The sequence below is a fragment of the Urocitellus parryii genome, chromosome 2, assembly GCF_045843805.1.
Source record: "Urocitellus parryii isolate mUroPar1 chromosome 2, mUroPar1.hap1, whole genome shotgun sequence".
Classification (NCBI taxonomy): Eukaryota; Metazoa; Chordata; class Mammalia; order Rodentia; family Sciuridae; genus Urocitellus; species Urocitellus parryii.
The window spans coordinates 109322468-109394556 of record NC_135532.1 but is presented as its reverse complement, the minus strand read 5'-3'; the positions used below and the strand labels follow the sequence as shown (position 1 = coordinate 109394556).

General features: G+C 38.5%; 2 protein-coding genes across 2 annotated transcripts; one reads left to right on the top strand and one right to left on the bottom strand.

The window, feature by feature from the left end:
• Positions 1–27358: 27358 nt before the first annotated feature.
• LOC144250761 (large ribosomal subunit protein P1-like) lies at positions 27359–27703 on the bottom strand. Its single transcript, XM_077793781.1, has 2 exons — positions 27638–27703; positions 27359–27556 (listed from the first exon to the last, which is right to left on the bottom strand). Exons 1-2 carry the CDS (start codon positions 27701–27703, stop codon positions 27359–27361), a joined length of 264 nt encoding a protein of 87 aa, XP_077649907.1.
• Positions 27704–41689: 13986 nt separating this feature from the next.
• Plscr1 (phospholipid scramblase 1) lies at positions 41690–67428 on the top strand. Its single transcript, XM_026385021.2, has 9 exons — positions 41690–41890; positions 47307–47332; positions 49806–49886; positions 53188–53420; positions 54733–54775; positions 58255–58475; positions 58589–58750; positions 63821–63982; positions 67038–67428. Exons 2-9 carry the CDS (start codon positions 47320–47322, stop codon positions 67068–67070), a joined length of 948 nt encoding a protein of 315 aa, XP_026240806.1. The 5' UTR covers positions 41690–41890; positions 47307–47319; the 3' UTR covers positions 67071–67428.
• The last annotated feature ends 4661 nt before the right edge of the window (positions 67429–72089 follow it).

Below are 72089 nucleotides of genomic sequence, written 5' to 3'. Positions count from 1 at the left end.
ATAGAACTTTTTTATTTCTTCTGGAAAAACTTCCGGGACTGTTCCTGAATTTAAGTTTGCCTGACAGCCCTAAGGAGTTCCCATATCTTACCCCAGCTGGGGAGAGCCTAGTCTACAAAACAAAGGAAGAAATAGGTGAGCTACCTTACATGGGAATCTACATCTCAATGATTTACTTGGCAGGCAGCCACAGGGGAACCATGGTCTCCCATAAATCCTAGGAACACCTACAGCAGAACCAAAGGAGCCCAGGCATTTTTGTTCTCAGTGGGACAAAAACACTTCTGGAATTTAAAGTGCAGAGATATACTGATGCCTACACTATACCGAAACTTGGTTTATGATATAAGGGCGTTTTCAAAGCAAGAAATTCATGAATACGTGAATGTGAATGTTTATTCTTTGAAAAATCATTTAATAAACTCTGCTAAGGAAAACTTTAGGCAGCATAGAGCTACCATTGTTTGCATAACACACTTCCAAACCACACCTTGCCAATATTCACTACAGATGCTGAATGTGTGGTGCTGTGTGTGAGGCAGAGAGAAAGAAAGGGAGAGAAAGATGTGAAAGGTGACATTTCCTATGTGCAGGAGCAGAGGCCCAGGTGTTCAATCATCTGCATGCCATATAAAATGTTGTCTAAGTATGTTTAAAAGAAGGACAATCAGAATATAGGTCTACTCTACAAGCCGAACTCTATTCGAAGACTAGTAGCTTTCTCAGGTTTGTCCTACCTAAAGTCCTTCGTGTCAGTCATTTCCTCTTAACAAAACATAAGTATTGCTGAAAGCTTGGTCCTTGTACCTGATGCCAATCTAATAACAGTTTTGAGAAAAAGAAAAAATAAGATTTATTGCTTTGCTAGCCAAGGAGAAACTGAGCCACATCCCCAGGGTCTCACTGAGTTGCTTAGTGCCTCGCTTTTGCTGAGGGAACTCCTGTCCCAAAGGCTGTAATTCTGCCCATCTGCAGAAACAGGGGGCTTTTATAGAGGTGCTTCAGAGAAAATGAGATTAGGGAGAAGAGATCAGAAAGGAGAAGATGGGGTCGGGGAAGCAGATCAGGGAGAAGATCAGGAAGAAGTAATTTACGGAAAAAAGATCAGGGAGAAGTTTAAGGGGAAAAAAATAGGTAAAAAAAAAACATGTAAGTTTCAAAGCCACAAGGGATATAGTCAAAGCATTAAGTGAACACCTGTTACATAAGCACAAGTCCATCCTGGCTTTCACTAAAGCATTTGCATTTCTGTAGAAAAAGAGAAAATGTGGCTGGCTCTATTGTTCTGCCCACTAGTTCGGTAAACACATTGAGACATCTGGGGATCAGCAATGATCTTGTGACAATGATTTAAGCAAGCCAATACACCAAGAGTGGAAAGGAGAAAAAAAAAAAAAAAAAGAAGGAACTTGGGTGTTTGATGACATAGTTTTATTACTTAAGACATTGGTATGCAAGTAGGCTATGATCTTGTTGTAGGGACAGAGGAGGCAAGGCATCAAAGATAGCAGGAAATAGTTTTATTTGGCTTCAGTCAGGTTCGGAGAGCACAGCTTTTGCTGTCATCAATCAATCCCCAGAACCCCAAGTTCAGTAAGTTTCAGAATTTTATACCCAGCATGTAAGGGGAGGGGCTCATAGTTCACATAAAAGCAGTTTTCTTCTTTCACTGTCCTGGGCAAGTTAACCCTTTAAGGACAACACATGAGAAGGGGAGAGCTTCTTTCCTCCCCCTGCCAGCTGTTACCATGGAGCCCAATTGGTAACTTATCTTCACTGTGATGAGGCCTTGCTTCCCCGAATGCTGAAGTATAACACCAGAGAAGCACGCCCGAGGCAAGTGTAGAGTGGAAAGTGGAAGGCTTTATTAAAGGACAGCAGAAAAGACTTTCCCCGAAGGAAGAAGGGGACCCGAAAGGTGGAATCCTAGAAAGGGGAGGTCTTCCCTCTTTATATCTAAGGTCTTTAGTCCTCCCACATTCCTGTCCTTTATTTCTCTCTAACCTGCAGGTGATGGGGGATGCAGGTGGGAAGGTGGACAGGTGGTTGGATGGGGCGGGGAGGAGTGATCTAGGCCAGAAGTTCCTAGGGTGGTTTGATTAGCAACTCCCTATTTTGCTGGGAGCTACTTCATTAACAGCTCTATCAGACAGGCTGGGGGCCTTGGGGACATTAACATTTCAATTCCCCAGGTGTAGTTCTGATTTCCTGGACTCAGATTGGACTCCATTTTCTTTATAGACTCCATTTTTTATATGGACTCCATTTTCTTTATTAGACCCGATTTACCTAACTACATCAACTACCTATCTTTAAATCTGGCTTCATTAGGGCAACACGAAAATGGGAAGTTTATCTACATTGAACTCTTTTGCTGACGGTCCTAAAATCAGCCATGGTGAAGAAAATTCCTGGAGAAGCCCAGTTAAGATTTTTTTGTGGAGGAGGAGGTGCCACTGCAACCTGTAGCTGAAAATATCATTATATAATGCAACCACTTAGCAAAACTTAAATGATTTCGGGCCAAATGAAAATATAACTCTGGATATAAAAACAAAAGCATAAAGTTCAAAAAGATCAATATGTTTTTTCTTATGCAAAACATGACATGAATTAAAAGAAGTGAAAAAAAATTGCAACATGAATGAAAACACAGGGCTTAGCCATAATACGATTCTACAAATAATTGGGACAAGTATTTTAAAGGATAGTAGGAAAATGCATGAACCAAAATTTTTACTAGAGGAAGTATTAGTGGCCAGAAAAAAAATAAAACTCACACAGGTTATCTCTAAAGAAATGAATGAGAATAGAGAAGATTCTTAAGTCTGAATTACCCATTGTTATGGAGGAATATGGAAAATAAATCCAAGGACATTTCTCCAATCTGCAACTGTTAGCCCACCCGCCTTCTCTGGGGTAAAATTAAAGCTTTTGTCATTTAAAAGCCCAGGTCTCAGCCAGAAAGAGGGCAGGAGTGGAAACTCAAGAGAACCCAAAAGGAACTGGCACCTGACAGCACCTGAGCCCCACCCTAATAGGTCAGCTAACCCCAATACAAGGCATCCCAGAAACTACCCTCTTGTCCCACCCTAAATGAAGCCTATAAACCCAGACCCATGCTTTATCCCATGCCACTTTCAACCCCCAAGTTTGACCAGTTGACTCTGAGGTCTGCTTCCTATCTCCCCACTGGTTACTGGTGAATTCTTCTGCTTCCTCATGTGTTGAAGTATAACATTATAGAAGTACGCCAAGGCAAGCATATTAAGCAGGGTTTATTTAAAAAAGGATAACATAGACTTCTCCCCAGAGGGAAAATGGGACCATAACTGTTATCCTGGTATCCCAAGAAGCCAGGGTGTTTTGCCTTTTTATATGTCCTAGGCTTCCTTTGTTCTGAAAAACCAGCCTCTACCTCAGAGCAAAGCCTGTCTAAGGAAGGGATGTGACCCTTGTCCTTGGAAAGACCCACAGAGCACTCCTAGGCACATACCCACTCAGCTGAGTTGTTTATCTACAAATAACAGGAGAGATCTGCTGCGCCAGGTGACCCTGAATCAGTCAGGCTAGCATACCCTGCAACCCCCTAGCAGCCACCAATCAGCATGAGACCAGAAAAATACCTGGGATGCCAGATGACCCTTCCAGTAGTTTATGGTGGTTGATAATACGTGGGGAAATCATGTAGTTCAGCACGTACTCCCCTAGTGGCTTAAACCAATCAGTTCAAATGAATCCCCCTCTTTTACTAGCCAATCACCCTTACCCAACTTGTTCCTGCCAGTGAATGTGCTAATCATGTTTTAGAGTTTTATGATTTTTCCGAGGTGTGTGATGATTTGCTAAGAGATGCTATGATGTATGTGAAGTCCCTGCCTTCCCCAAAGAGTGTATAAAACTGCTGCAATCCTGGGCTCTGGGCCTCTCAGCGTCACCAGTTGCTGTGTGCGCTTGGAGGACCGAGCTAGCTTGCAGTAAACACCTCTTTGCTGCTTACATCGATCTTGTCTCTGGTGGTCTTTGGGGGGTCCCGAATTCAAGCTTAACAGTTCTCCTGCTCTCTTCCCTTTCTCTCTCTTCTTCCTGCGTACAAGACCAGGTCCAGGTGGTATGGCCAAAAGGTAAGAAGCAGATGTATGAGGGGTAGGGGGTGGGGTGGACCAGCTGGAGAAGCCCAGGACATATTAATTAACTTTATAGCTCTCTATAGGGAGGGGCAATTCCCCAGATAGGTTATCTTAGCAACAGGTTGGAGCAGGGGCAGGTTTTTGATAAGGGTGGAGGAAGGGCTCTAAAGGAATTAACAGTTCAGTCCCTCTGGGGACAGTCTCCAACTTCCTGGACTGACTCAAAATTGAGCTCTTTGATCCAACCTGACTTGATTGACCTGACTGGATTTACGTATCTATACTGTCTGCCTGTCTAATTCCAGCTTCAATACCAGAACCAGGGACCTTGCTGCAATGTTGTTTTAATATGCACAACAACAAAAAAAGAATAAAGCCTTTGAAAATGTTCATCAGTAGTGAAATGGTTTATAAATAATTGTTCATAGAAAGAGCAGAATTTTCTCTCTTAACAAAGATTGGCAGCCAAATGGAAGGTCAAAGAGGAAGAAAACAAACCAGAGTTTTGAGGTGAGACTGGATTCCCCTGCTTTACTAGTTTCTTCTAGGTTCCTATCACAAATTTTGAAGAATAAAATTCATAGACAATCACTGAAGGGAAGAGTAAACAGAGCAGGATTTATTTAAGCAAGAAGAGAACGTTGGCCATGGGGGTTGGGGGGGTGTTGATAGAAAAAAAAAAAAACTCATTTTGTTGTGCCAGCTTAGGAGTTGTATATGGTTGTGGGCAGAGCAGGGAGCAAAATCTATATAAAATAGGTATTGAAAAGGCATCCTGACTACCATCTGGGTTCACTTGCACCCTCCTTTCTGCAACCCATTCTCCTTCCTGTAGCTTCCATTGAGTTCACCCCATCTCTGGGACAGAGTGAAAGGGTAAAGTTTCTAAGCTGGAAAGCTTGAATGTAAAAGATTAGGTATTATTAAGTTCCTCTGTTACACCCAGATTCCTGAGATAGTTAAGACAACGCCCTACTGGCCCTTTAGCCTAGGGCCCTGTGCAGTTCCTCACAGGGCCCAAACCAATCAGTTTGAATGTGTAACCCGCTTACGAATGACCAATCACCCTCGCCCGCCAATGATTGTGCCAATCACATCTCAGAGTTGTTGTTCAATTTCCCCGCGCCTCATGATGATTTGTTCTGATGTATGCAAAGACTCCCGCCCTCCCCAAAAAGTGTACTTAAGCTCTGCTTGACCTTTGCTCTGGGCTCTGGGCTGCTCTCCCTTCTTGAGTGAGCACAGAGTCCCAGCACGCTGGAATGGATCCCCAATAAATCCCCTTTTGCCAATTGCATGGAGTAAGTCTCTTGTATGGTCTCTCCCTCCGACGCTCCGCCGGACCCCTCTTACAAGAGGAGTTGTCTGGAGGTGTTCCCACTGGTGAGCCTCAGGTTTTTTATATTTGAAATAGGCCTTAATGGTGCTCCTTAATATTTCTATGGATTAGCCACCAGATGTTGTTGAATGGGTCTCCTTATCCTGACTTCCTGGTCATTTTACTTTCTATTTTATCCTCATTCAGCAAGGATTGAAAAAAAAAATATGTGATATTGCAGGTAAAGAAAAAGCAAGTTACTTTCAGAGCAGGCAAACTATGATTCATTAAAAAATAATAATAATTACATATACACTAAATAGGCTATTCTTAAATTTTAAAATGTAGAATATATATATCAAAATTCTAATAGTAATCATTCCAAACTAGGATCGGGCATAAGAGTGTGCTAATTTATAAACTTTATATATTTCTACTACTTCATATGCCTGTGTATTTTTTTAAAGAGAGAGTGAGAGAGAGAATATTTTTTTAATATTTATTTTTTAGTTTTCGGCAGACACAACATCTTTGTATGTGGTGCTGAGGATCGAACCCCCGGCCGCGCGCATGCCAGGCGAGCGTGCTATCGCTTGAGCCACATCCACAGCCCTGCCTGTGTATTTTTTAAAAGTATTTGAACAATAAATGCATTTGATAGATAGAAATATAGAAATGGGTGTGTAAATAGATATAAAGTGCTTTGTTATTTCTGTATTTTTCAAATATTTGAACAATAAATCCACTTGATTGATACCTAGATGTTGATATAGATAGATAATTCAATTTTTTTTTGTGTGTGTATGTGTGTGCATATATTTGGTACTGGGGATTGAACTCAGGGCCTTGTGCACACAAGGCAAGCACTCTACCAACTGAGCTATATCCTCAGCATGATAACTCAATTATTAAAAGAAATTTTAATTAATTGCATGAGGAGAATCAACTTTTCTGAAATTTTTGAGATGGATTTCTTTTAAAGCAGAAAAAAAAAAGCCACTTTACAACACAAAAGTGGTATCCCAATTGCTCATGTGACAGTGACAAGCACTGTCCAAACCTGAGCTCCCAGGCCTAGGGCTATAGTGGGAGAGACCTGGCTAAAAAGGGACAGTGGCAGTCACCAGCCTTCTACTAAGTATGAATAAAATGGAGACCACTGCAGACATAAAGAACAGAAGCCAAGTAACCACAAGATAATTGACCCAGTAAGAAACAAATACAAATGATGAAACAAAAGAGAACGTCGAAAACTGTATAAGCAAAAATCAGCAAAAAGTTTTGATACCATTATGAAAGCACAAATGACCAGGACAGGAGCACAGTTCATGGATCAGCAATGCCTTTTATTCAGCAGCAGAGTCAGGCATCAAAGGGGCTCATTTTCTGGGTAGAAAATGGCCCCCAGTTACAAGAGGAGCCTGGGTTTTTATAGGTGACATTTAGAGGTGACTTAATTACTTCAACAGAATGTGCCAGTTTGGGCACTCAGTGAAAGTATCCCCACGCAAAGACACCTCGCCGGGAGAATTCCAATTTTATTGCAAAAAGCTGTGTGCTTATATAGAACTAAAGGGGAGATGGTAGGGCTTAGATAAATGGCAGGACACCCATTTATTGGCAAGTTCTTCCAGATATCAGTTCCCGCGCCCAGGAATTAGTTCTCATTGGGGCTAAGGTTCCCGCCAGCGAGGTTTAAAATTTAGCGCCTGCGGGAGAATTCACAAGGGCGGGAACTTTTCGCGCCACTGCAGAGAAGAAGAAGGTAGGAAGAAGAAGTCCTTAGACGCCATGTTGGGGTTTCTCTCTGGGGTATGGCTGCTGTTTACACTTTTCCCAACACTCAGGAAAAAGGTTGTAAAAATTTGAAACTTGTTTTTACTGGGCAAAGATGGAGGGTCCAGATTGAGGCCCAGTGTTTATTTTGTCCTCTGGGGATCATAATATTGTCACTGGGACAGGATTAATGTGTGGCTTCATTGTTGCTTGGAAAGAATTTACTGGGAAAAAAATCAGTATTTGTCCTCTTTCCAGGGACTGCTATTTATGATTGATGCCTTCCCAAGGATTGTCTTGGGAAAGCATTTATTGGGGATGGATCAATGTTTTGTCTTCTTCCTCCCTCCCTCCTCCTGGGTCACACTGTCTCAGAGAGCTGTCATTTTCCATATTCTTCACACTGTTTGGAGAAAATTGGAAAATTAACACATCCATTAAGGAAGACCAGCAAGTTATGAAAAGGAAAGAAAAGGAAGAACTTACCCAACCAAATGTATTACTGTTACCGTTATTGACCGGTGACGAGTCCTTGCTTCCCCGATGTTGAAGAATAACACCAAAGAAGCACGCCGAGGCAAGGTCAGGGTAGAGATTAGAAATTTATTAAAGGACAGCAGAAAAGACTTCTCCTGGAGGAAGAAGGGGACCCAGAAGGTGGAATCCAGTTAGCGGGCAAATGTGTTCCCCTTTTTATTGGTTTGGTGATGGAATGTAGGTTGGAGGGCCCAAGGGGTGGGACACAGGTGGGCCAAAAGGGCAGAAAGGACTTTTGGGATGGGCTTATCACTTCTCTAGGATGGGCCATCTCCAAATCTGTTGGGGCTGTTCATTAACACTTCTTTGAGGTGGACTTTGGCATAGGGCCTTTTCGGGACTTCACTGACATTCCATGAATTGTCCTTCGTTTTCCCTGAGTCACTCCCAGCATGGCCTCCATTTTAGATTTCACTCGATATTAGACCCGATTTACCTAACTACACTGACTACCTAACTTTAAATCTGGCTTCATTACCACACATGTGAGACCATAGTGATCTAATAACATAATCTCCAAACAATCTGAATTTTCTATTTGAACTCAGTTTAGCTCTCTTGATGGGAGATATTTTAATAATAAGTAGCATAGTTTTCCAATTTTAAACAGTAAAAGTTTCAGTTCTCAGATAAAAGTAAATATCAACAATAAGGATATCACTAACCAAAAAAAAAAAAAAAGTGAGTAAAGCAAATATATTACACATAAGTTAGATAACCACTTGTTTACTGTGTTGCTTATGTGTGCTTAATAAGTGTGGCAATCACTGTCTACTTTGACCAAGAATTAGGAAGAAAAGGTATGTATTAGAAGAAGAAAAATCAGAGACTGTACTTTTTTCTATTGCTTTTCATATAAAAAGAAAATTTTACACGTGTAGTCCACATAAGTGATCCCCAAATTGTTGTAAACGTTGGCAAACTACTAGTTCTTTTCTTATATATTAATTTTACTATTTCTGAAATAATTTCTAACCAATAAATACAACAGAAGAAAATTTCAGCATAGCCCTCTGGCTTCCTGTCTCACCATGCGAGTCTCTCACTTTGGCCACTGGGGTAGCATCTGTCACAAGGCCTTCTCCAGGGCTATAGAAGCTGGCACTAGCCAAGAACCTTCAGAAGAGAAAACAACAACAACAACAAAAAGACAAAAAAAACCTCTTCAATGCAAGTTATACCACCTAAAAAGCAAGAGGAAATGAAGAAAGGAACAGAAAACCCCAGGAGGATTCTGGCTACCCATAACAACGCCACCACCTTCAACAGAGACCTCCTGCTTAACACAAAACCATCTCCAAAGAGGATACTGAAGCAGGTCAGGAAAACAAGTCATACCCAGAAAACATGTAAATAAAGTGTCTTGTCAGGCTTAGAAAAAATTAAAGAGAGGGCTGAGGATGTGGCTCAAGCCGTAGCACGCTCGCCTGGCATGCGTGCGGCCAGGGTTCGATCCTCAGCAGCACCACATACCAACAAAGATGTTGTGTCCCCTGAAAACTAAAATAAATAAATAAATATTTAAAAAAAAAATTAAAGAGAGATTCTCCAAATAATACCAATATTTATTTTGGAATAATAGCATTGCAATGGGAATAGCAAATACGTAGCAAACTGTGGGCATACTCAGAGAAATTAAGGCAAAGAGAAAATTTTAAAGACAATAATGAGAAGGATTATAATGAGATGAGATATTTTCAGATATTAAAGGATTCATAACAACAAGGACATCAGTCAGAAGTTGAACAGAAAGTTTTGGGGCAAGTATCCTTACAGTACTTTTTGTATAAAAGGATGTGGTAGCCTCTGTTCAAGGTTGTAATTCTGGTAGTCTTTTGTGACAGTTATTTTCAGATAATCATGCTTAAGAATCCTTTCTACATAACCTCCTGTCTTTATTTCCATCTATCTATCTATCTATCTATCTATCTATTTATTTATTATTGGCATTGGGAATTGAACTTAGGGGTGCATTAGCTACCACTGAGCTGCATTCCCAGCTCTTTTTCTTAAAATTTTTATTTTAATACTTCACAAACCCAGTGACTCTACAAAGGCCTTTTTGAACTTTTTCTGCAAACTCTCAATGTAGGCATCTTCTTGAAAAACAACACAGCCTCATTGACATGTCCTTACCCTTCATCTCCCTTCTGGGCCCCTTTGCAGGGTCCTGGGTAGCTACATCAGCACTGTGAATAGTTGTTCTTGCAGTGATCCCAAAGCAAAGCAGTCAAGAGGAAGCAAACACAAATTCACAAAAGCAGTCTTGCTCCCTGAGAGGAATGAAGGAACCACACATTTGGATACAGCAGGGGCCGGCTAGGACAAGAGCCCAGGTAGGAATGGATTTGCAAAGGAACATTTCTTCAAATGAAAGGGGGTTTTCCAGCAGTCTCACTTCACAGACCCCTATCTGTAAGACAGGGATGGCTCAGTTTGTGCAGTCCAATCAGCAGCCCAAGCAGCCCTGACTTCATACCCCTGGGCTACTCTCAGGTGCCTCTTCTAGATCCCATTAAGCCAGGTGTTGAAACACTTCCTGAAGATGTACCTTCCCTCTCGGTGCCATCTTTGAAGAACAGACCCAAGAAGAGCAGGCTTGTACCACTCCCTTCTTTCAGCTCTTCCTTGCATTTATGACGTTATGACATTTGCTATTGTGCTTTAGAGAAAAGTCATGTCTCAGCCACAAACTCTAAAAAGACCTATGAATTTGGAAACCTTAACTATTTCACATTTCCATCACCTCAGCTTCTTCCATGTTTTCTTTCTCTGTATAACACAAATTTAACATTTCAGGGAAGAAAGTAATTTGAGTTAATTCAAAAGTCCTGGCACGTGGAAATTCTATGAAGTGTCAAGATGTAATTTTAAAAATGTATAAGGACTTTGTGCTGAAAATACAGAGTATTTTTAAAATAAGAGGTACTGTTTTAAACTTTAAGCCATCTGAAAAATAGTTCATGCATATAGAAACATTTGGTTACGACCACATGGATTTTCTGTGTTGTTTGTACCTAAGGCACACAATATTTGTATACCCGAATTCATTTTAGAGTTGAAGTGAAATGAACATTGCCAAGTCTTAAGATACAAAATAGATTGTATATTTTTTAAAAATGCAACTTTGTGTTGTACCTTGAAATAAATGATGCCTTTTTTTCCCCAAAAGGAAAATATTTAGTCTATACGAAATTAATGTTCTCTCCTGCTTCTATAGAAGATTCAATAACCATTATGAATGAAGTACAAAACTACTGCATGAGTCAAATATGTAGAAACATTATATTGCTTTATATAATATTTAACATATGTTTTACAACAAAAAAGGATACCATGAATGAAGGAGAATGAATACAAAACTATGTGTTCAATAACTGCAATAAGATATATGGTGATAGCCCTTCAAAGTAAACTATATGCTCAAAACACTTGTGAAATTTTATTGGAGAAGTAAAGCATATTTCTGTTCTTGACATGCACTTTATAATTCTATTGCTTTTTTCTAAGAAAATAGGGCCCACTATATCGATTTATGAATGCAAAAAAAAAAAAACACATTTTCATAGGTGCATCACTCTCTGTTCTATGATTGGTTGTAGCTTCTAGAGAAGGTGAAAATGTAAATTTCCTTGTTGTATGGAATATTTCAATTATTCAAACAGCAAATGGGACTGCTGTGATAGTGAGGAATTACCAAGAATCTTCACATGGGGTGCATACTTCATTCTTGCCCTTCATACATTTGTGTGCAATTACAAAAGAAAGAAAAAAAATGCACATCTCATTGTAATAACAGAGGTAGACAGTGAAACTTCAATGTAAAAAGAGGAAGGATCTGGATTACATTTCTAAATTTAATTCTGAAGCAAAAAGAACTGAAAGGGTAAAGTTTCTAAGCTTCAAGGCCTGAGTTAAAAAGTGAAGGACCAGGTATTGTTAAGTTCCTCTGCTACACCCAGAACCTGAAATTCCTGAGGCAGTTAAGACAATGCCCTACTGGCCATTTAGTTGATTAATAGCCTAGGGCCCTGTGCAGCTTGTCACGTAGGCATACAGGGCCTTAACCAATCAGTTTGAATGTGTACCCCGCTTAGGAGTGACCAATCACCCCCCCACCTGTTCCCGCCAATGAATGTACTAATCAAGTTTAAGAATTGTTGTTTGATTTTCCCGCGTTTCATGATGATTTGTCCTGATGTATGCAAAGCCTGCGCCCTCCCCAAAAAGTGTACTTAAGCACTGCTTAACCTCTGCTCAGGGCTCTGGGCTGCTCTCCCTTCTTGAGTGAGCACGGAGCCCCAGTGCGCTGGAATGGATCCCCAATAAATCCCCTTCTGCAATTGCATGAGTCAGTCTCGCCCGGACCCTTACAGAACATCTGCATTTTTAAACAATCACAGCCTAGTGTAGTTGTCCTGCGCTGAGGCACTGATTCCTTATGTAGGCTCCTCCTTCCCGCTCAGCACATGTCATATTTTGCCACCTGTCCAAATACTTTTGAATTTCATGTTCTCCAGTTCCATCAATATTCCTCCACTTGGTAAAACTGTAAATTATCATAACCACTACAGAAATCAGTATGGAGATTTCTAAATCTTTTTATGGAGACGTCTTATTTTTTTCTTATTTTTCCTATGTCTAAAGAATAGGAATGAAACCACCTTATGAGCCAGCTATCTCCTAGGCAAGATATGCAACCAACCCAGGTGCCTGTCCACAGAAGAATGAATAAAGAAAATGTACACATACACAATGGAGATTAATTTAGTGATAAAGAAGAAGGAAATTGTCATTTGAGGGACAATTGATGGAACTGTATTTGTTCTTTTGAGAAATGCCTGTTTAGTTCATTTGCCCATCTATTCATTGTACTTTCAGTGTTACGGTTTTTAAGTTCTTTATGTATTCTGAACACTATTCCTCTGTCAGAGGAGTGGCAGGCAAAGATTTTCTCCCATTCTGTAGGTTCTGTGCTCGCTCTCCTGATTATTTCCTTTGCTATGAAGAAATGATTTAATTGGATGGCATCCCTTTTATTAATTCTTGGTTTTATTTCCTAAGCTTTGTGAACCTTATTAAGGAAGTCGTTGCACATCCCTGTATGTTGGACTGTTGCCTGTGTGTTTTCCTTTAGCAACTGCAGGATTTCTGGTCTAATTCCTAGGTCTTTGATCTACTTAAAGTTAACCTTTGTGTAGGATGACAGACAGATATCTAATTTCACTCTTCTACATACAGATATCCAGCTTTCCCCAGCACTGTTTATTTAAAAAGCTGTCTTTTCTCCAAAGTATGCATTGGCACCTTTGTCAAGAATCAGATGACCTTGTGGGTTTGTCTCTGTGTCTTCTATTCTATTCCACTGGTCTATACACTTGTTATTATGCCAGTACCATACTGTTTTAGTTACCATAATTTTGTTGTGTAATTTGAAATTGGGTATTATGATGCCACCAGCACTTGCTCTTTTTACTCAGAATTGTTTTTTTTTTTCATTTAAATTTTAGAACTGTTTTGTTTCTAGATGTGTGAAGAAGGTCATTGGAAGTCTAACAGAGATTGCATTAAATCTGAAGATCATTTTTGGTAATATAGGCATTATAATAATATTAATTCTGCCTGTTCACCAAATGAGGTCTTTCCATCTTCCTATGTTTCCTCTTATTTCTCATTTCACTGTTGTGTAATTTTCATTGTAGAGTTATTTCACCTCTTTAGTAAGAGTTATTTCTACTTTTTTTTTGAGGCTATTGTAAATGGTATTGTTTTGTTGACTCCTTTCTTAATTTGTTATTGGTGTATTGATTTTTGTGTGTTGATTTTGTAAAATTAAGATGTTGCTGATTTTGTCTATTAGCTATTGAAATCTCCGGTAGAGTTTGTGGGATCTTCTAAGTATAGAATATCATCTTCATACAGTGATAATTTAACTTCTTTCTTTCCTATTTGTATTCTTTTTGTTTCCTTCTTTTTCCTTAATGTTCTGTCTAAACTTTCAAGTACTATATTGAATAGGAGTAGTGAGAGTGGACATCCTTGTCTTGGCCTGATTTTAGGGAAAATGATTTCCATTCAATGTGTTAATGGCTTTGGGTTTATCATATATCACTTTTATGATGTTGAGGAAATTTCTTTTTATCCCTAACTTCTTTCAGGTCTTTATATTGAATAAGTGCTGCATCCGTTTTGAGAAATGTTCCATGAGCAGCAAAGAAGAAAATGTATTCACCTGTTGTTGGATGGAATATTCTATAAGGGCTATTAAATTCATTTGACTTATAGTCTGCTTTAGGACGGAAGTGTCTTGCTGATTTTATGTTTCGATGACCTACCTAATTTATTGGTGAAAAAGGTGTATTGAAATCACTTGGTATTATCACATAGGGATCTCTCCAGTCCTTTATGCTGAACACTCTTCATCTTTCTTTCTTTTTGTATGTTTTTTTTTTTATTATTGTCTCTTTCAGTACAATTTTGTCCTATCTAGCACATATGCTGTGTGACTTTTATTTAGAGCAGGTATGATATTTTAACATTCTTCCATCTTTCAATGACAACATTGTTTCTGCCTCAAATTTAATCTCTAGTTTCCATTCAGTCTGCATTACCTTCTTTCTCTTTATGTCATTAAAAGATAATGGTAAGCTTACTGTGGAAAATCCCATATGCTACTGTATATTATAGTTGTTTACTTTCTACTTATGATTCATCTTCTTTGCTAGACTGTGAGTCCAGGAAGACTTGACTTTGAACTGTTTTTTGCATTTATCTCCCAAGGTGCCAAGAGTACCATGCCTTGCATATATTTAACTTCAATAGGTATTTGTTGTTGTGAAACAATGACATTTTAAGCAAATACTTATATAATCTCAAACTTTACTAAAAGTCATCTTTTTTAGTTGTTCTAATTCATTATATATGGCAGTAGAATGCACTTTGACACATCCATCATACATAAATAGAGTGTAATTTTTCATTCTTCTGATTGTACATGATGTTGAATCTCACCTGTAGTAATCATATGTGTACGTAGAGTAATAATGCCTGATTCATTCTACTTTCCTTCCTTCATCCACACCCTCCCCTCCTTTCATTCCCTTTTACCTAATGTAAAGCAACTCTATTCTTCCCTAGCCACCCCTCCTTTTTTTTTTTTTTTAAGAGTGAGAGAGAGTGAGAAAGAGGGAGAGAGAGAGAATTTTAATATTTATTCTTTAGTATTTGGCAGACACAACATCTTTGTCTGTATGTGGTGCTGAGGATCGAACCCGGGCCACACACATGCCAGGCGAGCGCGCTACCGCTTGAGCCACATCCCCAGCCCTAGATACAGCAGTCAACCAATAAGGAATCTCCACACTTAATGGCTTGCTGGCGTTACTTTACAAACCACTCCCTCTGGCAAAATGCCAGGCGCCATCCTGACTTGTTTATAGACTCTAACAAACTATCTTTAAAATTTCAGAATAAATAATGTGTCAACATTGAATGTGAAAGAAAAACAGGAATTATTTGGAAATTTCAAATAACTACTGAAAAAGATTTTTTTTTTTCTGCGAGGAATTGAATATGGACTCTTATACTTCATTTTTAATGTGTATATATTTGGCTTCATAAGAAAAACAGTGCCGAGAATATGTTTATTTTTCACCATAAAATCCTTATTCTACCTTAAAAGGAATATAATATATCAGTGTTGGGGTCAGGATATGTGGTGTCCCACAAAGCTTATATGTGAGACAATGCAAGAACATTCAGAGGTGAAATAATTAGATTATGAAAAGTCTACCTCTCAGAATAAGAAAGTTCCATGAAGTTCCTCTCATAATCAGTAAATTAATCTACATATATGAACCAACTGGGTGGTAACTGTAGGCAGGATGGGTGTGGCTGAAGGAAGTAGATAACTGAGAACAGAGCACTTTCTACCCCCCCCCCCCCAAATCCCCCTACTCACTCCTGGTTGTCTTGTCCTGAGCTGCTTTCCTCTGCCACTACCTTCCACCATGATGTTCTGCTGAACCTTGCACTATAGACTTGGCTGACCATGGACTCATCATGGACTCAACCTCTGAAACCATGAGCCCAAATAAACTTTTCCTCCTCTACTATAGTTCTTGTCAGTGCTTGTGGTCACAGTGATGGGAAGCTGACTAACACAACCTTGATTCTACAGATTGCTAACAAATTGGGCCCAAGCAATTCTTCATAAAGGAACTATTCCATCTCACAGGCTCAGTAGCTGTGCTATAGTCTTTAACCCCACTTGTGTTACACTGAAGTCTATTGTCCCAAAGGAATCAGTTATTTGCATATGAAAAAGTCAAACCAGTTTTCTTTCCTTCTACCTTGACAGACACCATAACTTTTTAAACCAGTTGTCTCAACAAGTAATACCTGTTCATATTCACTGAATTAAATATTAACATTGTCTATACGTTGAATCGTGCAACAGAACTCTAGATTACAAAAAACAAAACCTAGTATGGATCCTTGGAGGATAAATGAAATGTACTGAATTGTATCAGGTAGTTTTCATATTTAGGAACAGCCAAGAAGTCCAAGATATGAAAGGGACCCATGCAGTCAGATACAATGCCCAAACCCTCACAGAAACTCTCCAGAATGCAGAATAATGTGTGAAATTGAACATAAGGAAAAGGTGGGAAAGAAGAAATGAGGAATTCATGAAAATCATAATTTGTTAGAGAGGAGTTTAAAATATCAATAGAAGAAAAACACATTTTAGATATTTTTTCTCCCTCCCTCTATATTTTTCTCCTTCCATATTTTTCATTTATATGCTCAATAGTTATAGGTGGTGCCTCCGGGGATAATTAAGTCAGAAATAAAATGTGAACATAAAACTGTGAAAGCAAAATGTAATGCAAGTGCACAGCTCCAACAAGGCAGTGGCAGCTAAGCCCATGACAGGACCTGCAAACCCTGAGTCTCAATTCCATCCAGAGTTGATGGATGGGACACAGGGTACATTTGTTTGGGTTGCAGTTACAGTTTTATTGGAGTTAAAATGGTCTAAGTTATAGAGCCTGTAGAACTGTTGCTGTCATTGTATCTGAGAGACTGACTGTGATCAATACAAGAACGCCTGCTTACAGGATGTGGAGCTGAGGACTTCAGGACCAGGCTCAGTAAATGCCTCATACTAGGGATGACATAGCAAAGAGGAGACTCAGGGCTGATCCTACATCCCTTCATACAACACCAAAGTCAGGGAGGTCGGGTAATATGTCCTTCTTTATACTCTAATTATCTAATAACATATTATCAACCACCAAAAGACAAATAAGGCAAAAGATAAATAACTTTGAGGATAAAATTAAAATTCTATGTTTCTATATTCTTTCACTGGAAACTGTAAGTCTCATTTACCGTTTTGTTTTTTTCCCCTGAAACTAATTGTAAATGCATTCTATCAAGAGAAACTGAAGATTCCTTCTCAAATAACATTAGAAAGAACTGCTAAATGCATATGTTTGGATTTACATGCAATTTAATGTAGTTATATGAATGGAGAAAAAGAATATTTATTAGAAGGATATAAACAGTTCATGTTTCAAACTAAGTGCCAAGAATTCTAAAAGAAACTTTATCTTTCAAAGTAAGTGTCAAAACTTCTGTAAGAATAAGCAAAGTCCTATTGTTTACAACCCAATTTCTTTAGCATAAAATACTGCTTGCTAAAACCAAATTTTTTTTTACAGGAAAAAATAAGGAGTCTAACAATGGGCACTAGCTTGAATTTTCCACAATTAACACACACAACAATCATTTCAGAGAATTAGATAATATTTTCATGGGAGTATTTAAGAATTTCATAAAAATCTATAGGAAAGCATCATATACAGTTTTGAAATACTGGACTTACATGTACCTCTGAACACTAAGCATAAAATATGGAGGTCCTTGAAACTGCTGATACTATTCATAAATGTTTTCCAAGTTCTAACCAATGAACAAGGCATTAATAATGTATAAACCTGCAAAGACTGTAGAAAAGAGACAAATTTGTAAAAATATCATGTTATTTTGTTTTTAATATGCTAAACAATCAACTGAAAATCAGTAAAGTGTAAAATGAATTACAACAAATATCAATTGCTATCTTATTAACTAGCAATAAATAATTTAAAAGGCAGATGACAAAAGATCATATTTAAAATTTATCATGATTCCTATAAAAAGAAAGATTAAGCTAAAAACTATATGTGCAAGAGAGAAACTTTAAATTTTAAGGAAGTCATTAAAGAAGATATGGATAAATGGAAAGATATTGTTAAGTTTGGATATGAGGGGCATCCCCAAAGTTCCTGTTAATGCAGGAATATTCAGAGGTAAAACAACTGGATTGTGAGAGCTGTGACCTCATCAGTCCATGCTAATTTGAATGGACTGACTGGGTGGTAACTGTAGGCAGGTGTGGCTGGAGGACGTGGGTCACTGGGGATGTGCCCTGGAAGAGTGAAGTTGCCCTGCAGCCCCTTCCCCACATTTTTTTCTCCCTGCTGCCTGACCCCACCATGAGCTGAGCAGCTTCCCTTCAGTGGGCCCTTCCCCATGATGTGCCATCTCACTTTAGGCCCAGAACACTGGAGCCTGCCATCTATGGACTGAGACCTCTGAAACCAGGAGCCTCAAATATCTCTTCCTCCTCTAAGTTATTTCTGAGTATTTTGGTCATGGAGAAGCAGAAGCAAACTAAAAGAGATGTTTGAATATATTTTTGAACTTGATATGGTGAATCTCACATTTTTCCAGATGCATATGTATAAAAAATATAAAAATTTTGAAAGAAGACTGAGAGGGAACTACTCTAGCAAATATCCAATACTGTATATTATAAAATTTAATAATTAAATAGGAGTAGTGTTATACACAGTGCTTGAGGTAAAATGTAAAAAAGAGAGAAAGGAGATGATTCGTATTTGTGTGTGTGTGTGTGTGTGTGTGTGTGTGTAGGAATTACACAGATCATAAAATTGACATACCACTGGAGAATAATTCATAACTTTAACTAGAATTAGGGTAATTAGACAATATTTGGAAAAACAAAGGAAAAAATCCCTTGTACATAATATAAAAATTAAGTATTAGATGGATATCATTATCCTAATGTTTTGCTAGATTTGGGGATCCCCAAAAGACCACCAGAGACCAAGATCGAGGTAAGCAGCAAAGAAGTGTTTATTGCGAGCTAGCTGGGTCCTCCACACATACACACAGCAACTGGTGATGCTGAGAGGCCCAGAGCCCAGGATTGCAGCAGTTTTATACACTCTTTGGGGAAGGCAGGGACTACACATACATCATAGCATCTCTTAGCAAATCATCACACACGGAGGGACAATCGTAAAATATGATTAGCACATTCATTGGCGGGAACAAGTTGGGTAAGGGTGATTGGTCAATACAAGAGGGGGATTCCTTTGAACTGATTGGTTTAAGCCAGGAGGGGAGTACGTGCTGAACTACATGGTTTCCCAACATGTTATCAACCACCGTAAACTACTGGGAGGGTCATCTGGCATCGCAGGTATTTTCCCTGTCTCATGCTGATTGGTGGTTGCTGGGGAGTTGCTATGGGTCCTCACCTAGCCAGACTGAGTCGGGGACACCTGGTGCAGCAGATCTCTCCTGTTATTTGTATATAAACAACTCATCAGGGTGGATATGTGCCTAGGAGTGCTCTGTGGGTCTTTCCAAGGACAAGGGACATGTCCCTTTCCTTGGACAGGCTTTGCTCTGAGGTAGAGGCTAGTTTTTTCACTAAGTACACGTAAGAAGACAAGAAGATTTCAAGCAAGAGTATTAAAAAAGATTGTTTCATTTCAGCAAGTTTTTGCAGTGAAAGTGTTTACATAGTTATTTAAAGATCCAAATTGATTTTTTCAGAAACAACGTTTCTTCAAAAGCTTAAAAGTTTTAAGCAACATTTAAAACTCAACCACTTTATATGATTTCAAAACTCTAAACATAATTATTTTAGATGGCTAAAATTGTCATATTTAAAAATAAATAATGCTGAGGGCCATTGCCAAGTAGAAATGACGCATCGAAATTTCCTTGCCAGCATACCCCATGTTAAATGGACTTGCCTTAGAAATTCCGCTGTGACATTGCTTGTGTGTTTGAGAAAGGTGACCCTGCTCAAGGACGAGGGTGGATCCAGGTTTAGGGTGTATCCTGCAGGTTTTAGGAAGTATCCCGGTTTAGGATAATTTGGGTTTAAGGTGTTCCCGGTTTAAGACAATCTGGGTTTAAGGCAGTTCCAGGTTGAAGGTTATTCCTGCTGGGAATAGGGCGTTCCTGCTGGGAATAGGGCGTTCCTGCTGCCTGAGTTCCCATTGAGTTCTCTTGGAATTCAAAAAGTATTTTGGGACGTGAATTGTGCGGGCAGAACTTGGATTTCCCCAGAACTTGTTTGTAGAGGGCCATGTGAGTTCGGGATATCAGCTGTTATGGATTTGAGTCAAATCATCTTCTTTTTCTGTAGAAATTGCTTTAGTTAATCTCTGGAATCCAAATCGGCTGCTGTTCTCCCTGTGGAAACACACAAACACAACCCTGACTCCAGACAATCACTGGGCCAGGACCTTTCCATTGTCCTGTTAGAATATCTTTCCAAAGTACCTTAGGCTTATGTACATTTTTTGGATACATATGCCTTTCCGCAACATTAAGTCCTGATGAGTCCAAATTTAAAAAGTTTAGAGTAAAAAGGGTTATTTTAAGTTTATCTTTGGGGGATATATACCCCTTTAAGATCCTTTTAAATTTAAGTCTTACAAAAGCATTCTGCCTTAGTTTTTAGAATTACTTTAGTCCTTTTAATTTTTAGATGTGGTTTTAAACCAATTTCCTTCTAGTTTAAATTTTAACACCCTCATCTGAGACTTCTAATTTCTGCACCACCAGAAATTAAAGTTGATGGGCTTTTTGAAAAAATTACTAATAATCTCCTTGTTCTTCTATTTTATCCAATATTTGACTTTAAAATTCTCTCCTCTACCTTTTTCTATCTTGAATGTCTGTATCTAATAGTTATCTTAGCCTTTTGCATTTTCTATCTGAAATACCTTTATTTGACATTTTCAACCATTTTCTATCTTATTTCTATCTTCTAGTTTTCTTCTAAGGTTTTTATATTTACCCTTAGTTGCTTTTTTCTCTCCTAGTTTTCTTTTGTTTCCTATTTTGTGGGTTTAAAATTCTTATCTTTCTACATCTTTTTTATCTTCCTATCTTTTTTATCTTTATACATCTTCTCTTTTTACCTTTCTGTACTTCTTTTTTTAAAGTTTTGCACTTCAAATTTTTAATCTTCTTTAACTAAATATCTTTTATCTTATTATCTTCCCATTTTCATGGGTTTTTTTTTCCTCCATCATGAAGGCATCTTAACCACCTTCAATTTAACCTTTTAAAGCCTTTTGCAACTTATTTAGACATTTTACAACTTTTTACTTTACCACAAAGATTGTCTCATCTCCCTCTTTTTAGTTTAATAATAGTTTGATGAGTAAAGCAATCTTTTTTCCACCATGAAGGTATCTCGACCACCTTCAATTTAACCTTTTAAAGCCTTCAATTATCATCTATACTGTACTTTTAAATGTACTTTTTCACCACCTACAGCTTCACTCTTTTAAACGAGGCTTAGATTCTGTTTAAATCGCTTAAATGTTAGTTTACATGGCTGCCCTTCAACCAAAGGCTTTTTTTTCTCCATTAAGAAGCTTTGTCTCAATCTGCCATGTACAAATACCTTTTTTCTTCTTTCTTCCTTTCTCAAGCTTTTAAAGTAAGTCTAGTTTCCTCAAAATCTTTTTAAATGGCATTTTATAACTTTTTACTTTACCACACAGAGATTATCTCATCTAGAAACATTTCTTTTTCCTTTAACCTTTTATATTAAAATATATTTCCACATCTTCAATCTTTTAATATCTCTTTTCTAGCCGTTAACCCTTTTTATAAATTCACATTCTGAAACAACCCTTATAAAATTTCTGAATATAGACAAATTACTCCACTTTAATAAGATGAAATACTTTCATGTTTTTTATGGTACTATAATACTGTAATTGAAACCCAACTGAAACTTCTTATACTCTTTGTATATAAATTACACATGATAGAATCTTAACTCTTAGTAACCTTGTTCTACACAGACCAAAGCAATATTAAACCTTTTTTTCCATTTACCAATTTATGAAAACACACATCCTGTTTAAATATATTACCTTATGGAACTTAATAAGTAAAGAGTACTTGATTTTATATTTGGTGGTTGATATTTAAACACTTTAGGTTTGTAAATTAATCAGATATCTGTAAAAACCAAGATCTTAGACAAGTATAGTAAACAGAACTAGCCATCTCTTTCTTGTTGAAGAAAAATCCTTCTACAGGATACCATGATGGTCCCATTGATATACTTAATAACTCGTCTTTAAAAAGCCATGGGCTACATTTTTGTACTGTATCAACATATGTCCTAACTGTTCTTGGTCTTACTGGGGTGCCTTCTTCCTCTAACAATTTCTCTTCCTCGGGGGTGAACAACTTCAAACCTTGAGTCAACCATTTTCCCCAGTTTGCCTGAGAAAGTTCTAGGAACAGGCAACTTGAAATAAAAACAAAATAAATCAAAACAAGAACACATTGTTTTTTGAAAACACGAGAACTCAATGGGAACTCAGGCAGCAGGAACGCCCTATTCCCAGCAGGAATAACCTTCAACCTGGAACTGCCTTAAACCCAGATTGTCTTAAACCGGGAACACCTTAAACCCAAATTATCCTAAACCTGCAGGATACACCCTAAACCTGGATCCACCCTCGTCCTTGAGCAGGGTCACCTTTCTCAAACACACAAGCAATGTCACAGCGGAATTTCTAAGGCAAGTCCATTTAACATGGGGTATGCTGGCAAGGAAATTTCGATGCGTCATTCCTACTTGGCAATGGCCCTCAGCAAAATAAAAAGCAAAAACCTAACATCCCCCCAGTTTTTTCCAAGTTATTGAGGGTCTGCAATGAAAGTACATGTCCTTGCAGTGTAGATGTACATCATGTAAGTCCCTATCCCTGGCTTTGTGGTACTGTCTGGAAAAGTCTGTTTCAGCCTAGAGTTCCCAATAGGAGGCATTTGCAGAGACTTTTTAGATTTTTATCCTCCAATGACTAGCACTTTCTATACAGTAGAAAAGACCTGATAAATATTTGCTGAGCAAAATTCAATCTTAACTTCTTTCTCAGAATTTATAGGCCATTTTTTCTCATTATATTTATTCCCACAAAAATGTAAATGAAATCTCACCCATAGGTTTATCTGAATGACTAAATAGTGAACAAATATATTTTATAATTCCTGTGTGATTCAGAATACTAATGAGTAAATTCTGATATTATGACTTAATATAGGTGCACTATTTCAAGTTAAGTATGTGTTTAGTTTTGTATGTGTGAGTAAAGTTAATTCTTAAGGACTCTAAAGGAAGAAAAAGGTAATTTGGAAATTTGCTAGGCTGTTAGCCTGGCTTAATTAATGTTAGTGTGTCTCTGAACAAATGATTTCTAAATTACACTAGCAAACTATAAAATGAGTAAAAAAATAAACAAATAAAACAGAAATGTGTTCACATTCTTCTTTTAAAATTGCCAGATTTGGGCTGGGGATGTGGCTCAAGCAGTAGCGCGCTCACCTGGCATGCGTGCGGCCCGGGTTCGATTCTCAGCACCACATACAAACAAAGATGTTGTGTCTGCCGATAACTAAAAAATAAATATTAAAATTCTCTCTCTCTCTTTCCCTCTCTCACTCTCTCTAAAAAAAAAAAAAAAAAATTGCCAGATTTAATAAAACAATATAACTGCAAGGAAAACCAGAAGGCCCAGGCAGGACTTACCAGAAACAGTTCCATATTAAAAAAATATATATATATGGCCATATTTAAAATATATATATATATATTTGTTACTGGCAATTGAACTCAGGAGTGCTCAACAACTGAGCCACATCCCCAGCCCTATTTGGTATTTTATTTAGAGACAGGGTCTCACTGAGTTGCTTAGCGCCTCCCCATTGGGGAGGCTGGTTTTGAACTTGTGATCTCCTGCCTCAGCCTCCTGAGTCACTGTGATTACAGGCATACACCACCGTGCCGGCTCTAAATATTATATTATTAACCAGCACTCTAATGTAATTCTAATATCTTTATAATATTGCTAGCTATACCTAAGAGATAAGACAATAGATGAGGAAACTGAGAGCGAGGGGCAGTGCTTATATTCGTGCTTATATGCGTTATCATCTTCAATTTAGTCAACACTGAGCCAATTCAGGCTCATGCATCATATTTAGGTTTATGTGAACAAATACTGTATGCCATGACTTTGACACTTTATGGAGCTATAAATATATAAATATATGGAGAAAGATGGGTGTGTGTATATTCTCGTATGTGCATGCTCTTCTACTCATGTATATGCAAAGTTAAATGCTTTTCAGTTTGAGAATGACAGTGGAGAAGCATCGACAAGGCTTCCCAGTTATTGTGATCTGTATCAAGGATTAACATCCTCTGACTGTCTGCCCTCATCCCTCCTTCCTTCTGTGGCATGCCCCAGGTGCCTAACCCAAAGGTCAAGCAGCTGAACAGAGGACAGACTAAATTTATCTCCTACAGAAGCTCTTCTCCCCATCTGGCATCATGACAGATGATCCTTTTTAGATTTTGATGCAGAATGAGAAACTCAAATCAGGAATTCTATATATCAGAATTATACTATTCTCCATAAAGGGAGGCATTTACAAGAACAGAGCCAAGAAGCCAAATACCATAATGCTTCATCTTGGAAACTCTGGAAGTAGATAGCCAACTGCCATTCTATCTGTGGTCACATTCCACCCTCAGTAAAATATCTATTATCTCTAAATTGGGGATTAAACGTTAACCCAAAACACACGGAACTGAATGATTGGCATAAACATCTAGGTCAAGGAACTCCTTAAGAAAACTGCCTCGGATATCTGATAAATACTATAAAAACTGATTTTGTACTAAAAACAATGCCAAACAAAACAAAACCAAACCAGAATACATGAACAATAACTTACAAAAATGTTTGGAATTAAACAGACATTCCTAAGTAATATAAACACACTTCATCTCATGTCTTTCTTCCTGCCCTAGTTCCCAGCTTTACTTGTTGCATTCATGGCCAAGTTAAGAGTAATCCCCAATCCGTGCTGTCTCAGTGACCCTTTTATACCTGGACTGAGCAGCCTCAGCCCTTCCTGTTATCCAGAGAGAAAGAAAACCTCTCCATTCAGTCTCTTGTCATCTAAGCCAGGCTCCAAAGAAGCTGACATTCATCTCAATACAACTGAGAACTTATCAGACAGAACATCTGTTAATAATGATGGAGTAATGTTGGCCCACCTGGAGTTATATTTTGGACACCATGAGGAAAAATAAAATATTAAATAGGTTTACCTTTCATTTTAGAAAGCAGTGTTAATTTCTAATATTTTAAAGACTTTCCAATAACAAATATTTTCCTTACTTGGCTTAAAAAATGTCAAGAGCTAGGGATTTTCAACATTCAAATAAAATGTTATTTTTTAATTTCTTTTCTTTTCTTTTCTTTTTTTTTTTTTTTTTTTTGTGGTGCTGGGGATTGAACCCAGGGCCTTATGCATGCAAGGCAAGAACTCTACCAACTGAGCTATATCCCCAGCCCACATATTATTTTTTTTCAAAGAGATTTTTTTTTTTTAAATATTCATTTATTTATTTTTCGGCAGACATAACATCTTTGTTTGTATGTGGTGCTGAGGATCGAACCCGGGCCACACGCATGCCAGGCGAGCGCGCTACCGCTTGAGCCACATCCCCAGCCCCTCAAAGAGATTTTTACTTCAGTATAAAAATCTCTAAACACAAATAGCATGTAAATTGGAGACCATAAAATAGGTTCGGGTAATATTAAAATGGAAAGTTAATCTGTAACTTGAAATACAATAAGATTTATTTTAACTGCACAACTTTGTTTCTACAGAGTGGATGAATAAGTCACTGATTGACATGTGAGAAGACTAAATGTTACCCAGTCACTATTTTGACTATATTTCCAGGGGATAAGGAAAAAAACAAAAAAACAAAAACCTGATCCTCTCACATACTTTAAATCATCTCTCAATTATAATATTTTATTAAGTGCAAATGTTATACAATTGTTGATATATTGTTTAGGGAATATTGATAAGAAAAATTTTACACATATTCAGTAAAGTTTTAGTTTTTAAATATTTTTGACCCACAGATCCAACATTGGCTGAATCCTCAGATGTAGAACCCCTGGATAAAGGGCTGACTGTGGTTACTAATGTATTCAAAAGAAATAACATGAAGAATCTAAGTGTGAACCAGACTCACAAAAACAAGAGATCTTACCAACTATCAAGCTTTATCTCTTCTTTTCAAGAGACAAGTAGCACAGACTCAACCCAGAGAGAGGTTCAGGAACATTCACATGACCTCTAGACCTTTTCTTGCCACTTTGAGACACATTCTGGCTCATATTGCTAAGTAATGGATGCAGCTATATGACCTAATAGGATGGAGCTGTTTTGCTCATCTCCACTGTGTACGCAGGTTGTTGCAGAGGGTTTTTGACATTTTTTTGGTGAGCTATGCCACAGAGAATCCACAGATCCTAGATTTGTTTACTCTACAGATCTCAGCCTGCTCCATCATACTGTAAGCATTACGTGGATAATGACTTTTTTTTTTTTTTTTTTTTTTTTTTTACCAGCAAGTACCATCAGTTTGGCAGGAGCTGTGCTTTTGTATGTTTCCAAAGAGACCTGACCAGATGGCTTTCTTCCCTGAGGGCCAAGATGGCATGACCCAGAAGAGAGCTTGCAGGCTTTCTGCTCAAACATTACCTTCCCAGAGTTATTACAAAGTACTTCAAAGTCTCTCTAATACTTGATTTTATATAATGATGAGACAATGTTCAGAAATATTCCCAAAAGGATGGTTTGGGAATTTTTAAAAATTTGAGAATTGTATAAAAACTTTTATTTTCTATGCTATTCTGTTTTTTTTTTAATTTTTTTTTTAAAGAGAGAGAGAGAGAGAGAGAGAGAGAGAGAATTTTTTTAATATTTATTTTTTAGTTCTCGGCGGACACAACATCTTTGTTGGTATGTGGTGCTGAGGATCGAACCCGGGCCGCACGCATTCCAGGTGAGCGCGCTACTGCTTGAGCCACATCCCCAGCCCGCTATTCTGTTATTTAACTTATGAGAACAAAGAGTGAGCTATACTCTAATTCATCTCAAAAATTATTCAAGTAACTCAGCACTCATCTTGAATAGACTTGATAAAGTTTTTCATATGTTAGAGTTCAATTTAAAAAATGACTCTGATACACTGAAGTATATTCTTACTATGTGAAACATAAATCAACTCACAAATTCACCCTTTTTCAGTTTTCCTTTCTTTTTTTTTCCATCAAAGTTCAGTTTTTTTTTTTTTTAATTATTGAACATTTACAAGAATTTAGTCAAAAAGACCAAAACCCATGTCATCATCAGACTCCTTGGATTCTTTTTTCTTTGCTTTCACTTTCTTCTCCTCAACTGGGGCAGCTGCTGTGGAGGGTGTAGGACGTCCTGTTGGTGCTTCACCAGCTGCTGAAGCAGGCCCACCAGCCCCTATTTTGCAAATGAGGCTCCCAAAGTTGACCTTGGCCAGGCCCTTTGCAAACAAACCAGGCCAAAAAGGTTCAACATTTACACCAGCTGCTTTAATGAGGGCATTAATTTTATCCTCCATGACGGTCACCTGGTCATCCTGCAGGATGAGGGCAGAGTAGATCCAGGACAGCTCAGAAACAGAGGTCATGGTGCTGACGGCTGGCGCTGTGCTAGTCGCCAGATGAAGTGAGGGCCTCACCCCAGTACGGCCTTTGCTTCTCGGAAGGACTGAGCACCTTGGTGGCACCTGAGGAAAGACTCTTTTTCAGTTTCCTAAATTTTCAAAAGGGAACATTTTAATTTCATTAGAGATTTCCTACAGATTGAGTCCATACATTTTTTTGTTCTCAATAGTGTAAAATTTATAATATCCTTAATTTCATTACATATGATTAAAATAGAACCTCTAGACTCCTACCAAATCATATCTACTCATGTTTAGTACAGGTGAAATTTTCTTTCCCACATATTTTTCCTCTGTAGTTTGTTAAATTGAAAGGGTAAAGTTTCTAAGCTGGAAAGCTTGAATGTAAAAGATTAGGTATTATTAAGTTCCTCTGTTACACCCAGATTCCTGAGATAGTTAAGACAACACCCTACTGGCCATTTAGCCTAGGGCCCTGTGCAGTTCCTCACAGGGCCCGAACCAATCAGTTTGAATGTGTAACCCGCTTACGAATGACCAATCACCCTCGCCCGCCAATGAATGTGCCAATCACGTCTCAGAGTTGTTGTTCAATTTCCCCGCGCCTCATGATGATTTGTTCTGATGTATGCAAAGACTCCCGCCCTCCCCAAAAAGTGTACTTAAGCTCTGCTTGACCTTTGCTCTGGGCTCTGGGCTGCTCTCCCTTCTTGAGTGAGCACGGAGCCCCAGCGCGCTGGAATGGATCCCCAATAAATCCCCTTTTGCCAATTGCATGGAGTAAGTCTCTTGTGTGGTCTCTACCTCCGACGCTCCGCCGGACCCCCCCTTACAAAATCAGTGGATTTAGAAGCAATGGATTTAGAGGCACAATCTACTTTGTGCAACTGGCATCCAAAATGGGAACATTAATTCTGGGACTGAGCTCTTACAAGAGCTGACACCAACTTTAGGCAGATAGTATCAGAATTGAATTGAATTCCAGAACTTTCAGTTGGTGTCCAGTGGAGAATCACTTGTAGTATGCATAAAAGAGAGAAGGGTCGGGGGTAAAAGGAAGAAAGAAAAGAGTAAGAAAATCCACTATTTCCTGAGGGCCATTGCCAAGTAGGAATGACACATCGAAATTTCCTTGCCAGCGTACCCCATGTTAAATGGAAATTTGCTGTGACATTGCATGTGTCTTTGAGAAACGTGACCCTGCTCAAGGACCAGGGTGGATCCAGGTTTAAGGTATATCCTGCAGGTTTTAGGAAGTATCACGGTTTAAGATAATTTGGGTTTAAGGCGTTCCCGGTTTAAGACAATCTGGGTTTAGGGAAGTTCCAGGTTTAAGGTTATTGCTGCTGGGAATAGGGCGTTCCTGCTGCCTGAGTTCCCATTGAGTTCTCGTGGAATTGAGAAAGCATTTGGGATGTGAATTGTGAGGGCAGAACTGGGATTTCCCCAGAACGTGTTTGTACAGGGCCTGTGTGAGTTCGGGAATAAAGAATTGCGTTTGAATCTACAAGGTGTGAGTGGCTCTCCATCTTATGCCCAGCCAGACTGCGGCAACTATTATCATTTGGTTAGGAGGTGTCCCTCAAAAGCTCCTGAGCTAATGCAGGAATATTCAGAGGTGAAATGACTTAATTATTAGAGCTGTAACCTACTGTCAGTTCTGCACCTGCTCTATCTCAGACAGTTGACTCGAGATTCTGGCAGCCTGAAGAAAATACAGGGGCTCATAGGGAGATCTTTATTTGATGGGTGGGCCACCTGAGCAGCATAAAGTCCTGATCAGTTTATACATGAAACTGCAATATAGCCAGCAGGGTGCCAAGCATGATATCATTGGTTACATAAAAGTACACATGTGCTATTGTTCCTGACCTGCAGAAAATATCTCAGTCATTCCTTCCTGGACATCCGGGTGAGGGAGCCTGACCAACGCCAATTTCCTTACATTCCACCTCTTTAGTGTTCCTCACTGCACAATGTACATTACAGATGTTTTCCGTGAAGATTCTTTGGCCAGGAGGCACAGCCCTGTGCCTGTAATCCACAACAATATAAGGCACAACAGCAAATTACTCATACACAACCTATCCCCAGCAACATAAGCAGGACTCGTCTCCATGGGGCAGTCAGGGTAGGCCACCTTTCCTGTTACATTTCTATTTGCTGAGTTTCAAGGGCCAAGGTTTGTGGTGCCTGGCTTACATGATGGTGCTTATCTGCTATGTAAACACAACACTGGGTGCCTCGGAGGACACTTCTTCCATATTGGGAGGCAGTCAGTATATCAAGGTCCATCTGATTTTATAATACTATCTTCCTTATTTGGTTTATTTCTTCATTTAAGAGGGCAAGTGATTCATGGGTAGCATTGAGGGCTTTGACCATGTGCAGTGCCAGTGTGGTCATCTCTGTCTCACTGACTATGGTGGCCTCTTGTAGTGAGAACAAAGCTAAGGGGTAATACCACCATGGAGTGCATTTCACATGATGTCATTTTTTTTGAAAGTGTCCCCTTTGGGTGGCCACTCAGATAAAATTTTGAATGTTCTTTGAGCGGTATGGCCTTCCCCACATTCACCAGCCAGTCCATTTGGTAGGTCAGTATGGCCACCCATGTTATCCACATACCTATAAATAACCTGTGGGGATGGGGTAGACAAGACTATCATTTTGTGGCTCTCAAACACTAGAATTATTAACTTTACAGTATGCAAGACTCATGGGGTCTACTTCACAGGTACTCCCGCCACCTTGTTCCCAATATGTTGGGGTATCTTCTGCTTAAGTCCTACAGCTTCAGCAGGGAGCCAACCTATGGCACCTACAATGAATAATCTATGATGGGTCGTAAGCAATTCACCTGCTATTGTACATCTCCAAAAATACAGCTTTTTATCTAGTTCTGTTGAGGGTCAACCTCACGTCACATGTTTGCGACCAAGTTCAGTTAGAGGCTGTTGCTGGATCACTTCACCATGGCAGATTGTCAACAAAACTCAGCAGCTTTCAGTACACACCCAACATGCTGATTGATTTGACAAGAGTGGTGTGTGTGTGCGCCCAGTTGACCAACAAAGGCAAATCCCATCCTTCCAGTAAAACACAGGTCAATTTTTTTGTTGTTGTTGTTTATTTTTATTTATTTATTATTTTTTTTCTTTTTCTTTTTTTTATTGGTTGTTGAAAACATGACAAAGCTCTTGACATATCATATTTCATACATTAGATTCAAGTGGGTTATGAACTCCCATTTTTACCCCAAATACAGATTGCAGAATCACATCGGTTACACATCCACATTTTTACATAATGCCATATTAGTGACTGTTGTATTGTGCTACCTTTCCTATCCCCTACTATCCCCCCTCCCCTCCCCTCCCATCTTCTCTCTCTACCCCATCTACTGTAATTCATTTCTCTCCTTGTTTTTTTTTCCATTCCCCTCACAACCTCTTATATGTAATTTTGTGTAACAATGAGGGTCTCCTTCCATTTCCATGCAATTTCCCTTTTCTCTCCCTTTCCCTCCCACCTCATGTCTTCGATTAATATTAATCTTTTCCTCCTGCTCTTCCTCCCTGCTCTGTTCTTAGTTGCTCTCATTATATCAAAGAAGACATTTGGCATTTGTTTCTTAGGGATTGGTTAGCTTCACTTAGCATAATCTGCTCTAATGCCACCCATTTCCCTGCAAATTCCATGATTTTGTCATTTTTTAGTGCTGTGTAATACTCTATTGTGTATAAATGCCACATTTTTTTTTATCCATTCATCTATTGAAGGGCATCTGGGTTGTTTCCACAGTCTAGCTATTGTGAATTGTGCTGCTATGAACATCAGTGTGGAAGTATCCTTGTAGTACGGTCTTTTAAGGTCTTCAGGGAATAGTCCGAGAAGGGCAATAGCTGGGTCAAATGGTGGTTCCATTCCCAGCTTTCCCAGGAATCTCCATACTGCTTTCCACATTGGCCACACCAATTTGCAGTCCCACCAGCAATGTACAAGAGTACCCTTTTCCCCACATCCTCGCCAGCACTTGTTGTTGTTTGACTTCCTAATGGCTGCCAATCTTACTGGAGTGAGATGGTATCTTAGGGTGGTTTTGATTTGCATTTCTCTGACTGCTAGAGATGGTGAGCATTTTTTCATGTACTTGTTGATTGATTGTATGTCCTCCTCTGAGAAGTGTCTGTTCAGGTCCTTGGCGCATTTGTTGATTGGGTTGTTATCTTATTAATTTTTTGAGTTTTTTGTATACTCTGGATATTAGGGCTCTATCTGAAGTGTGAGGAGTAAAAATTTGTTCCCATGATGTAGGCTCCCTATTTACCTCTCTTATTGTTTCTTTTGCTGAGAAAAAACTTTTTAGTTTGAGTAAGTCCCATTTGTTGATTCTTGTTGTTAACTCTTGTGCTATGGGCGTCCTATTAAGGAATTTGGAGCCTGACCCCACAATATGTAGATCGGAGCCAACTTTTTCTTCTGTCAGATGCAGAGTCTGATTTGATATCAAGCTCCTTGATCCATTTTGAGTTAACTACAGGCCAATTTTGAGTCTATGAAAAATTGTGTTGCAGGCAGCAATGGCCAACCTGGCCACTGGACCCCACGGTCAGAGGTGCCTCCATGTTTTTCTTGAACTCAATATGTATGAGCAATAAGGATCTCATAATTGGCCAGAGAGACATGAATAAAAGTTCCTCTAAATATAACATCACCAGAAGGAAACATGGGATATCTGACTTTGAAGCAGGGTGGGGGTGGGTTGCTCTGTCACCAGTGGAGTCACATGCAAATTGACTTTCAATTTCGTTCTCAAGGAGCTATCAATGTAACCCTCTGCATGTGTGATGCTGTTTCTATCCAAGGCCATGTCCAGGTGGATTCCTGCTCTTTGTCTATGGATTTAGGAGCTGGCAAGCAAGATGTGGCATTGCCATCCAAAGCCTGGCTTCAATAATTCATCTGGTGACTTAATTTGCAATTGGATGGGCACAGCAGCATGGTGAGCAAGGCCTCTAGTATAGGCCAGTGTGGATGGAGGGAATAACTATTAGGGGAATTCATCTCTCCTAGGTCCCCTTCCCCTTCCTCTGTGCCTCTCAGACACATTGATATGACCAGCTTTCCTCCACTATGGTCTTCTACCATGATTTGATGGACCCAAAGAAATGGAGTTGGTTGACCATGGACTGAACTTCTGAAATTGTGAGCTAAAATAACTTTTTCCTCCTTTAAGTTGTTCTCTTTGGCTTTTTTTTTTTTTTTTTTTTTTTTTGCCATAGCAAAGAAAACCTAATTCATACACCCACACACACCACACTTCTGATGTGAATCATGATTGGTTTAAGAGAAGTAGGAAAAACACTTTGTCTTTCTTCCTACAGACCACTAGGGTATTTCCAAAAGAAATACTTTAATCAGTAGAATGAGAAAAGATCACCAAAGAGGTAGGTATCATTCCATCCTCTGAAGGCGGAATAGAACAAAAAGGAGAAAATAGTGAATTTAGTTTTTTTTTTTTTTTTCTGGAGATGTGGCATGTTTCTTCTCCTGTCCCCAAACATCAGTTCTTGTGGTTCTCAAGCCTAGACTCCAGTTGGGGCCCAGAGCACTGGTACCCCTGGGTTCTCTGGTCTTCAGGCTTGGATTAGAACTAGTACTTGAGGGTCCTCCAAGTTGCAGACAACAAATTATGGGGCTTCTCATCCTCCATAGTTACAGCAGAAAATTCCTTATAGTGAATTCTTTCTAGGAATCCATGCACATCTTGTTGATTATGATTCTCATGAGAACCCTGACAGGCATACCTAATATAAATACTGTGATCTTCAATTAACAGGGTTTCAAATTGTCATTAGAATTTTATTCAAGTATCTTCTCTCTTGTTTTGGCTATGTTATTTTCAGGAAAATTTATATTTACTTTTTTTTTTTTTTTTGTGGTGCTGGGGATTGAACCCAGGGCCTTGTGCATGCAAGGCAAGCACTCTACCAACTGAGCTATATCTCCAACCCCCTATATTTTCAATTAACTAATGTTTAGTTCTGTGTATTTATGGTGAAGTGATACCTCTTTGGGGGCTTTGGGTATATGTTCATGGTTTAGTGATCTTAACGTTTGCTCATAAACATTTCTAAGTAATTTTTTTTAGCTATCATTGTGGTTGCTTTGTCCTGAATTCCCTGCCCACATTTCATTTCCTTACCTTTTACTCTGAAAACCACTGAAACATAGATCCCACCACCACCATTCAGATAACACTTGCCCTTCTAAGATTAGTAAAGGCCTTTTGACATTTACAGCCCATGGAAACTCTTAAATCTTTAAAGAATGTCAAAGAAATCCATAAAATATCTTTTTTTTTGCACTTACATTTTTTGGCTTTTTCTTTTCTTTTTTCAATTATTATTATTATTATTATTATTATTATTATTATTATTAGTTGTAGTTGGACACAATACCTTTATTTATTTTCTTTTTTTATGGGGTGCTGAGGATCAAACCCAGCACCTTGCACATGCTAGGCAAGAGCTATACGGCTGAGCCATAACTCTAGCCCCTGGCTTTTTCTTTTAAACCTGGTGTAATTATTTCTTTAGGTAATCACTTGACAATTCTGTAAACAAGTAGAAACTTTTAGGCCCCAAATCTACTTGTTTTGCTTGTTTTCCTTGGTTTGGATTTTGAGTAAGCAATAATTGTTTGACTTCTGCAAATAAGAAATAAAACCGTATTATGTAAAAATGTGGGTGTGTAACCGATGTAATTCTGCAACTTGTATTTGGGGTAAAAAATGGGAGTTCCCACTTGAATCAAATGTATAGAAGACGATATGTCATGAGCTTTGTCATGTTTTGAACAACCAATAAAAAAAAAAAAAAAGAAAAAGAAATAAAACCGTCAAGCTCACCAGGTGGTTCCTGATGGAAACCACCATAAGTGGTTAGTGTCAGAAAGATTTAGCCTTGTGCCTCCTGCCAGGAGGAGGGGTAGCCAGATGCAGCAAAGAACCTTCGCCAACCCTGCTGATGGAAACTGACACTCACTCTCTTTTCCGCCTGAAGACAAAAAGGAGAACCTCATCAGTGAGACCTGAAAGAACACAGCAAGATTCTACTTTCCTTCCACCTTCATATCACCCACCCATGAGGCTTCAGGTTGTGGAGCAGGTCTTCTTGGAAATGACCTCTTCTCCATTTTGTATCTGAGGAGGTGGGGGCAGAGTAGATTAGATGCTTTGTTTAACAAAAAGGTAGAAGTGAGACTACTTCTGTGACCCAAGCAGCAGCACTTGGCCACCACAGCCTCAACTCTTTTGGTCTCCTTGCAGTTTGTGATGTCATCAATCACTTCCTCATTAAAAGTCTTTCACTGTAATTTCACAAAAACCTCACTTGGGTTTTACACATCTCTCTCTGTTCTCTCTTTCAGTCTTCTTTAAGCAAAGGATAAAGAACCCAGGCTCTTTCAATATGGGTGTGTCCCAAATGATCGTACTTGACCAGTCCTTACGCTGTAGCATTTTAAGATTAGATCTTTTGCCAGGGACTCTGTTTCTGAGCCAATCACTGGTTCACTCTTAAGAGGTGGGCAGGCATATCTTAACAATCTCATCACTGTTCCCATAGAAGGTTAAACTTAATTAATGTAGCTGTACCCCCAAATCTCCTTCTTGTGCTTCTTTCTAAATGTGTGCACTATCAATGGCCCAAGACAGAAATGTCCTTAAGGCCATTCTCTTTCTTTTCCCTCCCCAGAATCTATTTAGTTACCATGCATTGCCTATTTTGTTTTTTCAAACCCTAGAAGAGAACCCTCCTTTCTAATTCTACTAAGCATCCTATCTATTAGCTCAGAATTGTGTTATTTTGGTCTTGAATGATACCCTAGCTGCCTGTTTTTCCAATGTTTCATTTCTCTCACCATCACTAATTTAGTCTTGCTATAACAAGAGCTTAATAGGGTCTTCCTCAACTTAAAATGATCCCATACTTTATCCTCTCCTTCATGAAAAAGATCCAATGCCTTCTTCACAGTCTGTGGTCTTCACTAATGGCTTCTTTTTAACCTCTCCAACATTGATGACTTTGAATGATGTTAGCTGTTACAAAATCTTTTCTCATGGAAGTTTATGTGGTTATTGAGTGGGGGTTTCTGACGTTGGGCAGCTTCTGTCCATGTGGTACTGCAGGCTGAAGAGACCCTTCTACTTTTATCTCCATCAACCCTTAAGTTCTCATTATCTTCCACATCAAGTCAATGAGAGTCAAACAGCATGGTGGAGGCTCACCTATTTTTTAAACACTTGGCTATAAGAACATTTTTTTCTTCTCAGAATCCATTGGCTATAGTTCAGTCAAGTGGCCTCACCTATAGAGGCAAGGAAATGAAATTCTACTCTAGAAGCCACTTTTCAGCAATATCTATTCCAAGAGTGGGGAAACACAAAATTTGGCTAACAGTGAATTATCTGTCTCAAAGTGAGAAATCTCTGTCAATTTCACAGCTTTCTCCCTATTTTAGTCAGCTTTTAATTACTGTGACCAAAAGACCTGACAAGAAAAACTTAGAGGAGGAAAAGTTTATTTTGGCTCAGGGTTTCAGAGGTTCATTCCAAAGCTCTGGGATGGAAGTAAGACAGAACATCATGGTGGAAGGGTGTGGAAGATAAAATCAGCTCAACACATGGCAACCAGAAGTAGAGAGCAAATTCTACTCACCAAGGACAAAATATAAACCCCAAAGGCAATTTCCCAGTAACCTACTTCTTCCAGCCACATCCTACCTGCCTACACTGATCCAGATCAGTGGATTAATTTGCTCATTGGATTACAACTCTCATAATCTAATCATTCCACCTCTGAACATTTTTGCATTTTCTTACACATAAGATTTTGGGAGATACCTCAAGTTATAGCCAATTGTGTTCCCCAAAAGTTCATGTATGTGACAATGTAAGAAAGTTTAGTGTTAAAATGATCAGGTTATGAAAGCCTTAATCTAATCAGTGCATTGATTTGCTTGAATGGATTAACTGGGTGATGACTGTAGGCAGGTAGAGTGTGGCTGGAGGAGGTAGGTCATGAGGAGCATGTCTTTGGGGTTTGTGTTTTGTCCCTGATGAATTAAACTCTCTCTGCTTCCTGATTGTCATTTCCTGAGCTGCTTTCCTCTGCCACACCCTTCTGCCACCATGTTCTGCCTCATATCAGGCACAGAGCAATGGAGTTGGCAGTCTATGGACTGAGACCACTGAAACCCTGAGCACCAAATAAACTTTTCTTCTTCTAAGTGCTCTTGTCAGATTTTTTTGGTCATAGTTGCATAAAACTATGACTTAGACACCTTATATTTAAACCATAACACTCCCTGTTACACTGAATCCACACCTATTTGTATTTTTGAAATGCACCAGTATAACCCTTTGCATATGTAGCTGACTTCAGCTTCTAGGTGTATTCTACTCTTCTTTCAAAACATAGCTAAGCAAGCTTTAACTGCAGAAAAGTTGTCACTGTATTCTCCTTTCGAGATATATATCATCTCTATGTCTTCTATATTATTCTGTTGTGACCAATGCTTGGAAAAGCTTGATGAGGTCAATTCTGTGGATTATTGCTTTAAATCTCTTATTCTCTTTTGCACTGAGACTTGAAAAATATGTGTATTTAAAATGTGACTCACCCGGAATGATTTAGAAGTAAAGTTTGTAATGCACAAACTTCCAGGAATATTGTTGTTAAAGTAAGACGATTTAAGATTTTATAAATAATGGTGATTATGTTAAGCGGTAGTGAAATGCATGTCACAAGTATTCTTTAAATTATTTTAGGGTCTTCTTTAAATTACTTCCAAAGTAGACAAGAAAGTAAAGGGTGGTAGTTAATTTATAGCAAATAAACAGAAGCAAAAGAGCTAATGGGAAAGTACGTCAAAAGAAAAAGATTAATGGGACTAACTCTTGACAGGGTCCACTGAGGTTGATGTGAAGTTAGGAATTATAGCTATAAGTGTCTCCATCTGTCTGGGAAGGAAGATTCCTTTAGCTGGGCAGGCGCACTAAGGAAACTTCAGACCAGCTGTTGACCCCAGTGCTGGCATTAACATGGGATTGACTTGTTAGATTAGATGAAGCCCCTCTAAATAGGTGGCCACCATGACAATTCCAGAGAGGACCAATTAAGGTCAATAACTCCTCTACCTGACATGAGGGGGAGTTGGCAGAGTACAGAAGGTGGTCCCCAGTTCTCCTGGTAAACATCAAACAGTAATAAATTTGGAGACAGTGCAGTCTCCTTTGTTGTTCTCTGCTCAGAGATGGCCCATACTCTCTCTTGAGTGGTCTCTGCTTGAGCCTCACTTTGCTTTTACTTTATTTTCACCACACTTTCTCTTTACTTTCCCTTATAATAAAGTTCTTTTGCATGGTTTTCAGTGCCTGACTTTAAATTTTCTTTCATCAGAACACAAGAACTGAGGTTTGGTGTTTCAGCTCCCTGATTTCCTGTGTCAATTACACATTTGGCTATTTATAGTTTGCTAAAGATGGGCTTTAAAAAAAAATCTTCATTGGAAATCCCTAGAAGACAGCATAAAGATTTCTTGTTTAATTAATAACAAACATTCTCTTATTCTGGAAAGACACCAAATTGCACATCCATGCCTTCCTTAATTAGTAACAAACTCACTTCCTTTTTTCTGGAAAGATACCAGACTGTTTATCCCCAGACTATGGCAACCCACAAAGTTCAGATCAAAGAAATGTGAACAGAAGTGACAAGTTTCAGTTCTAGGCCTTGCTGTTAAAACTCCCATATGCAACGCTTCTCTCCCCTCCTGTCTACTCTGTCAAAACACAGAAGCACCTCAGAAGCCACACAGTGTAGATGCCCAGGCTAATGGGAATCCGAGGGAATGATGCTACAAAGCAGCATCCCTTCCACATATGCACCACCTCCATGCAGTGGTTTTACTTATTTTCTTATCCTGTTATTAAAGTGTGGAGGTGGTAAAACCCCAGCATTACTCAAAATAATAGGACTACAATGTTGATTTAAAAGGAAAATTAAACTCCCTTTTCATGGCTAGTTTTTCTAAATATAAAATGTTGCTGATGCAAAGTGAAATCAGGCTTCTGGTGCTGATTTCCATAAATCCCTGTTACATCCATTTCCCTTTGAGGCTGTGGAAGTCTTAAGAGTTATTGGTTCCAGCATTAACCTAGGTAAGAAAACAAAGATAACAGCGATAATGAGAATTTTAGAGGGGTACATTGATTATCCTCAGTGATACAACAAAAAGCCAGAATCACAAATAAGTGCAACAATAGTATAAAATTAAGAAGAAATGACCTACCATGCATAAAAGAACAGCAATAAGCTGCTTGTGTTAAGTGTGAAGTTAGACAAAAAACTGTGATGAATACCCTCCGAGTTCATAACCACCCTCTTTCCCAATCCTCCACCTCCCCAATAGACATGTCTTTCATGTAACAAATCAACTGGAGATAAGTCCAGGGTCAGGCAATGACTCATCAGCACATCACATTCTTGGACTCTTTCCACATTTCAACTCCACCATCTTCAGCCTTGCTCTCTGATGGTCTTGAGAAGGAGAGAGGTATATAAGTAAGTGCACGCACGTGTGTGTGTTTGCACACATGTACACATAAATACTCATATACATGTGAGCAGTAAGCCCTTTCCTAAAAGCCCTCAAGAAGATGTTCCCCCGCCCAGTATGGACAATATGCTCACCAGGCCACCAACCACAGGGAAAGGAGGATGAACTCACTTGAATAGACTACCAAGCAAAATTCATCCTTTGTGTTCTGAACCTCCTTCCATATACACAGTACCTGAAAAAATGGAGTTCTTTTAGCAGGTGATTCTGAAAAGGTGTTCCAGGTAAAAAAAAAATATATATCATCTCTATTATGGAAATTTGTTAGAAAAGCTCCATCCTAGAAATACTAAATTAAAAACATTGAAGGTGGGACTCTGAAAATTTAGTATTAACTGGTTTTCTAATGATTCTTACTCATGCTAAAATTTGAGAATCACTTATTTACTGCTTCAAAGTAGAACTTGAGTAGAGAGTAGACAACCGATAATTTATACCATTATCTAGATATTTTCTAATTAAAGGCATCTTTCTGAACTCTAAACTTTTCTTCACAGACCATAATAAGACAAAAATGAAATGGTTAAAATAACAAAACAAAAAAGAAAGAAAGAATCCAAAAGCTGTAAAAGGCCCAAGGATTCAGAAATATTCAAAGAGGAAGCAGATGTGGTAAAAAAAAAAATTTTTGCAAGATACAGGAAGTATGTAAAGAGGGCGCTAGGTTAAGAAAATTCAATTTACCTCCACAGAACCCCAGAAAGACTGAGGACTTAGTTGTATGAAATGAAGGAGAGCATAAAGTTGAAAATCAAAATTAAACTATTGACTGCGTGAAAGTCTCTGCTCAGAAGCCTGTTCACTTACCCTGTTGCTACCTCCACGGAGACAATGCAGCAGCAGCCTAAGCAAGAGGTGGCAAGTGTCTTGGGTGTAGAAATGAACACAGAATTGTTTGGATTAGAAAATATAATATTCATCCTAGAAGAAGAGATGAAAAATTAAAAATGAGAGCTAACCAAATTTCCATATCTTCTCTAGCCTTTTTCTGCAGCAGCCAGTCAGAAAACAGGAAGCTAAACCTGAAGCAAAAGTTTACTGTGGACAGGAGACCTTTCTAAACTCAGTGTGTGTTTTAACTTCCTCAAGCATCATTAAACACTATGAAGAAGATACTATTACCATCCTCATTTACAGATTAAAAAACAGAGATTGTCAGGTTACTTGCAAAGCTCACAGCGATGGTGAGTTGAGGACACTCACCATCAAATTAGATGGAAAGTTAGATGGAAAAAAGAAAGAGGAAAATCAAATCACCTGCTCTGTGATTTAATTTTCCTTTCTTTTTTTTTCCATCTAATTTTCGCAATTTTTCTCTCCACCTCCCCCTCTTTCCTGCCACCTCTTTCAGTAAACCTTCAAATGTTTGTTAACCATGGTGAGCAAGACAATGAGGGAAAAAATAGGAAGAGCGGAGAGTAAGGTTTCATTTCTTTTCAGCTTGGGTTGCTGTGGAAGTCTCATTTGGAAGATATCCTGTTTTGTCAATATAAATGTTGAAACAAATTCAATAAGTATTTGTTTTATGAATGCCTGTGCGTGGGCTGGAAAATTAAACATTCTTTAAAAATCTGTTCCACTTGATTTCTAAACTACGTTTTTTAAAAAACAACAACAACAAAAATCATTTCATGGGGTGGGGGAGGGGGCAAGACAACAAGAAACAAAAGGAATCATCGAGGAAAACAATCTGCTGCGACAAATTGAAGATTGTGTTTCTTTTCATGTTCCTCTCCCTCCCACCTCCCCCCCCTTTTTTTTCCTTGCTGTCTTGGTATGATTTCTCGCAGGTGGATGCTAGAAAGTGGGGCGGGGAAAACAGGACAAAAAAGAAACTCCATGGAAGTAGAAGGGAGCCCATCAGGGTGGAGGAAGGGCAGCAGGGTTGGGAGGAGAGGAGATCAAAGGAAGGGAAGTATTGGGGAGGGAAATTGCTTTTTTTTTTTTTTTTTAAACTATGTACGACCCTGCCACAAAGAAACCCGCAATTCTGTAAAATGAATAGGCATCAAGAAAAACTAACTCTTAAACCACAGGAATCCGAGGGATGGAGGTCAAAGCCACAGGAAAGGAAGTTTCCCCGAAGAGGCCACTCCCACCCAGTGACTTTCCAGTTCAAGGTGGTGTAGGCGCTAGTTCATCTCTGCCTTAACCCCGGGACAAGTCTTGGGGCCTCTCTTAGAGCTAGAAAGCAGCGGGGCAGCCGTTCTGCGGGCTTCAGGCAGCGGCTCCGCCTCCAGCTTGGCCGACTCCGGACCGCGCCGGGGGGGACCCGGCGCATCTGCGCAGGGCAGGGGAGGAAAATTCTTCTTGAATACGCAGGATCCAGGAAACGAAACCCAGAGCCCCTGGTGTCCGCGCCAAAGTTTCCTTGCTAGCTTTCACTCCAAGGCGTTTCCTCGCTAGCTTCAGGGGAGGTTGTGTAACACCTGTGCCACCAGCAAAAGAGTCGAGAGGAACGCAGCCTCCACCTGGCGCCCGGATTCCCACCAGCCTGAGCCACAGGTGAGCGAGGGCTTTCTCCGCCGCCTCTCCGCCGCGGGGGCGCGGGACCTGCGCACGTTTCTGGGAGGGACCTAGGTTAAGCGAGCTGCGGGTGCGGAGAGGCACTAGGGTCTTTGTGTCCTGTTTGCTCTGTGGGTGGAAGTTGGGGGGGGGGGATAATTCTGAGGGACCTGGAATGAGCTCGGGAATGGAGCAGAGATTCAGCAAGGACCCAAGCTGTGCCGGTGGTATTCTTGGCCCATCCCAGAACCTTTATAATGACAAAGGTGTGTCCTGTTGGGGGTGTGGAGGATCCCCAAGGGCTCTACTTGCAGTTAGTGGCACCACTTCACAATTCAGAGAGCAGTCCTCAATCATGGCCTGAAGGTGAGCGCAGAGCTTCGGCCAACTTCGTGGGGCATTAGAAGGCAGGATTAGTAAAACTGCTAGCTGCCATTGAACAGCAAACATTAATAGGATTATGGCTGCAGCTCAAACTATGTTTGGCAATCCGGAATACCAGAGGAATAGGAAAGACAGAGGGGTAGGCGGCATGGTGGGTGAGCCCTTCAGATGCCCGCGTCCATCCTGCCTCACGTCCATGGGCTCTGGGCCAGTGTCTTCATTCATGTTCCTTTAGCTGCCTCATCTCTGAAATCTCTGAAATTGTGTAACTATTACAAGAACCACCAAGTTAAGAAAGAGCATTACGGGCATTAATATAAGGTGTGAGAGTCCCACCTGGCACTGCAGAAGGTCCCCAGGCAAAGCTCGCTTCCATTATTTCAAGTATTTGGCAAAGTGCCTGCTGCTCCTTGCTGACCACCCCCACCCCCGGGGGGGGGTGTTTTATTGATGCCTTGGATTCCTGGACAGCTGGGCAGGACCACTTCCCAGTTCCGGAAACCAGAGTCACTTCTTCAAGTTTGGCAACTGGAGACATGTTAGAGAGCTGCAGCTTGGTGAGAGGTCTTAGGCAGATCAGGGCTCCTTCCCCTTCCTGATCCTGCCTTACAGCAGAACTTTCTCTTAAGTAGGGCTTTGAACAATGAGCACACACGGAAATAAAAAAAAAAAAATGAGTTTCTACATTTGGATAGAAAAGCAGCGTGTAAACAAGGTGGATGATAGACCAAGATCTGTAAAGGGGCTTAGCATACAGGCGGAGGGACATTACAGTAGGTGAACACGGTCCCTGTGCACCCTCCATCCTCACCTGTAAGGAGCTTCTCCTTCCCTGCTCTGCCACCTCACCGACCTCTCATTCCTGGGTGAGTCAAGACACTTCTGGGAGTCTACACTTCTGAGGTGTGGTGTCCCCCTTCCCCCGCCCCCATTCAGTGTCCCTGGCATATACCCCACACATATACTTCATGACCTGGATGCTTATAGACATTTTTTAGCTTTCCTGACAATACCACCACAGCTATCATCTAAATCCTATGACATCATTATCTTCACTCATAGTACCTGTAGTAATTTAATTATCTTAATTGTTTAAATCCCCAAGTGTCTTTGTATAGTACTCAAATGCCTGGATAGAGACTTGCTTGTTCTATATCTAAAATTAGTACTCTCGAGAATCACATTTTCCACTTGGTGAATACTGAGATGGGAAATGTTTATGTAAGCATACAGGAGGATGTGTGTACCATGAATGTATGTGTTCACACACACGCACACTCACACACTATAACACAGTATTGCATAGTGCCCAATTCCCCCGTTAATAAATACTAACAAATGTTTGCTTTCCAAATTTTGTTTGATAAATGCTTAGAAAATCCTTACCTGGCCTAGTAAAAAAAAATGTACATGGCCACAAGAGCAACCAGGCTTTTTTGTCTTACATATGAAAGGCATTACATTAAAGGCGGACTCTAACAAATGTCATTGAAAATTGGGAGCTGACTTGGAAGATGAGTTTTTGTTTCTTCCACCTCTTTGGTTTATTGTTAGTTTTGTAAAACCCTGGACACTACTAAGTTTGTCTGAGTAGATGTATGATCTAAATTCTTATTCAAGGGTTACAGTAAAATACTATAAGATTCTATCCCAAAATGGTTCTTTTTTTTTAAGGTTTGTGTCTTTTTTTAAAATTATTTTATTTGTTTTAATTAGTTACACATGACAGTACAATGACCTTGACATATCATACATTTGAATCAGATGGGATATAATTTCTCATTTTTCTGAGTGTACAAGTTGCAGAATCACATTGGTCATGCAGTCATGTATATACACACAGCAATAATAATGTCTATTTAATTCCACTATCCTTTCTTTCCAAAATGGTTCTAAGCACATTTGTTTTGTTTTCTTGAGCCCAAACTACAGAAGTGGATTTTACGGAAGACTTCCTGTTACAAGCTACTCTGCACTTAAAATCTGCCTCCATCCTGCATCAGACACCTATTTTGCAAGTCTATGTCCTGTTGTATCAAATTACTTCCTTCTCCCCTTTCCTTCCCCCTGTCATTCCTGTAAATGCCCTTGTTTTGCTCTGCTTATCTATTAACATAACCACAATTAAACAGATGCAATATTTTTCTCATTAGCTGTTCATGAAACATTTTTAAACGCACAGTTTACCCACAAACATAATGAGAAGGACGTTAAAATCACTTAATTTTTTACTATCCTCAAGAAATTTTGCCTTCTTCTCCTGGCCTACTCCAGTGACCCTCCTTTTCCTCTTCAGATCATGCATCACCGTCTTGGGATTGAACTTGTTTATATTGTGTTTTTGGTTTGCAGGAGATGGAGGTGGGGGAAATTTGTGGTTAGATAATTAACAAGTAAATCCAGGTAAATAAACTAAATCTATTTTATGTACATTGTATAGACATAGTAATTTTATGATCTTCTAAAAATACTTTTTGAAAGCAATAGAAATTTTAGGATCCTAAGTGTTGGGTCAGAGGTTGTCACTGTAGTATGAGTTATGAAGTCACAGCTGAAAATCTCCATCCCTTTTCTCCCTCTCCCTAGTGGGAGTATTTTACAATGATCAAATAGCCCAGAGCAGCAATAGGGACTTATGATATTTGACAGAACAACTTTATATGTATATATATTTCTGTAGCATATGATGCTAAAATTACCACCAAAGTTCTCATTCAATGTATGAAGAAGTATGCAACCATCAGATTCTATTTTGGAGTTCTGTTTGTTCAGGTGTAATTATGATTCCAATCATACAATATATTTTATGAGTTTATTATAGACTTTTTACTCTGGGTGCATCATAAATATGATTTCCTCTTCCTGGAAAAAAATATATATTTATTTATATTTATATATGATTAGCAGGAACCATTATTTAAAAGCTATTAGGTTAAATTTACTAATTCAACCAGGGCACACCTAATTATTTCCAAAATGAATGATATGTCTTGAAATAGATCCATTAAAGTTGAGAAAACGGAAAGATGCTCCTAACAGCCAATAAGAGGTCAGGAAGAGAAGGCACCCACATGGTAGATGACTATATTTATCAAGTAAATAGCACTTTATTATAATAGGAAACTACTGTTAAAATTAATTGGCACCTGTAAAGATAAAAGAACCAATTAACATTTGGACATTGCTTATGACATACCAGTTTTAATGCTTCAGATATTTTGTAATTGCTACATTTAAAACCTATAGTAAAGCCGGGCTCTGTAGCATACACCTGTTATCCCAGGGGATCCAGACGCTGAGGCAGGAGGATTATGAATTCAAAGCCAGCCTCAGCAATTTAGCAAAGTCCAAAAGCAACTTAGAAAGTCTCTATTTCAAAATAAAATACAAAAGGCCTGGGATGTGGCTCAGTAGTTCAGAGCCCCTGGGTTCAATTCCTGGTGTATATATATATATATATATATTAAAAAAACAAAAACAAAAACAAACAAAAAAACCCCACAACATAGTACAATGAAGATCCAGATTTTATTCTACAGCATTTTTGCCAATAGGTACTCATTCTCACTTATATTTTAAGACTCAAAATAATGCAACCAACTAGGAGGAGAAAGAGCAAGTAGGAACAATTGAGTACTGTTTTGTACTCTGTTTAGTTTCCCTTCCAGGATTTCTGGATGAGGAGGGAATGATCTGTAACCCTAGGAAAATACTGTGTTTTCTCTTAGTTGGTACTCATTAGGAAGGGATCTGGAACCTTCCAGTACTAATGCTTAAGATCCACCTGACATGATATACAAAATTAGCTTATGAAATTTCTCATCTTTCTAGTTTACAAGTATTTGTGGCTTGCTGGACTTCCTAGCCCAAAACAACTAAGTTCTAAGAAGAAATGCTTTTTAAACACAAACAAAAATATTTTCCATCTCTGATGTATAGGTTTGCAATCCAGAAGCTAAAGGATCTTTCGTTTTTTTAAATTCAGTTCACAAAATATAAAGAATAAAATTTTGCCTGTGTTTTTCCTTTTTGGATGTTATTTAGGATTTGTCCAATATACTGTTTGGTGCCTTTCTGATATTGGTAGGCAAGTTGAAAAAGACTGGAAAAAAAAAAAAAAAGAGGTTCCTTAAAAGGTCCCTTAAAATTACTGTTAAAGGGCTGGGGATATAGCTTAGTTGGTAGAGTGCTTGCCTCACATGCATAAGGCCCTGGTTCAATCCCCAGCACCACAGAAAAAGAAAATACAAGAAAATTACTGTTAAAATTAATTAAAAGCCATTTAATTAAGCCTATTGAAGATTGATGTCTTAAAAGATGCAGGTGACAGATAAAAACTTTTGAGATATGTAGTTCAGCATAGTAACTAAGGGATACTGCCTATTTCTGTACTAGAATTTATCAGTCATTTAATTTGTATGTATCTGTGAAGATACTTAGTCTATTTTATGCAAATAGGTATTCCTTTTAATGTATCAACACCAATATGGTGTCGACCAAATTCATCTTGAGATTTTGCATATATGAATTCAGTCTCTGTTTGCAGTTCTTTCTCTGATGGATCTTTCTACTCAGTTCTTCCGTCCTGCAGTACTTTGATCCTATCTCAGGCTTTTCCACCTCTATTCAGTCTCCTCCCTATCTACTGTAAATTCCAACCCCATTTTATGTGTGCTGATTACAGTGAAAACATGGGGCAAAAATTCAGTTATGCAACAGTTTTATCTCCAACCCACATGCTCAGACAAGCTGCCCTTCCTCTTCCCAGGCCCACCCACTATTGGTGGCTCTTTTGCTGACTCCTACGTCATAGACTGACTGATAACCTCCAAAGTCCTATATGTAAACCCAGCCTAGGGAATCAGATCAAGCCCAGAAACTCCCAACGCCTGGATGAGGCTAGAGTCAGCTAATGAAGAGGACTGTCCCTTGAGTGTGACTCTCTAGTTCTAGTGAACTGTCTTTCCACCCTCATATTTGACCTATAAACTCATAGACAGTGCACTAATATCAGATCTTTTTTTTTTTTCAGAACTATTTAAATCATGGAGAAACACAGTAAGTAATTCATAAGTATTTACTTTTCTTTCCTATAATGTTCAATCTATTTACCTGCTATTTGTTACAATGTTCTATTCCATTCTTGAATTTATTTAGTTTGCTTTGTGTTGTTTTTGCTCCAGAATCCAATGTCTAGCTCATTGTTTCTACTATAAAGGTGTACACAATATTCACCACCAACAATCTTTTTTCATTATTAATAGGAAAGTCTTAGTGAGAGCAACATATTGGACTTGTTGGTAAATAGATAAGTATGCTGTATTTCATCAAGAACAATTTTTCTATTCTCTGCATTTTATACATGGAAGGTTTATTCAAGTCATACTTATTAACATAATAAATTCACTATGTCAGGTGATGGTAATGAAAATCTCAGATATATATACTCATACATTTTTCAGAATATACACATGTGTATAGGCTTAAATAAATATCAATCTTAATGTTATCTACATGTTAGGAAAAATACCAGAAACCAAATCCTGTTTTTCTGAAATGATGTGTGTTCTCCCTTTTATTTTTATGGAGATAGCTAAATATATATATATCAATGTCTTAGATAATCTTTTTTTTTTTTTTTGGTATCAGGATTGAACTCAGGGGCATTTGACCACTGAGCCTTATTTTCTATTTTATTTAGAGACAGGGTCTGACCACTTTGCTTAGCACCTCGATTTTGCTGAAGCTGGCCTTGAACTGGTGACCATCTTGCTCCTCGGTCTCCTGAGCCGCTGGGATGACAGGCTCCACTGTGCCCAGCTGTGATCTTAATGACTGCTATATTGACTTAATTTTATTTGTAAAACTTAAACTTTTAAAAAGTAGGTTTATTTTGAGAAGATTACAAGTTTGAGGGCAGCCTTAGCCACTTAGCAAGACCCTGTCACCCCCCCTGTCCCTCCCAAAAAAGATTGGGGTATAGTTCAGTGGTAAAGAATCCCTGGATTCAATCCCCAGTGCCCACCCCCCACCCCACAAAAGTAAATTTATATAGATGTAATGCTTCATGTACTAGAAGCTCTGAGATACTTCAATTCAGAAAAGTTAATTTAATTTGTCCATGGTCATTCCCACCTTTTATCTTTTCAGTTTCATATATATATATATATACACACACACACACACACACATTCACATGAGCATAAAAATAAAATATGTATATGTACATGAGTAAATATGCACATATACGAATACACATATGGAGACATAAAAATATAATATCTTTAAGACAATGTAATAGTTCTATGTTGCATTTTAGAATTACAGAAATAGACCTTAATTCCTATTCTCTTTGTATTCTTTTTGATCTACATGAACATCTGCCCATTCACTTATGTGTGTGTGTGTGTGTGTGTGTGTATGTGTGTGAATTCCTCCTGGTAATCCTGAATTAGGATCATTGCACTGGTACCCAAACCCAGAGATAATGAGCTCCAGTTTTCTGAGTCTGTCTCTTCTTGAGGATGTGTGTGTGGTACATAATTCAAACAATCGGGCTTGTTAGTCTGATCCTATTGTTTTCTAACTCACATTGGAAGTGGGGCTGCAGGCAGGATCCTAAAAGCTGGAGAACTAGGGAGCTGGGCTGCTTTTCTAGCTAAGAAACAGAAGAGGATGGTTGGGATGAAATGACCTGTGCTATATCAGAGAACTGTGGTAATTTGAGACATTGTGGTGTCTGTCCAAGGAAAATCCTAATTCAAGTAGGGGATTTTTTCATTGCTTGAATTTGCACAGTTTTGGTGACTACATTCTGCTGAAGGTGTTGCCACACTGATTGAAAGGGAGGGAGGTGCAGTCTGCTTCCTGATAAGCCAGTAAAATTACAGGAGTTGAGTGGCCTTTGGAAGTTCATAATACAGACACATACAGAAAATATGAGATTCAAAGTCCAATTAATATTTTCTTCTATGTCTGTGTCATGTCTTCATGATCCCAAAACAAACAATTCTGAATTTCTAGTCAGTAACCCATAAGGAAGTAGAGGTGAGAATAATATAAGTTTAGTGTCCACTAGACCATCATTTCTGTGAAGGGAGGGCCACTGCAGCCCTAAAGCCCAACCCATGGGTGACACAGGAGGTACTCAGTAAATATTTATTGATGGGTTGGGTAGATAAATGAATCACTGAGGAGAAAAGAATATGAAGAACTAGGAAGTTGAACTATTCAAGCAGATAATTGGCAGATAACAGTTTAATATTAGTATATTATTATTAACATGGATTTTGTAGGTCAGAATGAGTTTTAACTATCTTTTTGTCACAAAATCAAAACCTAGAACTGAACACGTTAACATATTTGAAAAAAAATAGCTCTCATAACAGACACAACTTAGGGTAAATGAATTTACTTTGTTTCAATATAGCTTAAAACCACATAAGTGAATATTATCTAAGCACAATGACTTTTGCTTTCTAATATATATTTTATTTAAACAAACATACATTTACCTCTGTTTGAATTGCAGACATGCCAATTGATGCTCCCCAACCAGGAACGAATTTTGATGCTGGATATTCCTCTCCATATCCACCAACAGCATTCCAAGGTAAAATATTTGATTAAAAAAGAAAGAGTAACATTAAACAATTGATATTCCCTAGGGACAGAAGAAGAGGGAGGGGGAAAGTTTCTTTATTTTAGTTGTTCTTTTTTCTTGAAATTGCACTAAAGTAATTGCTTTTTTACTGACTTCTTCCTCATCGTTACAATATAGTATAACAACTACTTATGTAGGATTTATATTATGTGAGGCATTATAAATAGTCTAGATATGACTTAAATCTATGCAAGGATTTTCATAGGTCATGTGCAAATACTGTACCATTTTATATATAAAAGACTTGAGCATCTGTGGCTTTGATTTCCCAGGGGGATCCTAGGACCAATCCCCCTGGATACTGAATGAAGGACCACTGTACTATTGATTATCCCCCTTAATGCATATGGAAAATCTGAGGCCACAGACAATATTGGACAATATCAGGTTTCAAGTTCTACATTCTGGATTAACAGTTGTGTGATGGTCCTGAACAAGCTGCCATACCTCAAAGCCTCACTTTTATTATCTATAATTGGGGATAATGTTTTCTCTAATTCAGGTTGCTTTGGAGGTTAAATGCAAATACAAAGAAAACTATGAGCACAATGCAAATAATAAATGACAAGTGTTGGTCATTTGTGCATTAATATTATGTTAAATCAGTTTGGATTTATATGAATGAGATAGTTATCCATATTTTAGGAAATCCTCTATGCTTAATCCTTTGATTTGAGGAATAATCAACCAGCAGATTATAATCGTGTCAATAATATATCCACTTAGCTCCAACCTCCACATCCCTGTTGACTTCTCTCCTGAGGACTTTGCCCTGAGGCTTGTGATCTTTAAAAACATTAATCTCTTCCTATCACAGATGTGTGTTCAGCTCTCCTTCACTGAATCCTCATTACTCTTAGGATAAGTGCCCAGAGTGGGTCATAGGAGCCTTTACCCTCTTTCACTTTGAATGCTTCTTGAAGCAGGCTCTCTTACTGGTCAGCTAGACTGGACATCTTTCAGATTTTTAAAGGCCTGTGTGTGTTACTATGCAGGGACTATTCTCTGGAATGTTCTGTGCCTTTGACCTATTCAACTGCTGTGAATCTTTCAGATCTTAGCTGAGAGGGGATCACTCAGGGAGACTCCACCTATACCTTCCATTTCCCATCTCAATAACTACCTTCTGCATATAGAGTCATAAAACCCTGGCCCCTTACTGCAAAGCATTTGTTTCCAATTCCAGCTAGAAAGTCCTACTGGTACTAGATAGAGCACTCTAGAATAGGGTACATAAAAAATTTTATCTCCCATTAGGCAAGGGGGACAAGGATTGCCTCTGTGTTTCCCATTGTGAATCCTAGGGCTCAACACTTTTGAAAAATGTTGTAAGATACAAATGACATCATGGAACTCACTTTTCTCCTCAGAATCCTCCAATGCCTGCTGATCACAGGGGGAAGAAAATAGCAGCTCCTGACCATGCCTCCCCACCTTGTCTGCAGATGAACTGTTTCCTATTGTTCTACTGAGGGCCACTGCTGTTCATCCTCTCTTAGGGCCTTCTGTTCACAAGCATGACACATTCATTCCCCAAGTTTGGGTTTATCTTTGCTTTTCCTTCCTCTTGGGTGATTTCTTACCAGATCTTAATATAAAACTTTTCCCTTGTTATCTTTAGATTCCAAAATAAATTAGATCTATCTAAAGTAGCTTCCTCTGCTGCCATCTCCCCCATATTTTCTCCATGACACCAATAGGAAATCTTTGTTTTTTATCTCCCAGCAGTTGACCCCCAAAAGAGATGGTTCCCCCATGAGTAGCTCAATTCTATAACAGAGTTTGTGACAAATTTATTACCTTTGAGTATCTCTTCACTGTAGAAGGAATAGTTTATAAAATCTTAATTTTAAAACACTATTATGAGGTTCAGTCGGTTGTTAGCTTCCATTTTTAAGTTGATTCAGTAATTTTATTTATTCATTTATTTTTCTGGTGTTAGAACTGAACCCAGGGCCTCATGCCTGCTAGACAAGTGCTCTACCACTGATCTGTGCCCCCAGCCCATTAGCCTTAATGTTTTGGTATGTGAATTTTGTCAGAATAAATGGCCTGTTCTGAGTATTCAATTTTATATGACTTTTAATGATAAAACATAGTGGAACATAGTCTTTAGAAAGTATATCGTAATCGTTGAAATCCCTGCTCTGTAAATAAGCTTATAAAGCTTCATGGTAATCGCACATTCAGAGAATATAGAGTATATGCCTACTAAATGTCTTTTTCCACTGTTTATTAACTACTCCAAAGAATTTTGCCTCTCACAATGTTTGCCTTCCTTATTTCCAGAGAGCATGTTGGTTGTTATATTGTGAAATTTAAATTTCTAAACTAAATATCATAATGGGGTTTATTGATTTTTTTTTTAAATGAATAGAGACTTTATTGATGAAGACAGTGTGGACTAAAACTCCAAGCACACTGTTAATCCAGATATGTATCTGGAATATGCTAGAAGGATGCATACCTTTACTTCTATACCTGGATTTCTCAACAGTGGCATGGAAATATTTGGGGCTGGGAAGTTCTTGGTTTCCAGGAGACTGTTCTGGGTACTTTAGGATATTGAGCAGCAGCCCTGCCTTCTACCCACCGGTCACCAGTATCATGCTTGTGACAAAAAAAAAAAAAAAAAAAAAAAAAGAAATATATATATATATATATATTTGGGAAGATTTGGAGATATATATATATATATATATATATATCTCCAAATCTTCCCAAACATCCCTCAGGGAAAGAGAGAGAGAGAAAAAAAAATACACTCCAGGTTTATAGTCACTGGAGCTATCCTTTGTTAGAATTCCAGAGTTGCTTTGTTCTTTAGGTGCTTTGGTGCTTGAAATGCCCAGGACTTTAGATTAGATCTTCTACAATGCCTTTTCTCCTGTCCTTGAAGGCCTGCCAGGATGTTTATGTCGTTGGCTCTTGGTCATAGTTTATTTTCTTTCACTTTCTCACGTGTTCAAGTTTTTATTATTTTTTTTTTCTTTCCATCTAAGTCTTGAATGCTGAAAGCAGGGCAGCTGGCCAGCTCTTATCTCAACCCACCACCCTCAAAAGAGAGTAGATCTGAAACTACAGATATTGCATTGAAAAACCTGAAAGATTAAAAGAAAAATTTAAACCTCATTGATACTAGATTTCTGAATTTAGAGGTCAGATCATAGATAGCTGGGGTAATTGTAAGTGGGTTGATGGTTCCAGTTTTCTGTGCAGATACCTATTATTTCAATGACTCTTGTTTCAGGACCTCCGGGACACAGTGGCTACCCAGGAATGCAGCCTGGCTACCCAGGACCATCCCAGGGTGCCTATCTAGGTCCCCAGGCTGGCTACCCAATCCCACCACCCGACTATACAGGTGCTGGCCCAGTCGGCTTCCCTGTCCAAAACCAACCAGGTGGACCTGTAGGGACACCATGGATGCCTGCACCACCCCCTCCACTAGATTGCCCACCTGGATTGGAATATTTAACTCAGGTAATTTCAGATACATAAAATACTCGTGAAAGACAAACCTGTGCTCCCAACTTACATAACTAGGGTAACAAATGAATATTTCACCAAATTTGAAAATGGTAGAACATTTTCTGCTGACAGATGACTGATTCCTCTCATTGAAGTTCACTTTATAATCAAAGCACAAAGGTCTGGATAATTGTGTTTTTTGTGACCTTGAATTAAACCTGTGATATAAGCCAATAGCAAATATTTTTAAGCACTATTTTCTAGTATTCATCCTAAGCATAATACATGTGTTGTCTTACTCTTTATAGAGAATCTATAACATTATATAATTAACAGCATTTTTTTTTCAAGAGAGGAGAGTCACACACATTGCCCAGGGTCAAACCCCCATAGCAATGAAATTGGCTGTTTAACCTGGACTTTGGTACTGAACACAGTGCTTTTCTTTCAACACTACATAGTTTCTTTGGAATTAAAAGAAAAGAAAAACTTAAAATAAAGTTTATTGCCAAGTTTCAATAAATGGCACCAAACAAAGAGTTAAAATTTTGTGTATGACTCATCTTTTTATATCCAATAAAACTACATATTTATGATGCTGCTTTTGTTCTTTGGGAGGTCCAGTTTTATAAATGCCACCAATAAGGAAGAGAAAAAAAGGCCAGGATTTTACTGTCCTACATGATTTGAATTTCAGCAATATGAAGTTGAACATAGTTTAATGTGAGACATCAGCTGGGTGAAATAGGAACATGAAGGGCTGAGTGTTCAGTGTCTGTACACTTGAGAACCAGTATTCTTACCATGTCTAGCCACTGCTCAGTAAGTCAGGGGTCCCTCAGGCTCACACTGTAATAATTTAATTTTTCATAATGTTTTCAAGCAGCACATACCATAGGAATTTTTTGGTCATTGTCATATTTTTTCAAAAAATTCTGAAACACATATTTTAAAAATCAGGATATCATAAAATACATAGATGAAATTATTAGTGACTACAACTGATGATATTACACTTACAGTTTTTGAAACTTGACAGATAAAGAACCCTTTTAAATGATTAAAAAATTATCCATACCTCTCTTGAGTTCTTCCTCAAAAAACTATATGTATTTTTGCTGTTGTTGTTGTTTTTAATTTCAGTGTAAGATAGTTTTATTTGGTCTAAAGTTTCCCAGATTAATGGTGAAAATTTTCAACAAATATTTCGCCAATAAAAAATGTGAACTTTAGTTTTGTACTAACCAGTAATATAAACTATTAAACATTGATAACATTAAATTTTGACAATTGACTATGTGAATTTTTTTTTTCCCTATAACAGATAGATCAGATTCTGGTTCATCAGCAAATTGAGCTTCTAGAAGGTGTGTATTCATTGTATCCATCATATTTCTAGATTTATGCAGATAAAAGCATTATCAGACACTGCAAAGGTAGTACTCTCAATCATGTGAAACAGTTAAACAGGTTATTTTTAAATGTCTGTTTGAAATTTTATCATAATTCATCATGTACATTATCAGCAATTCATTTCTGAAAATTAGTCAAATGGTAAATATGAGTATAGTGGGTATATATCCTTATGATATAGATATTAGATACGAATATTACAAGGAAACTATCGAGACTTACTTTTACTCCTCTCTCTTTTCAAATCACTAAAAGTTTTTTAGCATTTTGCTGGACTTTTACCACTTGAGCACTTTTCTCCCAACTTGAGATCACCTTGAGAAGGCGACAGAGTCACATTCAGCTGCCTTAGTACATCTCCAAAGCAAGTGATCTCTGGATTCAGAGGCGGATGATTTTGCTACTGGATATTAAAGCCAGGTGCATTTTACCTCTGAACTATATCTCCATTCTTCCTGCTACGGATTTTTTTCTTCTTTATTTTGAAACAGGGTCTCACCAAATTGCTGAGATTCTCACTAAGTGGCTGAAGCTGGTCTCAAATTTGAGATCCTCCTGCCTCAGTCTCCCAAATTGTTGAGATTACAAGTATGTGCCACCACACTCAGCAAGATGGGGATGTTTTAGAAAATTGTCATTCATGCCCACGGTTTCTCTTGGGAAATCAGATGAACCCTGTGGAATGTGCATTCCATGACCTGCGTGTTATCTCCTGGGGTTTAGGGCCACTGGGGCACTGCTGCTCTGGAGGCCTCTTCTGCAAGACTATTGCTGCTCCAGAGTGGGCCTCCAGGTGCTTCCAAAAGTCCAGGGCTTCCAGATGCAGGAATAAACCTGGGAAGTCACTAGATCCTTCAGGGAAGCTACTAGGGAATGACACTCAGGGAGATATAGGAACCATTATTCCAAATACCAGGGAATAATAGAAACTCGACTTGTTTGTAGAATACATCTGTTAAACCCCATCTTTTGCAAAGTTCCTTTCCAAGGGTGAACATAAACTGTGTAAGCAGGGTAATGGATTTTATGAAATTACACAATTGTCACCTATGACATTTAAGATATTAATAATGTAATTATTAGATGTTTGTATTATTCATCATTTTGATTGGTTTCTTTTAACATTACTCTAAAAGAAAGTTCTTTTTTTCCCTTTTGCACCAGGGATTGAACTCAGTGGCACTTAGCCACAAAGCCACATCCTAGGCCTATTTTGTATTTTATTTAGAGAGAAGATCTCACTGAGTTGCTTAGTACCTCAGTTTTGCTGAGGCTGGCTTGGAACTTACAATCCTCCTGCCTCAACCTCCTGAGCCACTGGGATTACAGGCATGTGCCACCATGCCAGGCCCCTAAAAGGGAGTCCTTTATTGTTTTAAATTTTGAAAATATTTTATTCTGTGGTATATGTCATTTAAGTTATAAAATCCTCATAGGCAGACACCATATATTCCATAGCATATAAACTTATCTCTTTTTAGATTTATAAGCATTTAAAATATTTCATCTTGAAATGTAATTTTTAAATTTACTAGTATTTAATTCTTCAATTTAGGCCAGTGTCAGCACTAGCAAGGACAAAGGAACTTAGCAAGACGATCTCAAAAAATAAAAATAAAAAGAGCTGGCTAGTAGATAAGCACCACTGGATTCAATCCCCAGTCCCTCCAAAAAAAGTTTTTAAAAAGGTAGTCCTTAATTTTCTCTTTCTCTCTCTCTTTTTTTTTTTTTGCCCAATGTGTAAAGTCAATATTTTTTCATATTATGAGTTATGTGAATAACATGATTTCTCAGTTTCTGTCAGCAAATTAGGCACTCACATTTTTCCTCAATTCAAAACTTATCAGAAAGAAAACACAAAAACATGAAATTATTTTATTTTCATCTTTTAAGGAAAATCATAGATTATATAAACTCATGCTATTCAACAAATAAAGAAGTTGAAGATTTCTGAGATTAAGGTATTAATGAAGCAATTAGTGAAAAATAAATGTCCTCTCAAAGCCACTTTAACTTTTTTCCTCTCTAAATATTTGGCTATTGCAGATGGGCGGGACTCTGAATCCCACCAAAGACACTTGAAGAAGTTCGTATTGATAGAACTTTATTTATTTATTTACTTATTTATTTGTATTTTTATTTATTTTTATTTTTTTTAGAGAGAGAGAGAGAATTTTTAATATTTATTTTTAGTTTTTGGCAGACACAACATCTTTATTTGTATGTGGTGCTGAGGATCGAACCCAGCCCCAGATGCATGCCAGGCGAGTGAGCTACCGCTGGAGCCACATCCCCAGCCCCAATCTTTTTTTTTTTTTAAAGAGAGAGAGAGAGAATTTTTTAATATCAGTTATTGGTGGATACAACATCTTTGTTTTATGTGGTGCTGAGGATCGACCCCGGGGCCGCATGCATGCCAGGCTGGCGCACTACCGCTTGAGCCACATCCCCAGCCCCGTGTTGATAGAACTTTTGACTGATGTCTCTCTATCCTCATGAAGTCCTTCCACGCAGACCTGAGAGAGTTATTTGGGTCTCCATGTATTTCTTTTAATCACTTTTTGTTTTGGTCAGTCTTCTGACATACTGTGACCCAACTATTCTAGGGCTGTGGATAAGGGAACATTAGCTGTTCCTTCTCTGCTCTGTAAAAACAGAGGTTTCCAGTGTGTGGATCAATATGAGGGGGCATTGGTGAGGTAATACATCCCTCTGTTTTCCCTCATGAAGAGTTTAGCACCCTAAAGGTGTAGAGCTCACTTTGGATGCCCATGGTCTAGAGAGTCTATGAGTTTGAGCCCTGGTTACCAGGCCTCTCCCCACTTGTCCAATACCCAGCTTCACCTGCTTAATAACAACTGCTGAGCTAACCAAGGTGCACTGACCCCGCGTGATGTTCTGATTCACACTCTATTCCCACTTTGTCCTTTTGTACATGATTGCATCAAGATCACCCCTCTTGTTCCTTTTGCTCAAAGTGTAAAAGCTAAGACCTAAGTATCGCTTATAACACAAAATCTTAACCCAATTGATTTAATAAAGTAGTTCATAGAATACAAACACAGCAAACATCCTATAACCCCTCCATAATACTTGAGTACTGAGCACCCCTGTGCCCACCTCCAGCACTGCATCCACCCTGAGCAGCAGAGCCTCCCATTAGGACAGAACGTATGGCATTTGCTAACACCACTTATTTCCATTACCCCATCTCTCCTAAAGATTCAGTTTTTCTTATTTAAGATACTTCCCTCCTCCTCCTTTTGCCTTGTTTTCTTTTATTGGTCTGGTTCACTGCTAAACATCTTTTCCCTCTTTCCTGAACTACCTGGAATATCTTCCCAAATTGCTCTAGCTGGATATGATAACATCTTAGGTAGAGTCCACATTCTTAACACAATGATGATTATGATTTCCTCCTTTGTGTGTTTAGTCTTAACAGGCTTTGAAACTAATAACAAGTATGAAATCAAGAACAGTCTGGGACAGAGGGTGTACTTCGCAGTGGAAGAAAATGACTGCTGTACCCGAAATTGCTTTGGATCCGCTAGACCTTTTACCTTGAAGGTTCTTGATAATTTGGGCCGAGAAGTCATAACCCTGCACAGACCACTGGCATGTAGCAGCTGCTGTTGTCCCTGCTGCCTTCAGGAGGTCCGTGTGCCATAGCCAGGGCAGTCTGTGAAGAGTTCAGCAAGCATTTTCACCCTTTCATTCAACCTGGACGTTAAGATGGTTATCACATTTTATATATTTTGCTTTTGTAGATAGAAGTACAAGCTCCTCCTGGGATACCCATAGGTTACGTTATTCAGAACTGGCACCCGTGTCTGCCCAAGTTTACAATTCAAAACGAGAAGAGAGAGGATGTACTGAAAATTACCGGTCCCTGTGTTGTGTGCAGTTGTTGTTCAGATGTTGATTTTGAGGTAAGAACAGACATAATGTTTATAAGACTTGCTCTTTCCTAACATAAGAAGATAATTTTATTATCATAAACACATGGAATAAGTATTGTGCTCTGATACCTCAAAAGAGAGGTAATGTGCTCACGTATCTAACTTCAGTCTGAGTGATGGTCACTACTCTAGAGGTCAGTATCGATCATACTCAATAGGGCAAAAAACGAAGCAGCAGCAGAGATGTGTAGTCAAATAAAAACAAGCAAAATGTGTAGCACTTAAACATGGTAGTTTCTGAATAGTGACACCGTATGTTATCTGCTTTAAACAGAATGCTAAGCCTTATCATCTAGGTCTGATTGCCTGACCCCCCAGAGCCCTCCTCGTCTGTGTTACAGGCCATGAATGTTCTAGGTCATGTTGACAAGGCCATGTTAATGTCTTTGAGTTCTTAAGACAGAGCACAGTTACATAGAGATAGTTTTAATAAAGTTGCTACCAATGATTCCTTTTTTCTAGTTTCAATTTCTGTAGTTTCAGTTTTCCACAGTGAATTGTGGCCTGCCAATATTAAATTAAACTTTCCAGAAATATGTGGTTGCTAAATTTTTACTTGCGTGCCATTTGGAGTAGTGCGATGAAATCTCAAGCCACAATCCTCTGGTCCAACTGGACGTGAGACACCCTCTTCCAGGGCACTCTCACTGGATAAGAGTGCCACTAGTAACTGACCCATTAGTTGGTTACCAGGGCAGCTACTCCCACAGTTTGAGTTCACGTAACCCTTGCATAGTACACTAATTGTATGTCATGGTGCCTCCGTCACTTAGGGAACTTCATCTGGTCACACAGACATTGTCTCATCTTGTGTCACTACAAGACAGATCAGAACAGGATAATAAGATATTTTGAGTGAGAAGGAAACCATATTCACATAATTTTCATTATACCATATAGCTATATTTTTCTATTTTATTATTAGTAATTGTAAATAATCTCTTAACTGTGCCCAATTTACAAATTAAAGTTTATCATAGGTATGGCATTTTATAAGAAAAAACATAGTACACATAGCATACATTACTCTCTGTGGTTTCAGGGCTCCGTTGGGGGTCCTGGCATGCAAGACTCACAGATCAGGAGAGATTACTGTATAATACATACTGCCCAAATTGTGCTGCTCTGGAATCTCTGATTTATCCCTGTACAAATTAGGGCTTTGGAACTATAATATGTTCAAGTATTTACTACATGGGAGAATTTCCTTACGACAGTTCTCCAATAGATGACCTCAACTTCTAATCCAATTCTTTTGGTTGCAAAATGCTTAAAGATGGGGACATTTTATAATTTACCCTCGATTTCTTGTTTCTTCTAGAAAATCAGAAAGTATGATAAACTGGACCCTACCTTTCCAGAGGATGGGCTAAATTATCCTAAAGCTGAATAGGGCTATTCACAATGTCATGTGGGAAATCTGGTATTCTCCCCACATCTTCCTAAGGTTTCCCACCAAGCAGCTTTATTCTGTTATCTGTTTTCCTTCTCTATCCATATGGATTTCAATTCCTCTGTTAGAATCTGGTTATATGTGGTGAATCCGTTCTCTCATAGACTTCACAGTCTAACAACACAGATGGTGAACTCTTAAGAAAATACATGTGATGTAGAAACTTTTAAAAGGAAGTTGTAAAGGAATTTGTATAGTGTGTAGTGTGTGTGTGTGCGTGTGTGTGTTTGTGTGTATAAAAACTTCATATGGTGTATGGACAGTCATCATTCTGCATGCAGGAGATGACATGTCTATCACAGAGTCAGAGAAAAAAACGATAATTGCTCCTTAATGAGTGATATTCACAAATTTAGTTGGCATATATTTTATTTGGGGATATAAGTAGAAATACTGGAGAAGCATTTTTAAATTCTTATATTGAATGCTAAGGAATTGAGACTGCATCCAGCATCCATTTTCTGGGGATTTCTTAAAGCAACCATTATTTGTAGTGAATTAACTTCTCCCCTGTGCATCTAGAATGATAATATCTAGGTACCATCTCTGACAGAATTGAGAAGCATTCACTTGATTCATTGTCTAGAGGGTTTATAATGTGAAGGTTGATATTTTAAACCAGGAATTATACATATGAGCAATAGTCATGGGAACTTTTTTTTTTAATATATTTTTTAGTCGTCAATGGACCTTTATTGAGTTGTCAATGGACCTTTATTTTATTTATGTAGATGAGAATTTATTTATTTATGCTGAGAATCGAATCAGTGCCTCACATGCTAGGCAAGTGCTCTATCACTGAGCCGAAACCCAGCCCCTTTGAGTGAAAGAGGTTATGAATAGCTTGATCAATAGCAGGAGTAAGAGTCACTTTAAAGACTGATTCTAAAGATACATTTCCCAGGTGCACTGAGGGTGGCTAATTTCATGCCTTTGATGTCCATGAAGGATGAAAGAAAATTTAGAGATGATTCTGATGTTATCCTTCTGATGTCAGATGTTTGAGAAGTCTAATGAATAATGATACCATTGACCAAGTTAAAAATCATGTAGTTGGGGGTAGACTGTTGATTTGTTGGAAGCTAATCTTTTATATTTAGGTCATGTTGGATCTTGGTTATGTAGAGGAAAGAGTTGGGAGTTTTCACCATGCAGATGGTAGTTGAGTCTGTGAGACTGTTATCCCAAGGAAGAGTAGGAGAGCCCAGTGGACCATCTGTCCATTTAGATGAGAGTGTGACTCCTTCCAAGATTCTTGCTAGGGGAAAAATATGCCCACATGAAATGCATCCCACTCCAATCTTATTTGTTTGAAGTCTGAATTCATAATATTGTTGTTATGAGGGTGAAATTGCTTAATAATTGTTATGTCTTCATATCAAGGATATCCCAAATGTTATATAAATTCTTCATTTGAAAATCTTATCAGCAACCATTTTTAGTTATATGTCATAATTTATTACCTTTTATGCCCTTGATACATACTCAGATACTACGTGCTATATTACAATTCAGATTTTTTAAATTTATATTTGAGGTGAGTCTAAGGTTTCCCTTTTATAGTATTATTCACCAATTATTTGTATTCAATTTATGCATTTAAAATTTTTATAATAACATAGCATTAATTTTTTATTTCCAGAGGTTAAAATTTTATTATATGTTACTAAAAATTTGCTACAAAATTTTCTTGTCCTGAAAACTCTTTTTTTTTTTTTTTTTTGGTGGTGCTGGGGATTGAACCCAGAGCCTTGTGCATGCAAGGAAAGCACTCTACCAACTGAGCTATCTCCCCATCCTCCAAGTCCTGAAAACTCTTTAGCTAGAGATCATTATTCACATTTTCAATTCATGCCAAACAAAAATGGACATTTTCTACTTCTGACATAAATTCTGTTTAATTTGTAATTTTTGCTATAGTAATCAAAAATGGTAAGTAGTAATATCTTTATGAATGTAGCGTTGAGATTATGATGACTACCAAGTTATCATCTTCATTTTTCATTTTAAAAAATATTTCAAAATTGAAAGATAGAATAAAGTTTTCAAATGCTTAAATGGCAGTATTGCAAATAAAATACTAACAGATATAAGCCAGGATTTGTATTGGCTTTGTTTATCATGACATTGTCTCATCTCACATAACTACTAAAATTCAGTGGCTTAAAACCAGAAGCATTTTTTCTTATGCCTATGTCTGGAGATCAAGTGTACTTCAATGGATATAGCTAGGTTCAGATGGACAATTCAGACTTAAGTTGCAAATTGGTCTAGGTTCTGTTCATATATGTGTGTTGTAGGGCTGTAACCACAGCAGCAACTGGGATGAGGTTTTCTAATAGGTTTCCACTGCAGAGCAAGAGCCAGGTCAGACCAGGTAGCCATGTTGAAGAACACTCTTCATGTCACCTGCAAACAAGCCTTGGTCAAGCAGTCACATGGCCACCTACTCCTGATCAGTCATGCACAGGAAGAATCCTGGGCCTACACAGGAAGTGAAATGAAATGAATATTCAAGGAACAATAATCCAGGCTATTGCAATTTCATATCAGAAGTGTACTTCAGATTTTTTAAGATGCCATCTACCTCCACCCAAATGAAATGGGCCAACACTTTGTATTCTCCCCAGATTTGTTTAGTAGGTCCCAGCCTGCAACAGGGACCTCAGGGTATGTTGCTAGCACTTGTGGTACCTTGTGCACATTTGAGAAGGACTCACCTCCTCTTTGTTTAACAGAATCCTAGGTGTACATGGCCAGACAAGTGTCAGTGGTGTTCAGTCCCCACCTGTCTACCTGAGTGGCATTAATCGGGGCACAGTCTGCTCAATTCTGTGATGGTCCTGGGCTTTCCTCTGATGGAGCTGCAAAAGCAGATGCTTTAGACGTTACTGTTTACATCCCCCAAGTCGTCCCTTTATCCCACCCTGGGATAGCCCATAAAAAGTTACACATTGGTCAGTTCCTTCACTCGAACAGCCAGCCTTTTCTAGGCATGTCCTGTTTCTCTACTCACCATGCCTCGTAATGAGTCCTCTGTCATATTTATTAAAGCAGAAATCTAATAAGAGGGTTTTTTTTTCTTTTAAATTATCTTCCTCATGGCTTATAGAAATTTTATCACATTTTTAATACCTTTCTGCTTAAATTTTGTTTTGGATCAACTCAAATAACTTATTATGATCTGTATTAATGCAAAATAGGAATGTTAGATATTTCAGCAAACTACATTTATTAATTCTTTTTCTGTGCAATAAAACATTTTTTTCACATATCCATAAATAGACACAGGAGCCTGCATGTATCTAATGAGGGCTGCACATTCATAGTTATATATGGGCAGAATTTTAATACATTACTTGTGTCATTTTATTTTATTTTTTTATGTTAAAATCTTTTTTTTTATTGTTGGTCGTTCAAAACATTACATAGTTCTTAATACATCATATTTCACAATTTGATTCAAGTGGGTTATGAACTCCCAATTATACCCCGTATACAGATTGCTGACTTGTGTCATTTTATAGCTTTGCTGTAAATTTTCTAAAAATCACTAAGTCTTTATTTTATTATTTTTTTCGATGCAGATTAAATCTCTTGATGAAGAATCTCTGGTTGGCAAGATTTCCAAGCACTGGACTGGGTTTTTGAGAGAGGCATTTACTGACGCTGATAATTTTGGGATTCAGTTCCCTCTAGACCTCGATGTGAAAATGAAGGCTGTGATGCTTGGAGCCTGCTTCCTCATCGTGAGTGTGTTCCTACTGATCCTGGTTACAGAGGGTCTCTCTAGTACCATTTTGAAAGGTTCAGTAAACTATGTATTCCAAAATGACCTTCTACAAAGATTCCCATTTCACCCAAGGTTCAAAATTCTATTTGAATCTGACACTTTGGATACACAGGGGACTAGTTTCTGTCTGAAGGGTCTATGAATTTTCAGAAGACAAGAGAGGACTTTTATGTATCGTGCTGAGGGTCTTTGATTTGGAGTTTTTTGTTTCAAAACACACAATTAGTGCTTTGGGGAAGATGTGAACATTTAAAGGGGGAAAAAATCTATGTTGAACAGGGACACTTTATCTTGAGTCATTTGTAAATTAAATCATAAGATAGGAGTATAAGCAGCAACAAGAGTAAACACTACAATGCAGCTTCTGGATCCAACTACCAATTTATCAGAAATACATGGAATAGAGCAGTGCTTCTAAACCTTTTGAAATCCAAGTACTAGGCCATACCTCAATTCAACCAAGTCAAATATGCGGAATCAAAAATGTGTGTAGATGATTTCAAAATGACCCAAGTTAAGGATTATGGAGACAGAGGAATTATTCTTCACCTCAGCTGTACACTAGAAATACCTAGGTATCTTTCAAACTCCCCATGTTCAGATTCCTCCTAAACCTGTTTGAATTGAAATCTCTTTAATCTATTTACAGCTCTGAGATGATTACTTTGTGGCCAAAGTTTGAAACACTATATGTTTATCTTATTGACCTGGGGATGAAATCTTTCCGAAAAAGTAAGAAAATGTACAGCAAAAGGGACCCATTTCCAAGCCTGGCATGGTGGTGCACACCTATAATCCTAGCATCTTGGATGGCTGAGGCAGGAAGATTGCCAATCTCAGCAATTTATCCAGGTCCTAAGCAACTTAGCAAGACACTGTCTCTAAATAAAATACAGAAGTGGCTGGGGATGTGGTTCGGTAGTTAAGTGCCCTTGGGTTCAACTCCTGTTACCAAACAACAACAAAACAAAGGACCTCAATTCCTTTGATAAATAGGCACTGAAGTAAGTAAAAAAGATAAAATAAAGCAGATGGCTTAAGAGCCACCAACCTAGTGTAGTTTATAGATCATGTTTAGATATCAATCCAAACAAACCTATACAAAAAGGCATTGGTTAAGACATCGGGAAAATTTGAACATTGGCTGGCTACTTAATGATAGGAAGGAATTATCAAGGTGTTTTAGATATGATGATGATAATATATAAAAACAAATTTCATATATTTTAGAGAGGAATAATGAAGTGTTCCATCATGAAATGTTTGATATCATGAATTTGGTTTGAAATAACAGGTGTGAGGACAAAAGAATTTAGAGGACAGAGTAATTGATGGAAGTAAAATTGGTCATATTAATCATTGTTGAAGCTGGATTAGCAGTTGCTGGAGCTTTTTGTTATTATTTCTATTATTTCTAAAGTATTTACTACTTCCTATAATAAAGCTTAGGTGGAAATTATATGTTCAGTAAGTGAAAAAAAAGTTGTGTTCTTTAGTAAGTGTTCTTTCTCCCTAAAATGTACATTTAACCTTAACCTTAAGGAAACTGTTTAACCAAAGCAGAGAGTATGAAAGGTATGGTGTTCAGGGCAAGAAAGAAAGCTGAGACTGTTTAAATTGATGGGAAATGGGGCTGGAAGTGGTATGGTAGAGGATTATTAGGAAATTTCTGTGGTCTATTGCTAAAGAAACTTAAGATATAGTTAAAAATGAATAAGTCGTAGTGTATCACTAAGGACTATACATAGCAATAACATGCTGCATATTTCAAGAAAGCTAGAAAAATGGATTTAGAATGTTTTCACCACACACAAAAAAAATGCTCATTGTTTGAGGAAGTAGCTATGTCTAACCTAACATGACCCCATGTATAGTTCTCTTGAAAAGTGGAACCCATAAATGTAGTTTTTATGTGTCCATTTAAAATTTTTTATAAAGAACTTCTAAAGATTGGGCAACTTTTCAAAGATACAGATTGATTCATTGAAAATTATGTAATTCATGGTTGTTTTAAAATGAGGCATAATAAAATAGTTATAAATTCATCCTTTAGAAAGATAGATGCTGGTGCCCATATGGAAAAGGGATTGAAAGGAGATAAAATTGCAATATTGTAAAGCCAATGATTTTTTTTTAATATTTATTTTTTAGTGGTAGTTGTCCACAACACCTTTATTTCATTGTTTATTTTTGTATGTGGTGCTGAGGATCGAACAACCCAGAGTTTCGCACGTGCGAGGCGAGTGCTCTACCTCTGAGCCACAACCGCAGCCCAAAAGCCAATGATTTGTAGGAATGGTTAATAATCACCTCTACCAGGATAAAGGAAAAGAATAGGTACTTGAGAAATAAAATCCATAGAATGTGACTGAAGTTGAAGAAGAAAGGGTTTAGCTGGAAATCCTTGTTTCTTGGAATGAAATAAGCTGGGGGACACAGGTTTGATTAACCTGGGAAACCAACTTCCATCTGTAGTACATTCTAAGGTGGTTCTCATTGTGCCCCCAAATCTGATAGGGTGCATGTCTCTACAGAAGTTACATTGCTAGGGAAGGACTACGAAAATCTGAGGAAGACAGATTAAAAGATAAAGATTTCAAAAGGGATGACGGAAGAAGAAATTAGAGAATTAACAGATTAAGTCCATATAGGTATTAATAAACAAGACTCTGAGGCTGTAGCTCAGTGGTAGAGCGCTTGCCTAGCATGTGTGAGGCACTGGGTTTGATTCTCAGCACCACATAAAAAATAAATGAATGAATAAATAAATAAATAAATATTATGTCTATCTGCAACAAACAAACAAATAAATAAATGTAGTTTGATTGCTATGGGAGTGGAAAGGTGAAAGTGGACCTTACACAGTTGCAGACTTTTCCCTGATTCACTTATGACACTCAGTTTTTCTTGTTTGACAGATGTGTGTGGTCAGATCTTGAGCTTTGTGCATCTGAAAACTTATCTCAGCTTTATTGCTAAAAATTCATTTCCATATTTTTGCTCCTTTACAGGACTTCATGTTTTTTGAAAGAAATCAGGAATGAAAATGAGAAGTGTGGTGTACTAATGAAAGTGTCCTCAGAAAATTGGGGGACTACATATTGATTGAGGCTACTAAAAGGAAAACTCAGTGTTTTTTTTTTTTTTTTTTTCATTATTAAAAGTGCTCACATATGTATGAATAACACTGTGATGCCTACAAGTTCATTGTATGGTTTTGCTTCTTAAAGAAATGGGTTTTCTGAATCATTGGCTTATATATGTATATTTTTATATATTTTTTAATATTCACTGTGAATTTCAGAAAAAGAACATAGCATATTTTTTATTTTGAAATGAAGCTTCATATTGAAAACTGCTTTGAGTTATAATCTCTCATTTGCTTTTTGTTTTGTAACAAAATTAAAGCCTTAAAGTAACTTTAATATAAAATTATAGATTATTTTATTACACTTAGTTACAATTTATTTCATAAAACATCTAATGTTATTTTGCAAATACTATCTATTCAAATTGTTTTATGTATAATTATAATGCACCAATAAATTTTTTTAAGTTAAAAACAAGTTTCTGCTTTCTTTGCCACTACAGTCAAATACAACTCAATATGGATATTATTTAGGAAGCATAGATGAGGATTTTGTTCTCTAGGGAATCGCAGTATATTTAAATGTTCCTGCTAACCATACTTCTGTTAAAAGAATAATTTTCACACTGACAAGACAATAAATTACCAATTTTAAATGTTTTCAATGAGAAAATTAGGACATAATTCTGTGCCAGAGAAAGATTAATTTTTTATTCACCCACTCTAAAACTTTACTATTGGTGTAATTTTAGAAGTGATTATTTATACATGAAATGTTTAGCTCTCCTATATTCTAACAATTCCAAACTGTGGGAAGAATGAGATTAATCAGCTAGTAATTAAACAGAACAAAAACTCTTGTTCACAGGTTAATATGTCAAACATATGACATAGAAACTCATTGTTGTATTTTTGCATATATTATTTTATTTTTTAAACACAATGTGGTCCCTGGACTCAGGTGGCATTCTGAGCTCATCTAACCCAGTAGAGAGTTCCCCTCACTCCACTTCCTCTTCAAATTCTCCCTTCTCAAGAGGCAGGGCATGTGATGCCTTTTGGTAGGACCTGTACCAGGGCGCAAGCTGGGCCTTCTGCCTGGCAGAAAGGCTAGGAGGGCTGCCATCTGCTCTGTGGGGAGCTTGCCTTGGGAAGGAGATGAACAGCCATGATTTGCCTCATGCACAAGACAAAGGGCTCAGGAAATGAACCCTGGGAGACCCCCTTTTGTCCTAAGCAGAGCTCCAGCAGCAGCTACTGTCCTCCTTCCTGAGCACGAGCTCCAGCAGTGCTCCAGCAACCCCAGTAGCTCCACTGGAAATGAGGAGGACAGCAGGACAGGAACAGGACAGAAGAAGCAATGTCCAGGTGAGCTCCCAAAGCCTCTGCAGCTCACCAGAGGCCAGGCTCCAGGGATGAGCTGTAATCATGACACTCACTCCAGCTTGTGCTGGGAAGGCAGCCTGCCAAGTGAAGGGGGGTGCCTGCAGAGTGGGGTCCCTGGGTTATTGGTCATGCCAGGTGGAGAAGGGAGGCATCCCAAGGCAGCAGTCAGGCGCCAAAATCAATCTAAAACGAAGCTTAAAGGACCGACATTTTGGTGTCAACTATCTTGTTTCTTCCCCTCTCTCTGTGTGGGATTCTGGATCTCTGATTAAGCAGAGGAAAACTACAACTGATCTACAACACAGTTAATCCTTGCTTCATCTCTATAAGGAAGATTTTACAAACCCACACACCATCAGCAGACCCATTAAGTTCATGTTCTAGGCATACATCTTCTCATTTAATGTTCAGAGAGAAAAATCATCAAACATGAAGTATTAACAATTCAGTAAAGAAAAACACCAAGAATTGAAACAAATGCTTTAGCTTGTAAATCTCAATGAGATTTGAGGTTTCTACTGAGGGGTGGGAGCAGTACAGGCAAGGTGGCCCAGAGTGAGGGATGAGCAATTATGACTGCTGTGGATGGAAGCTGTGTTTTCAGTCCTGAGAAGGGAACTCTGCAGGAGGTCAGTGGGTATGGAGTAAGAGTGGAGATGGAGGGAGAAGGGAAGAACAAAGGGTGTCCCTGCCTGGGTTTAGCACCTCTGTGCAAGGAAAGGAAAAATACACCAGGGACAGGCAAGTAAATCATTCAGAAAATCGTTGTCTGTTTTCTGGCATTCAATTAGTTAACTATTCTCTGCATCCCAGGTATTAAGACTTTAACTGAGTTTGGGTAAAAATTATAAATGAAACATTGTAATTCAGGACAAATTTAAGTGCTCCTGGTGCTGCAAAGTTCCAGAGTGTATGGAACTCTGCTTCTCTACATACCCTATCCAACTCCTGTCCTGTCCCTACCCACCCTGATGTGGCCTTCTGGCTTTCATAGGAGAATGTTTCTGCACCTGACCCTCTTTCTGTGTCCTTCCGGGTGTCTTCATTACCTTGATTGTCACTAGTCTAACATCAACATCCAGAGGTGGTTCATTCAGTGACCTAATGCAGGCCCAGAAATATGACCAGTTTTCTGCAGCTGAACTATAACAGAAAAATTTAAAAGAATGTGTGTGATAATGCTTAATATTTTTAAAAAACACAGGGAAGTGTTTCAGGCAAATAATTATTTTGGCGAAGTTGGATTCCTATATTGTGCTTGAATGGCATTAAAATTCACTGTGGATTCAAAGATGAGTAATGAGTACTCAGCTCTGCAGAGACGGGATGTCTTCCCTGAAGATGACACACTGGGAGATGAGTCTCGCCTCACCGAAGGGTGGAATGCCTTCTGGACAGAATGACATAGACTTTCCTTTTTCAGCCTCAAAACCTCAAAAGTGACAAACCACGGAAGGTGGGGATCAAAGATCTGAATCGTGAGACAAGACTGAATAAAAATGGACTCTACAGAGCTTGAACTCGATTCTCTGGATCTGTAAGCAGGGCCCCATGGGGTGGTAATCCAGAGGTAACTGGTCAGAGCACCCTGACTTGCCTTTCTCACGTGACCCATTCAAGTAAATCTCTAATCTACTTTTAATGTTATATGGTTGAAAACGGACTGTTCGTGCTAAAAGGTAGTTTAAAGTTTATCCAAGATGGAAGCTGATTAGATTTGAAAAACTGATGCTCAGAGTCTGCCTGACCACTAATGGCAGTTTGTCTTTGCCTGTGGGTTCTGGTTTTTTATCATCAACATAATGAGGTTATTCTGCCTGGCAGGGATAAGGACAAATAACGGCCCCATTTCTCTCTAGGATAGAAGCTTCTTCTGAGAACAGGTTGCTAGGAAACATTTCAGCCTTAATGAAGCATTGCTCATAGAAAGCAATCATCTAGAAGAAATCCAGATCCCTTCTTACATAAGCTTTATAGACTAAGCAGGATCGCGGGATCTTAGTCAACCAGGTACCTTATTTCTTGGTTCCTCTAACAAAATACCTTTGGTTCCTATTCCTCTAACAAAATACCTTTTTGGGTAATTTGTAAAAACAGAAATTTATCTGTTATGATTTTGAAAGCTGAAGTTCAAGGTCAAGTCACCAACAGTCTCAGTGCCATCAGGATGGCACCTGTTGCTATGTCCTCTAAAGGTAGAATGGATGGAAGGGCAAAAGGGGCCTAACTAGTTCTCTAGAACACTTGTATGAGTGCACTAATCCCATTAAGGATGGTGGAGACCTTGAAATTTACCTCCTATATCCATCGTGATGGGTTTAGGATTTCAACACAGGAATTGCTGGGCAGGGGGGCATATTCCTTTAAACATTTGCAAGGGCATATTCCTTTAAACATTTGTGATTGGCCTCCCAAAATTCATGCCTTTCTCACATACAAAATATATTTATTCTGTGCCTATTATCCCCAGAATCCTAAGTCATTCCAGCATAAACTTTAAAAATCTAAGTGCAAACTTTAACTATCATCTGAATCAGACATGGATGGGTAAGCCTGAAGGTGTGACTCATCCTGGAACAAAATCCAGCTGAGAAGGTTGTAAAGTGAAATAAGTTACATGCTTCAAAAACATGATCCAGGCGCAAGCAGAGGAAGACATTCCCATTCTAAAAGGGAGAGAAAATAAAATAGAGGAATAATAGCTCCCCAGTAAGTCCAAAACCCAACAAGGCAAACTTTCAATATGGAGGCTTGAGATAAACTTCTTTGTCTTCATGTGCTGCCCCGGACACCCTGGGGCAGGGGACTGGGCCTCCAAGGCAACACTGTCCTCACAGATCTGCTGGAAGAATCCCATGCTGTAGCCAGCACAGATTTCAGTCTTTGTGCCTAGGGCTCTCACCAGTGGGAGTTACATCCTAGTGACTCTGCACTTCTGGGGTCTTTGGCGAAGCTTATTTCTCAGGGTTCCACTTCTCCATGGTAGTCTCAATCCTACAGCTCCACAGGGCATTGCTCGGGTGGGTGGTCTGTCCCCATGTCTCCACAAGAAATTGCCTAATGGGGGCTCTCTCTGGTGGCCCTGCCCTGTTTCTGCTGTCTGCCTGGGCCCTGGGGATCTCCAAGGCATTGTGTGAAATCGAAATGCAGAGAGCTATGCAGTGTGCACCCCCACAGAATCAGCACCACAGGAATGTAGCCAGTTATGTCTGTACCTTGGACACCCAAGCTACCCTTGGGCACGTCTGAACCACCAATGGGACCGCCAAAGGAACACAGCACAACGACTGGAGAACTGAGTCTTGAGGTCATAACAGCAGGCCCCAAGTTCCCATGGACCCCATTCCTGAAATTCTTCTGCCCTCAAAGACCTGGCACCCTGGGCCTGCATAGAAGCAGCAGCCTCCAAGACCTCTGAAATGACTTCAGGGTCCCTTCTCCCATCATTTTGGTGAAGGACCTGTGGCTTCCTTCCAGAGCACTGTTCTTATCAGTCTGTAGGCTGTACCTTGGTGTTCTATCCAGTTACGCACATTTGCATTCTTTTAAGCTAAGAATCCTTCTAACACTTTGAGTTCTGCCTTTTGAT

Coding starts and splice junctions, on each gene's coding strand:
- Plscr1 (XM_026385021.2), top strand. Junction 49,887..53,187: donor TCCACCAACAGCATTCCAAG/GTAAAATATTTG, acceptor CTCTTGTTTCAG/GACCTCCGGGACACAGTGGC. Junction 58,751..63,820: donor GTTCAGATGTTGATTTTGAG/GTAAGAACAGAC, acceptor TTTTCGATGCAG/ATTAAATCTCTTGATGAAGA.
- LOC144250761 (XM_077793781.1), bottom strand. CDS start 27,703: ATGACCTCTGTTTCTGAGCTGTCCTGGATCTACTCTGCCCTCATCCTG. Junction 27,557..27,637: donor TGCAGGATGACCAGGTGACC/GTCATGGAGGAT, acceptor TTGTTTGCAAAG/GGCCTGGCCAAGGTCAACTT.